Source organism: Rana temporaria, chromosome 13 (genome assembly GCF_905171775.1).
Source record: "Rana temporaria chromosome 13, aRanTem1.1, whole genome shotgun sequence".
NCBI lineage: Eukaryota > Metazoa > Chordata > Amphibia > Anura > Ranidae > Rana > Rana temporaria.
The window spans coordinates 77,971,988-78,044,076 of record NC_053501.1 but is presented as its reverse complement, the minus strand read 5'-3'; the positions used below and the strand labels follow the sequence as shown (position 1 = coordinate 78,044,076).

General features: G+C 45.1%; 1 protein-coding gene across 2 annotated transcripts; it reads left to right on the top strand.

Moving 5' to 3' along the window:
• The first annotated feature begins 12,287 nt into the window (after nt 1-12,287).
• CRIP1 (cysteine rich protein 1) lies at nt 12,288-52,727 on the top strand. 2 transcript variants are annotated; one of them, XM_040333109.1, is made up of 5 exons: nt 12,288-12,391; nt 33,619-33,713; nt 47,065-47,122; nt 47,249-47,289; nt 52,461-52,727. In XM_040333109.1, the coding sequence occupies exons 1-4, from the start codon at nt 12,352-12,354 to the stop codon at nt 47,287-47,289; spliced, it is 234 nt and encodes a 77-aa protein (XP_040189043.1). In that variant the 5' UTR covers nt 12,288-12,351; the 3' UTR covers nt 52,461-52,727. The 2 variants fall into 2 exon arrangements, with proteins under 2 accessions (XP_040189043.1, XP_040189044.1); XM_040333110.1 differs by lacking the exon at nt 12,288-12,391 and adding an exon at nt 15,571-15,659.
• The last annotated feature ends 19,362 nt before the right edge of the window (nt 52,728-72,089 follow it).

The window sequence follows — 72,089 nt, the reverse complement described above, 5'->3', positions numbered from 1 at the left end:
GAGAGAGGCGCCTCTGGGTGTAGTAGATTAAAACAATTTAATTATAAATTGTGTGTACCCACATCTAACCAACCACAGACTTTGATCGGTTTATATTAACCATCATTCTTTGACTTTGACTCATCCCCCTTGTTCCCATATCAATATGTGCTGTTCTGACACCTGAGAATTTGTGTATCCTTTGCGCATTATTTACTTGTTTCTCTGCAGTGTAATAAAGGAAGCTGGGTTGGTGAGGCTTATTCCATTTAACACCTGGTACTGCACTATTGGAGGCACTTTATATTTTTGCATATCGGTCTGGAGTTGCTGGTAATCATCACAGCGGCAAACTTTAACCCTCCTGGCGGTATCCCCGAGCGTGACTCGGGGTTGATTTTTTCTACCAAAATCGGTAAAACCCCGAGTCACGCTCGGGGTAGATATGCAGAGCCTGCAGCGTGCGCTGGCTTACCTTCTCCTGGATCCAGCGATGTCACCACGCTGTGTGAGCGAGCGGGACCTCGCTCGATTCACACAGCATCCTCCTGTGCCGCCGATCTCCGTTCCCTGCGACGTTACGACGCACGGGAGCGGAGATCGGCGCCAAATTCAAAAAAGTAAACAAACACTATACATACAGTATACTGTAATCTTATAGATTACAGTACTGTATGTAAAAAAAACACACCCCCCTTGTCCCTAGTGGTCTGCCCAATGCCCTACATGTCATTTTATATAATAAAAACCTTTCTTTCTGCCTGAAAACTGTAGATTGTCCATAGCAACCAAAAGTGTCTTTTTATGTCAAAATGGTTTTAGATCAGCTAGAAAACAGCGATAATAAATTATAATCACTTGCAGAATTGTGCGATATCGATTTGCGGGGAAATTCGTCATAAAAAAAAAAAATAATGACAGCGACAATTCTGCAACTGAGCAAATTTCAGTGATTTTGAGTTGATTACATTATTGAATAATTTAAATTTTTATTATATTATTACTTGCTATAATTATTTATAATTATTTATTATATTATAATTTAAAATTTTGTTTTTAAAAAAATGTCATACCCGGGATTCCTATTAGATTCTTGTTTGGTCAGATTTAAGTGAGTTATTCCTAAAAATCACAGGCCTACAGTATAAAACACCAAATTTCCTTGCAAATAATTGTACCGCTTTCAGCATGTTTTTTCAGAAAGAATCATACCACCAGGGAGGTTAAAGGAGAAGTACACAAGATGCAAAGCATGTTTGATCCCTGCAGGACCTTGGTGGGAACCATTAAAGACCAGTGTGAAGCCTTTTTCCTGATGGGAAATATCATTAGCTGTGAGCGAGTTTGACCCTTTCAGGGTCTAGGAAGGAGGTGAGCAGCCATTGCTCCTGGTGAAGGGAGCACTTGTGACAGATTGTTGGTTTATCTGAGAAGCACTTTCTTTTTTCACAGTAGAATTGGAAGCACGTTTTGTTTCAATCATCTAATTTTTTTTTACATCTTTTTTATACTTTTTTTCCAATAGTTTTTATTCAAGTTTTTCGTAATACAGAGTAAGGACCGTGGCATTGTTATTTAGCAGTGTACAGTTTTCTTAGTCAATAAAACATACATTTCAAGCAAGGATAGTGTCATGGTCTTACCTCTTTGCAGGCTTCTCATCACTGACATGTGCTAGCAGCCATCTTGCTTCATGGGGTTCTTGTAACCTGTCACACCCTGCGGCTCCTCCTTTCCACTGGGAGGAGCTGGCTGCTCAGCATATATATAGGACTGCAGCTGCAGCATTTCCTCGCTTGGGCCTCTTGTCTGACACCCCTTCTGTGATCGTGCTGCCTGCTCCTGGTCACCGACCCGGCTACGGACGTTCCTTCTGGTTCCTGATCCCCGGCTTCGTTTCACCCCATCTTTGGCTACAGACTCCGGCTTGGCTGACTCTCATCCCTGGCGATCGACCCTGGCACCGTTCGACGACTCTTCTGGCTGTTTCAGCCGTCAGTGTGGACTTTGATCTTGCTGTTTGGCTTCCAATAAAATCTTCTTATTCATTTATCTGTTTTGTACGTCTGATTCATGCTTCCCTGACATTAGGCCCAAGCCATGAATCCTGACGGTACAGGGCCATCCTCACTACCCATGCTGGTTGCCAGACTTGATCAGCAGGATCACCTGCTGGGTCAGTTCGCTCAGGCGTTGCAAACCCTGCTTGCACGCACTGCTCATCTCGCTCCTGCTAGGCCGGATGTCGCTCCTCTTACCGCTTCCACTGCCGCTCCGGTTGTTGCGCCAGAGTCTACCCCGACACCCGTTGTTGCGCCTGAGGTGTCTCGGGGTATGACCGGTTCTGCCCCCCTCCCACATCGCTTTGGGGGTGAGCCAACTCAGTGCCGAGGCTTCCTTAACCAAGTGGGCATTTATTTTGAGTTGCTGCCACATGCTTTTCCTACTGAGAGATCGAAAGGTGGGCTTCCTGATCTCGCTGCTCTCGGACAAGGCCTTGGCCTGGGCAAGTCCTTTATGGGAGAACAACAATCCGGTGGTTGCCGAGTTTTCCGGTTTTGTTGCTTCTCTTCGGAGGGCTTTCGATGTGCCGGCTCGCTCTGCCTCTGCTGCGAAGCTCCTCATGTCCATCAGACAGGGTTCACGATTGGTAGCCGAATACGCCATTGAGTTTCGTACCCTGGCAGCAGAGGTGGGCTGGAATAATGAGGCCCTGGTAGCTGCCTTCTCCCATGGTCTCTCTGACACCTTGAAAGATGAGATTGCGGCTAAAGACCTACCCGAGGAGCTCGAGGCTCTCATTTCTTTCCTGATATTGATTGACACCAGACTCAGGGAGAGACCTTCCTTTAAGGAGAGCCTGCGGAGGCCTTCCAACAGATTGGCGCCTACTTTTGCTGTCCCACCCGTGCCTCCCTCTCCTCCCACACCTCCTGGTGTTGACGTGCCTGGGGGTGAGCCCATGCAGCTGGGGTTTGCTCGCCTGTCTGAGGGGGAGAGGGCACTTCAGAGACGTGAGGGTCGTTGCATGTACTGCGGCCTCAGTGGGCATTTTCGGTTGTCATGTCCGAACCGTCCAGGAAACGCTCCCACCTGAGATCCTGTCGGGGACAGATCTTGGGTGGAGTTTCTTCGTCCCCGGTTTTCCATGCTTATAAACCACTGCTCACCGTTGTCCTCTCCTGGCCCGGGGGCTCGGTGACGGCCCAGGCGTTGGTGGACTCTGGTGCTGGTGGTCTTTTCATCGACAGTAGATTTGCTGTCGCAAACTCCATTCCTCTGCAGGCTTGAGTTTCTCCGCTGGTGCTTGAGGCGATTGACGGCAGACCCCTTCAGCCGCCGCAGGTGACTCATGAGACCCTTCCATTGGAGATAGCCATTGGAGCCGTTCATAGGGAATCGGTCTGTCTTCAGGTCATTTCGTCTCCTCACTACTCGGTGGTCTTGGGGTACCCCTGGCTCCAGAGGCATAATCCGACTTTCGATTGGAGATCGGCTGAGATCCTCTCGTGGTCCCCACAGTGTGGGGCTAGTTGCATCCATGGGCCTGTCAAGGTGTTGTGTGCCTCCTCGGACTCTGTGTTGCCCTCTGAGTACAGGGAGTATCTGGATGTATTCGGTAAGGTGCGCGCTGGTGCCCTGCCTCCGCACCGCTCATACGATTGTGCCATAGATTTACAACCTGGTGCCTTTCCTCCTCGTGGCAGGGTATATACACTGTCAGTTGCTGAGAATGAGGCCATAGAGGAGTACGTGAGGGAGGCGCTTTCCCAGGGGGCACATTTGCAAATCCTCTTCCCCAGCGGGGGCTGGATTTTTCTTTGTAAAGAAGAAGGGCGGAGAATTGAGGCCTTGCATCGACTATAGGTGCCTAAATCGCATCACGATTAAGAATGCATACCCGATTCCGTTGATTTCCGAGTTGTTCGACCGTCTCAAGGGGGCAACGGTCTTTACCAAACTCGACCTGAGGGCTGCGTATAACCTTGTAAGGATCAGGGAGGGTGATGAGTAGATGACCGCGTTCAACACCAGGACCGGTCATTACGAATCTCTGGTTATGCCCTTTGGGTTGTGCAATGCGCCCGCAGTCTTTCAGGAGTTTATCAATGATGTTTTTCGTGACCTGTTGCAGCAGTGTGTAGTGGTCTACTTGGACGATATCTTGGTATATTCTGAATCCATGGAGGTCCACATCCTGGACGTCAAGCAAGTGTTGCAACGGTTACGAGAGAACAAGCTTTTCTGTAAGCTTGAGAAATGCGAATTTCACCGGTCCCAGGTAACCTTCTTAGGTTACATCATTTCCGCGGAGGGGTTCTCCATGGACCCTGAGAAGGTTTCGGCAGTCCTACAGTGGCCACAGCCCACTGGCCTTCGTTCCCTGCAGCGCTTTTTGGGCTTCGCCAATTATTATCGGAAGTTCATCAGGGACTTCTCCTTGCTGGCCAAGCCTCTCACGGATCTGACCAGGAAGGGCAGTAATTCCCATGATTGGCCGGCCAAGGCCATCCTGGCTTTTGAGGCTCTAAAGTCAGCCTTTGCTTCGGCTCCAATACTGTCTCATCCCAATCCTGGGTTGCCCTTCGTCCTTGAGGTGGATGCGTCTGAGATGGGAGTAGGCGCCCTTCTGTCTCAGTGTCGGACACCAGAGGGACCTCTGCTTTCCTGTGGGTTCTACTCCAGGAAACTGTCTCCCGCAGAATGCAACTACCAGATTGGTGACAGAGAGCTGTTAGCTATCGTGCAGGCTCTCAAAGAATGGAGGCACTTGCTCGAGGGTTCTGTGGTTCCGGTTCTCATGCTGAAGGACCACAAGAATCTGACGTACCTTTCGGAGGCCAAGAGATTGTCACCCCGTCAGACCAGATGGGCTCTGTTCCTGTCACGCTTTAATTACGTGGTCTCCTACTTACCCCGTTCCAAGAACATCAGGGCAGATGCCTTATCACGTCAATACTCCGAGCTGTCCAAAGAGGATTCGATACCGATACTGAGGAGTTGCGCACCCGGCTGTTGCGAACCTACCATAACTCCAAGACCGCGGGCCATCCTAGAAAGAATCAGCTGTTCTGGGCTGTCTCACGCTTGTTCTGGTGGCCTTCTCTACGGTCCGACATTGCCGCATATGTAGCGGCATGCTCTGTTTGTGCCCAGAATAAATCCCCTCGGCATCTTCCATTGGGACTTCTACAACCCATTCCCAATGGGGAGCACCCATGGTCACACCTGGGAATGGACTTCATCGTGTACCTTCCTGTATCCCGAGGCCATACGGTCATTCTCATGATTGTGGATCGGTTCTCCAAAATGTGCCACTGTGTTCCATTGAAGAAGTTACCCACTGCACAGGAGTTGGCCACGGTTTTCGCCAGGGAGGTCTTCCGGTTGCACGGTTTGCCTAAAGAGATAGTTTTGGATCGAGGGAGTCAGTTTGTGTCCAGGTTCTGGCATGCTTTTTGCTCTCAGTTGGGTATTCGACTCTCCTTCTCTTCGGCTTACCACCCTCAGTCCAATGGGGCCGCAGAGCGATCCAATCAAGCCCTGGAGCAATTTCTTCGTTGCCATGTCTCCGATCATCAGGACAATTGGGTTGACCTTCTGCCATGGGCTAAGTTTGCCAGGAACACGGTGGTTAACTCTTCCTCTGGGATGTCTCCCTTCATGGCCAATTATGGGTTCCAACCTGCTGTATTACCGGAGTCATTCTCTCCCCAAGATGTTCCGGCTGTGGAGAACCACTTTTCTGCCCTACGTGCTTCATGGGTACAGATCCAGAGGTCCCTCAGGGTCTCTGTGCAGCGCCAGAAGCTCCAGGCTGATCGCAGACGGTTGCCTGCTCCTTCCTACCAGGTCGGAGATCGTGTATGGTTGTCCACTCGCAATCTCAACCTCTTAGTGCCCACTCCTAAGCTGGCTCCTCGCTTTGTTGGTCCCTTCCGTGTGCTCCGCAAGGTGAACCCAGTTGCCTATGCTCTCGCGCTTCCACCTGGTATGCGGGTTTCCAATGTGTTTCACGTTTCCCTGTTGAAACCACTAATATGCAATCGTTTCACCTCCTCGGTCTCATCCTGTCCAGGTGGGCGATCATGAAGAATACGAGGTGAGCGATATCCTGGACTCACGCTTGGTCCGTGGCCGGTTGCAGTTCTTGGTCCACTGGCGTGGGTATGGTCCAGAGGAGCGTTCCTGGGGTTCCTTCCGCAGATGTCCATGCTCCTGTCCTCCTCCTAGCCTTCCACACGCGCTTTCCCCAGAAGCCGTTTTTGCGCCGCGGAGGAGGGGCCCTTGAGGAGGAGGTACTGTCATGGTCTTACCTCTTTGCAGGCTTCTCATCACTGACATGTGCTAGCAGCCATCTTGCTTCATGGGGTTCTTGTAACCTGTCACACCCTGCGGCTCCTCCTTTCCACTGGGAGGAGCTGGCTGCTCAGCATATATATAGGACTGCAGCTGCAGCATTTCCTCGCTGGGGCCTCTTGTCTGACACCCCTTCTGTGATCGTGCTGCCTGCTCCTGGTCACCGACCCGGCTACGGACATTCCTTCTGGTTCTTGATCCCCGGCTTCGTTTCACCCCGTCTTTGGCTACAGACTCCGGCTTGGCTGACTCTCATCCCTGGCGATCGACCCTGGCACCGTTCGACGACTCTTCTGGCTGTTTCAGCCGTCAGTGTGGACTTTGATCTTGCTGTTTGGTTTCCAATAAAATCTTCTTATTCATTTATCTGTTTTATACGTCTGATTCATGCTTCCCTGACAGATAGTTTACCATCTACTCTGTTGAGGCAGGGTAACAGTTTTTTAGTATAGTCCTTTTCTTATCTTTTTTTTTTTTACAGTCCTTTTCTTATCTTATGTTTCTTATCTATAGTCTTGATTATGAAATCAAATAGCAAGTTATGCAGTGAACCATCCATCTTAAGCTTCACACTATATCCTGCATCCTTATATTAACTCAATTGTGGCTAGGGTACGCCCCCCAAGCCAGGAGATGCAAGTCGCCCCATCAGGTAGTCGGGGAACCCCGACGAATCCCTGGAGGGACATAGTCCGGGCCCGGCAACACTAAGGTCTCAGAAGAAGAGAAAAGAATAGAGAAAAAAAAGGGAGGGGAAGGGCAAACAGAGAAAAAGAATAAAAAAGGGAGGGAGGAGAATCAGAGGGTTTAGGAGACGGGGAGGGGAGGGAGGACTCCACACTCTTCTTCGCACCAACCAGGGAAATCCCTAGAAAGTGATCATCTGGGGATCATTTGTCAAGTATCTGATCCATGGGTCCCATATTCTATTGAACTGCTTCATTTTATCCTGGACAATTGCCGTCAGTCGTTCGTTTTAACATGATCCAAGAAAGTTTATGTTTAAGTTGGTTAAATGATATGACTGCCGACTTCCAGTTCCTAGCTATTGTGATTTTGGCCGATATGAATATCTACCTTGCAGCCCAGGAGTGTGTGTTTTGGGGACTTGGTCAGGTTAGTCTGGGTGAGGGTATAAATGAAATTATAGACTCTGATCCAGAATCTCCGTACTGTGGGGCATTGCCACCATATGTGGTATACCGTCCCTTCCTGACCACAGCCCTGAAAACACTTAGAAGCTCCAGGGACAAAAGCTGCCAGTCTAGTCAGCACTAAATACCACCGCATTAGCACTTGTAATTCGATTCTATAATTGAGATGTTAATCAATGATCTGGAAGCTGCTATAGTCATCGAGTGCCATTCCGCTAGTTCCAGGGTTTTCTGGAAATCTAATTCCCATTGACTCATATAAGTCAATTTACCCGAGACATAGGTCAAAATGGTATAAATTGTAGATATGTGACATCGAAGTTTGTCAAATTGTCGACACATATATTTCCTTAGGTGTCATAGTTGCAAGGTCTCCTTTGCGTGATAGAATTTGCATATAGTGGTATATTTGAGTATAAGTAAAGAATTTCCGAATCCGGTAGTTGGTACTTTTCTATCAGCAATCTTTTGGATAGCATGCCCTTATGGTCACAGAGGTCTGCAATACGTAGGAGACCTTTGTTGGACCACCATTTAAAAGCAGAGGGGGTGAGGCCGGGGGTAAAATCCCCATTTCGCAAAAGGGGAGCCAATGGGTTTTGGGGCGATTTAAACTTATGGGTCCTCGACAATCTATCCCAAATATCTAGGGACAAGGAGAGTGAGGGGCATAGAATCATTGTATCAACAAAGGCCTGGGGAATGCCAAGGAAAAAACAAAGCCTACTTACCGACCAGCTCGCAGACAACCAATTGACCTGTCTAACAGTATGCGTTAAAAACAGGGGTTTTTGTCCGCACCAATTTGCAAACGCATGTGTGAGCCACAGAGCCACGTCATGGCACCCTGGAGTCTGTGGTCCTAACACTAAACTATAAGTGTCCCCACAATGGAGGCACATGCATTCTGATGGATAGATGAGGACAGGTGGACTGAAGGGCAGCCCATCCCTTCTTAAAGGTACAGGAGCACACCAAACACTCAGCATGTAGCACAGTGACTGCAAAGGTGCTGGTGCGCTGCTGGATCAATGCAAACCACCACAGGTGAAACAGACTTGTCCACCGCCCTCATCTATAGCTGGCCATCGCAGTAAGCAGCATTGGAAGGCTAAAACAGATATCAACAAAGGCCTGGGGAATGCCCGGGAAAAAAACAAGCCTACTTACCGACCAGCTCGCAGACTAGAATCATTGGCCTTTCCTTCATCGGCAACCACATAATATGTGAGATTGGTGTGGGATAACAGGAACAGGATTTCATGGTCATCCACGGTGCATGAGGTTGGTGAGAGTGAAATTTGGTAAGTTGGTCTAATTGGGCTGCGGAAAAATATTTTTGAAGATCTGGAAGTCCAAGACCCCCCTTCTGTTTTGGTGTGAGCAATGTGCACCTGTTCACCCTAGGCCTCTTGTCTCCCCATATATACTTAAGGAGCTTTTTTTGGAATGCCATCAAGTCAGATCTATTAAGCGCCACTGGTATATTACGAAACAAATACAAAATCCTTGGAAGAATATTAATTTTTATAGAGTGTAATCTGCCCAACCACGATGGAGGGTGGACTTGCCATCTGGACAGTTCTGCTGTCAAACGTCTATACAGAGCAGGGTAGTTGTGCGAGTATAAGGTATGCAAGGAAGGGGTCAAGTTGTTACCTAGGTAAGGCAGAGCTTCCAGCTCCCAGTGAAATTGGTGAGACTGTTCAGGGGCCTTCTGAGTAGGGCTCGGCGGGAAGATGTTAAACACCCTTGATTTGTCATGTTTTATTTTAAGGCCCAAGATTGCCGAAAATGGTTGTAGAATTGTGTATAGGTTGGGGAGTGATGTGATAGGCGATGATAAAACCATCAGAATATCGTTAGCAAAAAGTATGCACGTATGCTCCCTATCTCTGCATACTATACCCCTAATATCTGGACAGGTCGGATCTTTATTGCAAGAGGTTCCATTGCCAGAACAAACAGCCATGGGGATAGAGGGCATCCCTGTCAAGTTCCACTACAAATATTAAGAGATCCGAAAGAATATCCCCTAAGCATCAATGATGCCAATGATGTATCGTACAGCGTTCGAAGGACAGACAAAAAGCATTTCCCAAATCCGTAGCGGGACAAAACATTGAACAGATGGTCCCAAGACAGGGAATCAAATGCCTTATGAATATCCAACGAAAGCAGCATACCCTGTCGAGGTCCTTTGTGAGCACAGTTAGAGTGAATAGCGGAGATTCTGTCAATAATTCTGCGGGTCTGGTCAGATGTCTGGCCGTTAGGAACAAAACCCACCTGGTCTAGATGAATATATTGTGAAAGAAAGGAATTCAACCTGAGGGCTAGTACTTTTGTCATTATTTTTAAATCAATATTTATCAGGGAAATTGGAAAGTAATTGGAGCGCTCACCATGATCGTTTCCCGGTTTTGGTATCACATGTATGTATGCCGCGTTTTCATGTTTTGGGATATTGTTCCCCTTTCTCAAGTCATTAAAGTAGGACAGTGGTTCTCAACCTTGTTAGTGCCGTGACCCCTTGATAAAATTTCCCAAGTTGTAGGGACCCCTAACAGTAAACTTATTTTTTATTCCTTCTCTTACTCCTTGGTGGGGGGGTGGGGGGGATGGGATGAGTGGCAGTACTGGCGGGAAGTTGGGATGAGTGGCAGTGCTGGTAGGGGGTGGGATCAGTGGCAGTGCTGGGGAGAGTTCTGATCAGCCAACTTGGGTGCTCTTGATTAAGGTCATCTGCTGATCTGAGAACTGTAGTGGGGACTTTTAATGGCAACTCTTATCACAGGTAGTGTTACTCACTGTGTCTCCGGCTTCACGGTGTCTCCAGCTTTGTGGTGTCTCGCAGCAGTGACACCTATGCCGAAATCAGGAGGTGTGGTCTCCTCCAGCCCCTCTCACTTCACATTCCTCACCAGTCAGCTGACCTCTAGCCTCTGCCCCCCACCCATGCCGTGAACTAAATGGGCGGCTGCGAAGAGGCTCAGTGGGGAGCCGTGGGCTCCAGGAACAGGCCAGCTGGGTAGCTGCGAAAAGACTGGAAGAGCAGTGCAGGCTTTAGGAACATCCCAGGATTCGGTGACCCCTGGCAAATTGTCATTTGACACCCAGGTTGAGAACCACTGGACTAAACCAACTTATGGTTCCCTCCCCATGCTGGAAGATGAATCAACTTGTGGATTTTCGGTCTGTGCAGTCCTTGGCCCAATCAGCATCCATACATCCGACCAGTTTTGCTAGGAACTGTAACTTCATCTGAATTGTTCCTTTGAGGTACTGTATCACTCTTTGTATTGCATTCCAGTCACGCTGGCAGAAAAAGCTGAAAATTTCAATGCCCATGTCTGGTCTTGTCAAAGTGGCAACATATAGCAGCTTACCGATTGCTCTGTGATACATGTCATTGTTGGGTAGCAAGTTTTATGCTTCATTGCTCTTTAGTCTGGTTCCATAGGAGTTTTCACTTCATTTGCATCTTGCATTTGGATATGTTCCAAGATTTCAGAGATTTTCAGAGATTGGTTGAGAAGATAACTTCCATCTTCTTCTCTCTCTATTTGGATTCTCAGATAGTAGCTAATTTTCTCTAGCTCTTTTATTTCAAAATTGTATTTCAGCTTGTTAACCATCTGATTGTGATCCCCTTTTTGTTCAAAACAGGTTATAATGTCATCAACATAGATAAGGATGTATATCCATCTGTCTTGTTGATTCATGGAGTAGAGACAGGGGTCTGCTTTACTTTTTGAGAATCCCTCTCTGGTAAGTACTTTGTTCACCTTCTCGTTCCACAACCTTGAACCTTTTTTTTTGTGTAATCTGTTCTTTTAGACTAGTCTAAAACATTAAATACATGTCATGTATCAAATCGCAGCTCAATTCCCATTATTTTTAATTGACTTACTGTTTATTTCTGTAGAGCGCTTCCATCTCTGCTGTGGGTATGTGAAGCCCACTAGCAGTCTCTCCTGGGATATTGTGATGCTGGATACTCAGCATGCATCCCCCAATGTTGTGCATGTGCACCATACACAGGGCATAGCGCAGGAAGATTATCTTTTTGTCTCCTGGGATTGATGACATGCATATCCCAGGAGACATTGCAAAGCTGTAAATCACGTCGGCAGCCGTGAAGGAGGAAGTCAGAAACAAATACAGATTTACTACAGTAAGTGATTCAGAAAAAAAGTTATATGCCAAATTTCAATCACTGCACACTTTACTGCTGGGTGGAGAAAACTTAAAAATGTGGGTGAATCTCCACTTTAAGACCATAGATGCTCTTCTGAAGTTTACACATAAGGTTGTCTCCTTGCTTAAACCCTGGTGGTTGCTCCATGTAGAGGTCTTCCTTAATGTCTCCATATAGGAAAGTCTTTTTAATGTCTACGTATTTGACTATCATGCCCTTCCCGGCTGCAGCGCTAAGAATCGCTCTGATGGTGGAGTGTTTTACAACGTAGTGAATGTTTCATCGTAATCTTCACCAAATTTCTGGGAGTAACCCTTTGCAACTAGTCTGGCTTTATATTTGTGGATATTCCCTTCTGCGTTTTACTTTACTTTGAAAGTCCCCTTGCTTCCTAAAGTTTTGCAGTTAGGTGTCCAGGTTTTATTTTCTTAAAGTGACTTCAACCTAAAATATGTCACTTACAATTTTTTTTACATATGTGCAGGCTTAAGGGTTAACGTTAAAATGTATTTGTGACAGAAGAACTTTTCACAAGTATATGTAAGCCGTGTGCAAAGTATCTTCCCCTCCTATCCTTGCCCCTCCCAACTCTGAGCAAAAACAGTAACTGAGTTGCTGTGCACACTATTTCAAGTTTCCTACATCACCAGAATCAACATGCCCAAGTGTCCTAAGTGCCAGAAAGAAGTGTATTTTGGTAAGTACAATACACAGCAAATGTACAGCCTTTTATCTGACAACACACTGTAAAGTCGTATGAACCGTAGCAATAACCTTTTATTAGTTTAGTTGCTTTAAAGCAATATCTGCTTTTTCTTGTAATGCATATAAAGATAATATTTAAGACATGAACAAGTGGAAGTTTATTAAGTGTAGAAAAGATAGTCAATCATATTTTATCATTTTGACTAAATTCTAAAATCTAAATTTTATTGGATTCTCTAGGTGACTGTACTTTGATTATCACTATTGTCAGTTGCATAGCCTTATTAATATGCTGCGATTAATGCAAAAATATAAGATTCTAGTATTTTTGGGCAAATGGATTTCTCTTTATGACATAAACTGCTTGTATGTTCTGCTCTGATGATACTCACTATTCAAACACAGGGTACACATACTGTATATTTCTGTAGAGACAGTAATGTGACGGTGCAGATAAAGTATCATCTGGTAAAGTAAGGATCATTTTGTCAAATGCTGCACAAATCTAAAATAATGAAAGTACTATCTGGGGGAGACATTCGTAAAGAATCACTATGTCCCTCGGTAAACTTTATCTATAGCCAATGCATCAACAATCTCAGAAAGTAAAGACAACATCATATGTGTTATCTATACGGTAAAATTGCCAGCATATTTTATGTCAGAGGTTGAAGATTTACAAATAAAAACAGGAATATATTAAATTTATACTGTATAGGTTAGATAGGGAAAGCTGAAACTGGTTGCTGTAGGCAATAGAACTCTTTTTCTATGCTTCTGTCATTATAGCCCAGCCTTATTTTTAACTTATTTAATATAAAAACCTACTAATCATATGGATGGAACATGTAGGGTGTAACAGGTTCCATCAGCTGCAGTCTCTCTCCAACCCCCTCCCCCCTCCCTTCCTTTCACCAGTGACAACAGCCAGGCATTGTCTCAGGGCTCCCACTGACGTTCTTTGAAAATAATGTCGCCTGCGGGGCTCCGCCTGCCCAGCCTTTGTGGCTTTAATGAACTACCATGGCCCTTTTGAGCGCTCAGGTAGTTCATTGCCTTTTCCTGTCAATGTGTATCTGCCTGCCTGTACAAGCAGACAGATACACTGAGACGTCCACAGAAGTTTTGCATGGCACCCGTAATCTGCTTGTCGTGGGTGCAATGCTTTCCAGGCTCCAAGTAAAAAAATAAAATAAATGCACAATTTTTTTACATGCAAAAAGATGTGTATTTATTTATTTACTTATTTTAAAGCTGAATTCATACTTTAACCATGTGATAGCAATCAAGTAAAAATAAATAAAAGAAACATTTTTAAAAACAATAAAAATGATTTTAAAATTTGCCATAACCCCTGTTTATCCAACACACACCTAAACACAGCTCATGATGTGCAAGTGTATGTAAACCATTGTTGCAGCACACGTGTGATGCCTTGCCATGAATGTCAGAGTGAGAGCAATCATTCTAGCACAAGAGCTCCTGGTTAGCTCTATACTTATGAGCTGTAAAAGCTTTTAAAGTGCCACCTATGGAGATTTTTGGGTACCGTAGTTATTTGTGATATTGCAGGTGCACACAATTTGAGGACTTGGCATGTTACAAAGTTACAGTTATTCTGGATGAAAAAAAAGACACTAATCCATTCAGTTCAGCCAACATAAAAAACAAAACATATATGTTTGATATCTATTTACTCAACGCAACCGTATCTTTTATATTTGACCAAAAATGGGTATTATATTGTTTGTGTTTTCCACTTACCATATTTATCGGGCTATAACGCGCCCCGGCGTATAGTGCGCACCCCCGAACTTGAAGGAAAATTCCTGCAAAAAAAAAAATACTTAGTTTGGATGCCCCTCGTCGGTGTCTTGCCCGTCGTCCATCGCGTCCTGCCCATCATCCATCGCGTCCTGCCCGTCGTCCATCGTGTCCATTGGCGGCCTCGTCCGGTCCGGTGTCTTTCGCGGTGTCCTCCCTGTTCGATCCCCGCTTCCCGCGCTGTGTTCGAACCACTGCGCCGACATATACCGAGCGCAGTACACTCGGGTATAGTCGGGCGGGCTCGGCTCCTCTCGCGTAAAGGACGTACAGGACGTGACCGCGAGAGGAGCCGAGCCTGCCTGACTATACCCAAATGTATTGCGCTCGGTATATGTCGGCGCAGTGGTTCGAACACAGCGCAGGAAGCAGGTATCGGCGTATATCGCACACCCATGATTTTGCCCTGATTTTCAGGGCAAAAAAGTGCGCGGTATACGCCGATAAATACGGTAACTTAATTTTATCGTATTTTTTTCCTGAAAATCTGCATTTACTAAACAGTTGTGCAAATATCATGTGACATAAAAATGGCAACTATTATTATTCTACAAGAATTTATATAGAACCAACAGTTTGCGCAGCGCTTTACAACATGAGGGCAGACAGTACAGTTACATTACAAGTCAATACAGGAGGGATCAGAGGGCACTGCTCGTTTATAGCTTACAATCTAGAAGGGAGGGTCAAATTATACAAACGGTAACCACTGTGGGGGATGAGGTGATTGACAAAATCAAAGTACAGTTGTTAGGTGTTGGCAGAATAAGCTTCTCTGAAGAGGAGGGTTTGTCTAAAAGCAAACAGAGTAGGAAATAATCGGACAAATTGAGGTAGGGCGTTCCATAGGACTTTAAAGGCAACTACCATCTTTTTATTTTACAGCGCCTCTGCTTAAAAAAAATATATAATACTCAGGGGGTTTTAGTAATCCTATTGCCAAAAATGAAGATTTTTACATGTGTTCAAAAAAATTAAGAAAAAAAAAATCTTTAATACCAAACTAAAAAAGAACATTACTATTAGCCTGCATGGTCAGGGAAGCTACACATCTAGTAACAAATTCAAATCAGGGAGTCACACAGAAGACTAAATGAGGCAAGCACAGACATTTTGTGAAGGACATTTTTAAAAGTCTTAAAAGGCTTATAGGTTCACTTTAATACAAAAGCATAAAACCTAAAATATGTAATTTACTAACTTGCAGAATAGATTCTGCAGATATTCAATGTATTTTTGCTACATATGTGCAGGCTTAAGGGTTAAAGTTTTATAATGTATTTGTGACAGAAATATATCTAAGCCGTGTGCAAAGTATCCTTGCCCCTCCCAACTCTGAACAAAAACAGTAGCTGAGTTGCTCTGCACAATATTTCAATTTTCCTACATCATAAGAATCAACATGTGTCCTAAGTGCCAGAAAGAAGTGTATTTTGGTAATACAATACACAGCAAACATACAGCCTTTTATCTGACAAGACACTATAAAGACTTTATTGGTTTAGGTGCTTTAACCACTTCAGCCCCGGAAGATTTGACTGCTCAATGACCAGACCATTTTTTGCGATACGGCACTTACAATTGTGCTGTCGTGGGACGCTGTACCCAAAATTGATGTCCTTTTTTTCCCACAAATAGATCTTTATTTTGGTGGTGTATGATCACCTCTGCGGTTTTTATTTTTTGCGCTATAAACAAAAGAAGCGCAACAATTTCGAAAAAAAACACATCTTTTACGTTTTGCTATAATAAAAATCCCAATTTAAAAAAATAAAATAAAATTTTTTCCTTAGTTTAAGCCGATATCTATTCTTCTACATATTTTCGTTAAAAAACATCACAATAAGTGCATATTGATTGGTTTGCACAAAAGTTTTATAGCGTCTACAAAATAGGGGATAGATTTTTATTATTATTATTTTTTTTTTACTAGTAATGGCAATTTTTATCGGGACTGCGATATTGCGGCAAATAGATCAGACACTTTTGACACATTTTTGGGACCAGTGACAATTATACAGCGATCCGTGCTATAAAAATTCACTGATTATTGTATAAATGTCACTGGCAAGGAACACTAGGGGGCGATCAAGGGGTTAACTGTGTTCCCCCGGTGAGTTCTAACTGTGGGGGGGATGGGACTGACTAGGAGGAGAGAGAGATTGGTGTTCATACTTAGTATGAACACACAATCAGTCTCTTCTCCCCCTGAGAGAACCAGGATCTGTGTGTTTACACACACAGATCCCGGTTCTCGCTCTGTCACAAGCGATTGCAAGTGCCCGGCGGGCATTGCGCCTGCCGGGCACTCGCATCGGCTCCAACGGAGACCCCCAGGTGTGCACACATGCCTCCAGCGGTGCATGCACACACACACACATATTGTAATTGAATGTTATTAAAAATTATCTTTCCTTTTCAATCTGCAGCCACTGTGACTTTTTGAGAATGCAATATGGCTACCTGGAGTTATTCTGTACACAGAGTGTGTACTGGCCACTTCCCAGAAACATAATTTCCTGCTTGCGTGATTGGCTCACCAATTTTCCCAGAAGTTTGCCTAAGATAAAAGTCAGATTGCAGGCATCCCCTGCAACAAAATTTTTGGAGAGATACTTTCAATGGGAGCACATCTAAAGCCCCGTACACATGATCGGAATTTCCGATGGAAAAAGTCAGACAGACTTTTTCCATCGAAAATTCCGATCGTGTGTATGCCCCATCGGAGTAATTCCATCGGAAATTCCAATGAATTCCATCGGAGTTTACATAGAGAACATGTGTTCTGTCGGAATTTCAATGTGAATTTGGTCGGACAAAGGTCCGATCGTGTGTACAGGGCATAAGGGCATGCAGGCCCAGCAGATTTCCTCATTAGTGCCCTGCATTTGCACACCTGACAGTTAATTATAAACCAATCCCATTAGACCTACTTAGCACAGAGGCACAGACAAACACACATTGATTTCTTCTGAATAATAAAAGGTAGGAATCTGCAATAAAGGCTGTTATAATCCTTGCAATGTACAAAGATCACCCAGAGGGGAATGTTTTTTTCTCAACAGAAGTGGAATTAATCTTTAAAACATGAACATGTGGGAGTTTACTAAGTGTACAAAAGATAGTCAACCATCTTATCATTCTGACTAAATTCTAAAATCTAAATTTTATTGGATCCTCTGGGTGACTGTACTTTGCTCATCACCATTGTCTATTACAGAGACTTTTTCAAATATTGCTGCGATTAATGTAAAAAATATAAGATTCTAGGATTTTTGGGCAAATGAACAGCTTGTATGTTGTGCTCTGATACTCACTCACTATTCAAACACAAGGTGCACATATGGTATATTTCTGTAGAGACAGTAATGTGACATGCAGATAAAGTATCACCTGGTAAAACAAGGATCATTTTGTCAAATGTTGAACAAATTCATAATGGTGAAAGTACTATCCCGGACACATTCATAAAATCAAAGTTACACTTACCGGTAATGTCTTTTCCAGGAGTCTCAGGACAGCCACCTCAGAGAGACCTTGGCTCATCCCTTCACAGGAAACACTGCCCCAGCTTCAAAGCATACCCTGCCCTATCAGCCCTTCAGTTTTCCAAGAGTACCCCAGGCCAGCTGGGGGAGACACAAGAACACATCAAAATAATTTTTGACCCTTCTGATGGTTTTTGTGTCAGGAACTTTGACAAATATTTTTCGGGTGGGTACCACATCCCGAAAGACTCCTAGAAAAGATGTTACCAGTAAGTGTAACTTTGATTTTCCCTAATAGTCTTTTAGAACAGGCACCTCAGAGGATAAACGAGCACTTACCCTTAGGGAAGGACTACCACTTGAAGGACCTTTCGCCCAAAGGCCTGATCCTTAGCGAATAACAGGTCCAACCTGTAGTGCTTGAAAAATGTGGTAAAGCTGGACTATGTTGCAGCCCTACAGATCTACTCCGACGTAGCATCAGCCCTTTCCACATGCGATGCTACCATAACCCTGGTGGAATGAGCCCTGATACCCTCTGGAACTTCCAACCTGCTTACTACGTAAGCCTGACTAATGGCTAACCTAAGCCATCTTGCTGTTGTATGTTTAGAGGCTTTTGCCTCCTTGTTAGCTCCTGAAAATATAACAAAAAAGGAATCCGGCTTCCTAAATGACTTTGTACTATCAATTTACTGAAGAACGCACATTCTTACGTCCAGCCTATGAAAATTATGCTTCTTTCACCCACAGGATTCAAACAAAACATAGGTGTGACAGGAGTTACTTTGGGCAGAGGGCTTGTGAAACCCAGGTTACCTTAGAGAGGTTGGGAAACTCCTTGTCCAGCTCCTCCTGGTCCCTCCTATGTACAAATCACTTTTACAGATACAAGTAAATACCCCTGTAGACTATCCCCATCTTTGTTGACATAGAGACACAGGGTGGGGTAAACTTTACCTCCAATAACATAAGGCACAGGTACATTCAAACTTTTCAACAAATGTTATAAACAAAAACGGGGCATGCAGCCAACTTTGTCAGTGGGAAGGCGCTTGAAGAAACTTTCTTGGGGAGATGAACAAGGAGTTTCCTGACCTCTCTAAGGTAAGCTGGGTTCCACAGGCCTTCCACCCACAGTGACTCCTGCTCAAATAAATATATATATATATATATATATATATATATATTTTAAGATTCTAATGCAATATGAGTGGTTATATTTATTCAAGAATGTGTGTATGTTGCACATATGGGTATACGTAAACACATGTATTTTTATATGATCATCACTATCATTTCATTAATAGTGTGACGGGAGTCACTTTGGGCAGAGGGCTTCAGGAGCCCAGCTTATCTGGGAGAGGTCGGGAAATTCCTCCGACCCCTCCTATGTGTAAGTAACCCTGTGTCTATTAGGGTCACAGGGTGACTGAGAACCCCAGTCAGGTCTGCACTAACCAGACTCACCGTACAACCACACCAAAATCAGGAGGAGAGGTACAGATACCAGCTACCATGGAAGAGGAATTTGAAAGGAGGTTGCGAGAGATGTGGATACAGCACAGGAGACCAGTGTCAATGCAGGTCCTGCTGGGATGATATGATTCTGTCCAGCGGCAACTCTGGAAAAAAGCGCTAGCTCGCGAGCAGCACCACAGGGAAAAATTCTCCCCTCCATCCATGTAAGGTACTGATTGCAGTAAGAAGTGCGAGTTCTGTTATTGGGGGAACAACCGAACCAGAAGTGAACAGCTGAGTTGAGCAGGCTGATCTGGGCAGAGATGCGGTTGGATAAGAGCTACATAGCCCTCCACTGGTATGTAGCCCAAGTGTGCCTGTGGACAGCGGACAACAGCCCCATGGAAGGCTTTGACTATGGAGACCTGGGACTGTTGTACAGGAGGCTGATCACGGACCCTGGATTCGGAAGTGATCTGGAGTGGCGTTTGGAGGAAATCATGGATTACAGTGACCGAAGACTGAATGTCTCGGAAGTGCTCTGGGAACAGCAAGATTTATAGTTTCTGGCCGTTCAGGAATGATAGCTGGAGATCACATACAGACAGCTGCTAGAATCTGCTCAGCAGCAGGGCGGGGCTCCCTTTGCCTAGGACTATCTAGAAGTACCAGCTGACAGTCCTGAAATCACGACTGAAGTGTCAGCAATGGGGCACTTTGCTCACCTCCCCCTATGGAAGCGGAGCTCTTATGGCGGATGCAGTGAGTTTTAACTCATCTGGATGAACCTGTTTTTGCACAGGACAAGCTTGGATGGAGAAATACGTTCGTCCAGCAGCCAGATAAGGTTATGGGAGATGGAGCAGCCGGCTTATCTTCCCATTTGCGGTTCAAGGGCTCGGGAGAAGAAGAAGCCGTCCTCATTCCCCAGCCACAGATTACAGAAAGTATGGATTTAATTGACTTTTCATTGAAGGATGTAACATTCACTGAAATTCAAACTGAAGTTCTAACAGGGCAGAGGCCTGCTAGCCTCTGCCCAGCACCAGTTACATCCTCTTTGTTCTATGAACAGGAGATGGTGAACCTCTATCCCCAGACACCAGTTCCAGAGACTGATGATTTATTACTTTTCTTCTGAGGAAGAACAACCTGGTAAGCCTCCAGAAGAACAGCTGGCATCAGGCCGAGCATCACTGAGCTCTGCCCAGCCCCAGCTTTGACCTTCCTGAGAGAAGAGGCAGTCAACCTTTCTCCCACAACCCTGACATGGGATTTTCTGCCAGCAACATCTATGGAGTTACAATAAACTTCTCCACCTGTAGTGCTGACAACCGGACAGAGGGTCCAAGACACACCCGTGGCAGTTCTGGAGGCCCAGGGTGAGAAGGTGGCGGTCACTCCCCAGCAGAAGATCAGGATCCAGAGGGAGAAGGGAGAGGAGGTTGTTGTCCTCCCTCCCCAACAGTCAGCCAGAGCGGAGGAAACTGTCTTCCCTCCCCAGCAGCAGATTCACAGTCTGAGATGGGAGAAAGCCAGTCTCCCTCCCCAACAGTTAGCCAGAGTGGATCATGTGGGGTCCTCAGCTAAAGCGCTAGCAAGGCAGAGTGCTGCTTGTCTCTGCACACAACAATCAACTCTGCCACTCTGCCAGAGCTCCAAGAAGAGAATGCAATTGGCACCTCACAACTGCAGCATGAGCTGATATCGGTGGATGGGACTGCCGTCATGCTAGTATCAGTATCACTGACGATACCGAGCATTTGCATGAGTACTTGTACTCATGCAAATCCTCCAATGCTTGACCCGATACCTGGACAGTCAGTGACGATCAGTGTGGTGGTGGAGTTACAATCACCAATCTCCCTATGTGGCTTTCAGTAAAGCATCTGACAGCCGCTTCTCCTCCTCTCCCCCCTGCGGCTTTTAGATGCTTTATTGAAGGCCACACAGGGAAATCTGTGCTTGTAACTCCCCCTACTACCTCACCGATCGTCCCTGACTGTCCCCTGTATCTTCCTCTGGCCCCCCTCCATGTTCTCTGTGTTTTCCGTGTGCTTCAGTCCGGTGCCTCTCCATGTCCACCTCCAGTTCCTCCCGTGTCCTTCTCCGTGCACTCCTCCGGTTCCCCCGTGTCTTTCTCCATGCACTCCTCACTCTGCTCCTCCAGTTCTCCCGTGTCCTACCCTGTGCTCTCCTCCTTGTGCTCCTGTGGTTCCCCCATGTCCTCCTCTGGTCCCCCTCTGTGCTCTTCCACCCTCCCCTTTCCCAGATCTGTCAGGATGGATTGCGGAGTAAGAAGCCGCTATAAATGTCATTTACCAGCTTCTTCCTTTTCCGAATGGAGTCACTGACTCTGTCAATTCATAACTGAGCATCGTAAATTGTTTAAGATGCTTCAGTTTATGAATGGAGAGGAGACGCATGTCTCCTCTCCATTCATCTCCAGTGCAGCCGAGGCTGCTGAGAAAGGGACTGTAGAATCTGTATCCTCAGTCCCTTTCCCTTTCTCAAAGGGAATTTGTAATTGTAATACATATTTAAAAGCAACATTTTAAAAATAATAAAAAAAAAATGCTGACACATCAGTGCTACCTATCAGTGCCCATCAGTGCTGCATATTAGTACCACTGTCACATGACTTAAATAAAAAGTATCGGTAATCGGTATCAGCGAGTACTTAAAAAGTATTGGTACTTGTCATAGGCGTGCGCAGGGGGTGTGCCGGGTGTGCCTGGGCACAAACTAATCACTGCTTGAGGTGCAGATTCCCCCTGCTGATATTGCACCAATGCCCCCGGAATAAAAAAAAAAGATTAAAATAATAAAAATAAAAAGCTACTACAAGTCCACTGCTCTACTGACACCATCCATGTTTTAATACATTTGGGTTGCACACCCCATTATTGCATTAGCAATAGGCTGCGCACACCTATGGTACTTGTACTCGGTCTTAAAGTGGTAGCCCTAGTTTCTCTCCACTGTCAGCAACCCAGCACAAGAGCTGGCAACAAGGCAGAGTCCTGCTAGCCTCTGCCCTCAACAAAAGATGGATTTTTTTGTGGTAGTGGATGGTTTCCACCGACACAACCCCAGAAAAAGGTCTGGCATTAGGACAGGAAAAGGTCAGCCTTGCTTTACAAGCACTGGGAGATTTTCATCTAGCAAAATTGTATGGGGCAGTCGGCCCAGATCCCCAACAGTATGACAGAGTGACCCCAGCCACCCTGTCTTCTCTCCAGTGGCTGAAAGGACTCCAGGGGGAAGGACCAGTCTGTACTTCACCCCAGCAGCAGGTATGTTCTATGAGAGAGGCAGAGGTTGGCTGGGTAAGTAATTCAAGACAATTTGTTTGGGGTACTGTGTGGGTACTGTAGGGCCACAGGGTGACCGAGAACCCCAGTCTGGTCTGCGCTAACCAGACTCCCCTTAAAACCACACTGGACTTAGCATTTCATTTTACCCCTGTTATCATTGGGTCTTATATGTGTGGTTTGTGTTGAAAGAATTAAGGGGCTATTTTACTTGGGACAGTAATATTTCTGAACAATATCCCTCAAGAAATATATAAGGATACATTTCACCTTTCATCTCAGACCATTGCTAGATAGTTTGAGGTGGGGGTGGGGGTTGGTATGTGTTCAAGTGCCTGTATCCCATTGTTCTATTGTTTCTGTCGGCCTTGGGAGCAAAGTATTATGGGATGTGTGTGTAAATTAGATGCTAGAGGGTGAGGGGGGATTTCTCCAGCAGCCCCTCCTAAAGACTGTCTACAGCTGGAAAGCTGAATACACCTGTGTGTCATGTTACTAGAGGAGGTAAAGTTTACCCTGCCCTGTGTCATTATTCAAAGAAGGGGGGATTGTTCCCCCTGAGTGTATATCTCTTTGTACCTGTGTTTGACTAAACAGTCAAACTTAATAAAAATATTGAAACAGAGAATGTAGCTCATTTTGAATCTGGAACCCCTAACCCCTAACCCCCGTGACCTTGTTAAAGATGCATAGGACAAAGGGAAGAACCCAAAACCGAAAATGGAGTGTCCCTTCTCCGGTTTTTACAGCCAGCCTGAGAAATTTTGGATGGAAATGTGCAGGTAGGCATCTCTCGGGTCTATTGACGCCATGTAGCAGTCAGGAGGGAGCAGTGCTCTTACAGAGAAGACTGAGTCCATTTGGAAACTCCTGTAGGTCACCAAGACAGTTAGGGGTTCCAGATTCAAAATGAGTCAGAATTACAAAAGTGGGAGTAGAACCCTCTGCCTATCTTTCCCAACAGGACCTGACCTGACCTGACACTCACAGGTCTTTAAGAGCAAATCCAACCTCTTGTCCATGGGGTCCAACAGTACCCTCAAAAGCAAGGTCTGTATTCCTGGCGACCTGAAAAAAGGCCGCATCTAGCCTAGGGGGCTTATTCCAGACTGACGCCTCATCCTCAGAGAAAGGAAAACTGCATTTTAGAGCCCTCGAAAAGAAAGATCTTGACACTTTTCCTTGACAAATTCCACCAGAACCTCATGCGCTGGGAACACCCTCCTTTGTATGTTCCCCCAGACCCTGATACATCGATCATGGAGCGATAGTTGCTCCTTCTCCTCCTGGATTCCTAGAGTGGTATGGATAGCTCCCAAGAGATCCTCTACCTCTTCCAGGGAATTTTTTTTACCGAGAGGGTATAGTAGATTTTCTATCCAAGCCCTCCCCTTCTGACTCCACTTGGGAGTCTGAAGCCACACTATCTGGCTTCTCTTGGCTTCCCTCAACTAGTGGAGCAGAGTGTACAGCTGGTGGGGCTGGTGCAACCTGCTGCAGGCATTGGCAGGCGTTTCGCCTGGGGTTGTGGGATCTGCAAACTGGGAACAGTGTCTTAAATGATTGAAAGGTGCTAGAAAGCTCCTTGACTAACGCTGCTAGGTCACTACACTGCTTCCTGGATTGCTCCTTCACCAGGCCTTCATTTCCCCATAGTTGTTTTACACGATGTGCATTTCTTCTTAGAACTGCACAGAGGCTTGATTTGTGTCTGTGGCTTTACTCTGTAACAACGAAAAAACAAGAGTTGCCTGCCTCTACTACCCCCCTGTAAACCATGCATAGCGACATCGGGAGTGACCCCAGGACCACTCACCACCAGGATCCCAGTCCACCCCCAATGTTAGTTAGGACTTACCATTGCTTTTTAATATTATGGGTATTTTTTTTGCAAGATTTAATAATCCAAATAATATTCATAGTAATATTAATACTTTATCATAATAATCCAAATAAACATAGGCAACAAAAAAAATTTATAATCTTAGTTCCCCTTCCAAAATGGACTTTTCCTTCCTACATTCCCACCCCTTCTGTAATATATCCTTGGTCGTTTGTTTGCATTTATTTTTATTCTGCATCTCCCCACTTTCTCTGCGGTGATGCTTTTTTGTTGAAGAAATTATTTCACAAGAGTGTTACACAATTTCAGTCAAAGTTCACGAACCAAACCTAGTTGGTGAAACTGTCTGCATTCTTTTATGACAATTAACTGCAGTACTTATCTGCAACACATAGTTTAAAATGTTTTAATATATTTTATCTATTTGTGTCATGCTTTGTGATTTTATAAAGTTTAACTGGCAACAGTTCATTCAGATTAGCTGATCATGTGACTCTTCAGTCACTGTGCTTGAAACTGAGTATGTGATTGTTTTGCAAAAGCTATAATTTAATTTCATATATGCCTTCCTTGATGGATTACACACAGGACTATATTCAACACTGAAATTAACATTTCTGAACTGAAGAAGGCTGTTCCAACTCCAGAATTGAGTCTTGTAGTCTGGTTCCCTACAATCTCACCCTCAATGTTTAGTTATTTTGCATCTGTGTAGACCTCTTTAAAAGTAGATCTTCTCCACAGAGTGTAAATGTCCTTTACGTGTACTATGGAATACAAATTCCTGACCAAGTTACGAGTGACTGCCAGAGGTCAGAAACAATTTTTTGAAAATGCACAGGATGCCGTGGTGTGGTTGGATCAGAACGAACAGGACTTGCGCTTTAGAGGACAAGAAGATGGCAAAGGTTGATGCTTTGTTTGGAATACAAATAGTGCATAATGGGCACCATGATACCTTTAACCACTTGCCTAACAGGCCATTTTTCAGCTTTTAGCGCTGTCGCACTTTGAATGACAATTGCGCGGTCATGTAACATTGTACCCAAATTTTTTTTTTTATCCTTTACTTCACACAAATAGAGCTTTCTTTTGGTGGTATTTAATCACTGCTGGGTTTTAAATCCCCCCCCCCCAAAAAAAACCCCACAATTTTTAAAACAATATGGGCTGGATTCAGAGAGAATTTACGCCAGCGTATCTATTAATACGCCGCGTAAATTCAAATCTGCGCCGGCGTATCTTCTTTCTGTATTCAGAAAGCAAGATACGCCGAAATTTGCCTAAGATCCGACTGGCGTAAGTCTCTTACGCCATCATGTCTTAGTTGCATATTTACGCTGGCCGCTAGGTGGCGCTTCCGTCGATTTCAGCGTAGAATATGCAAATGAGCTGGATACGCCGATTCAGAAACGTACGTGCGCCCGGCGGAATTTTTTACGTCGTTTGCGTAAGGCTTTTTCCGGCGTAAGGTTGCTCCTGCTATATGAGGATCAACCAATGTTAAGTATGGACGTCGGGCCAGCATCGAATTTTGCGTTGTTTGCGTAAGTCGTTCGCGAATAGGGCTTTGCGTAAATTACGTTCACGTCTAAAGCATTGACGATTTGCGGCGGAATTTCGAGCATGCGCACTGGGATTCTTTCGCGGCCGGCGCATGCGCCGTTTGTGAGAAACGTCATTTACATGGGGTCATGTCTTATTTACATAAAACACACCCACCTCTTGCAAATTTGAATTTGGCGCGCTTACGCCGGCTGATTTACGCTACGCCGCCGCAACTTACGGAGCAAGTGCTTTGTGAATACTGCACTTGCCCGTCTAAGTTGCGGCGGCGTAGCGTAAATAACATACGCTACGCCCGCACAAACTTACGGCGGGCTACGTGAATCTAGCCCTATGTTTATTACTTAGTTTCTGTCAGTAAATTTTATAACTAAGTAATTTGTTGCCTTCACTGATGTGCGCTGATGAGGCAGCACTGATGGGTACTGATAGGCTGAGCTGGTGGGCATTGATGAGGTGGCACTTATGGGCACTGATTAGGTGGCACTGATATGTGGCATTGGCGAGCACTGATAGACGGCACCGATGGGCGTTACTGGTGGTCACTGATGGGCAGCACTGATAGGTGGCATGGATAGGCGGTACTGATGGGCATTGATGGGTGGGACTGATGGGCGACACTGATGGGCATTGATTGACAGCAGTGCTATGCATTGATGGGCAGCACTGATAGGCATCACTAATAGCCAGCACTGACTGGCATTGCTAATTGGCACTGATTGGTGGCACTTGTGGGCAGTGCTGGGCACTGATTGGTGCCACTGTTGGGCACTGATTGCTGGCAATGGTGGGCACTGATTGGTGACACTTAATTCATATAGACACTTAATTCATATAGAAATACAGTGCTCATATTGCGAAACGCATATTAACTACGTTACTCGCAATCCGAGGTTCCACTGTAGTTTCTTGTTGCGTCCTAGCAACCATAGCCAACAAATGGCCGTATTCTCTCCCTCCTCAAAATAGTTTTGTTGTAGAAAGTACCTCTTTCTCAGCTGCTGACAGTACTACTTTGTTATATAGGGATTGGGCCTCAGTCCAGCTACTGTGATTGGCTGGGGTGGGATCAGCCCCCAGCACCACTTCCCTGCATTGCAATTCAAGTCAGGCCGCATTGTCCCATTCTCTAGACCTACGTTTTATACCAGAGATCTCCCTTCTGTGGAGACCCTGCAAAAATGCCTTGGGTGAGTCCCATACTACCGCCCTACTAGCAGACTGTTTATTAAAAAGGAGGAATTCCTTCAGAGCTCCAGATATGGGATCAGAAGCAGAGAACAGGGTTAACCAAAACGGATCAACTCTCCACAATGGTCTGATATTTGAGGTTGCAGTGGTCACACTTACCCAGAATGGAGAGTAATCTGAGAGGAGGCGAGGTTCATATGCTGTATCTATAACATGTGGGAGCAGAGAATAATTACCTATATCCATATCAATTATTGCTCCATGGGAGGCAGAATAACAAGAGTAGCATTGTACAGCCCTATTACGCCCTCTCCAGACATCTTGCAGACCCATCTCTGAGAGCAAGGCAGCAGAAGGGGTTGCATGGGACATCACCTGTTTAGCTCCAGGAAGGGTGGACAATCTGTTCAGATGTGGGTCAATAACATCTGTTTACTGTATGTATATGCTGTACCAGGGGCGTACCTAGGGCATTTGGCACTCGGGGCGGATCCTATTTCTGGCACCCCTCTGACAAATACGCAGCGTACGAAATGTGTCGCTTGAAAAGGAGCAGGAGCTTCTTTTGAGCGACAGCGTGTGATTTGCTGCGACTGCAGGTCAATTTAAGATGGTTAGAGTATTGTAGTGACAGGTTAGGGCTGTATAGGGTATTATGGTGGCAGGCTAGGACTGTAAAAGGTATTATGGTGGCAGTATAGGGTATTATAGGGGCAGGTCAGTATAGGGGCAGGTCAGGGCAGTATAAGGTATTTTGGTGGCAGGTCAGGGTAGTATAGGGTATTAAAGGGCCAGGTCAGCGCAGTATAGGGTATATAGGGTATTATTGTGGCAGGCTAGGGGTATATAGGGTATTATAGGGGCAGGTCAGGGTAGTATAGGGTATTATTGTGGCAGACTAGTGGTGTATATGGTATTATAGGGGCAGGTTAGCACAGTATAGGGTATTATAGGGGCAGGTCAGGACAGTATAGGGTATTATAAGGGCAGATTAGGACATTATAGGGTACTATATGGACAGGTTATGGCTGTATAGGGTACTATAGGGGCAGGTTAGGGCTGTATAAGGTACTATAGGGGCAGGTTATGGCTTTATAGGGTATTATTGTGGCAGACTAGTGGTGTATAGGGTATTATAGGGGCAGATTTAGGACAGTATATGGTATTATAAGGGCAGGTCAGGACAGCATAGGATATTATAGGGGCAGGTTAGGACAGTATAGGGTATTATAGGGCATGTTAGGGCTGTATAGGGTACTATAGGGACAGGTTAGGGCTGTATATGGTACTATATGTGCAGGTCAGGGCTGTATGGGGTACTATAGGTGCAGGTTAGTGGTGTATAGGGTACTATATGGACAGTTTAGGGCTGTATAGGGTACTATAGGGGCAGTTTAGAGCTGCATAGGGTACTATAGGTGCAGGTCAGGGCTGTATATGGTACTATAGGTGCAGGTTAGTGGTGTATATGGTACTATAGCGACAGTTAATGGCTGTATATGAACAGTTTAAAGCTGCATAGGGTACTATAGGTGCAGGTAAGGGCTGTATAGGGTACTATAGGTGCAGGTTAGTGGTGTATAGGGTACTATAGGGACAGTTTAGGGCTGTATAGGGTACTATAGGGACAGTTTAGAGCTGCATAGGGTACTATATGTGCAGGCCAGAGCTGTATAGGGTACTATAGGTGCAGGTCATGGCTGTAAAGGGTACTATAGGTGCAGGTTTGTGGTGTATAGGGTACTATAGGGACAGTTTAGGGCTGTATAGGGTACTATAGGGACAGTTTAGAGCTGCATAGGGTACTATAGGTACAGGTCAGAGCTGTATAGGGTACTATAGGTGCAGGTCAGGGCTGTATAGGGTACTATAGGTGCAGACCAGGGCTGTATAGGGTAACATAGGTGCATGTTAGTGGTGTATAGGGTACTATAGGGACAGTTTAGGGTTGTATAGGGTACTATAGGTGCAGGTCAGAGCTGTATAGGGTACTATAGGTGCAGATCAGGGCTGTATAGGGTACTATGGGTGCAAGTCAGGGCTGTATAGGGTACTATAGGTGCAGGTTACGGCTGCATACAGTGAATGACAATCTGCTCACTTACAGCATTGCTGCAGATGCAGACACTCGTGGCCCCTGTGTGCTCTCCTTTCTCATTCAGGCTCAGCCAGTGAACGAGTCTTTGGGAGGAGTGGAGGAGGCAGCCACACCCCAGCTCCGCCCACCAACTCCATTTTCCTCGGGAGGCATTGAAGATCGTCGAGGGACAGCCTGCCTGGTTGGATGACTGGGGAGACAGACAGCCCCCCTCCCCCGCACTGCTGGGCCCCCTGCCGACCCGATCCAATGCTTGCAAAGCTGCAATCTCTTCTTACACTGCACACCCCTGGACTGACACCCCCTTATGTGCGGCACCCGGGGGCGGAACGCACCCCTGCCCCCCTCTTGGTACGCTTGTGTGCTTTACACTGTTTGCTGGTTTGTGTGCTGAGGCCTCAGAGGAAAGGTATCCAATACATGTGTTAAAGGTGTTGGATATTTTTCTCTTTGTGTACCTGTTCACATAGATCTTTTGTAGGTTTTAAGGTACACACCTTTGTATATCAGTGTCAAGTGATATTTTCTGTCAAACATAAGTTGTGTTTACTCATATCTTTTCTTGTGTTCATTCTTTATCTCAGTAAACATATCTGAGTGGTTCAGTGATAATACTGTGTGAGTTTCTCATTACTATCACAACATTTCAGAATGGAACCCAAGGTGTCAGAGGTAAGAGAGGATGTGCAGAGTCGGGGTGGCCAGTGGGGTATAAAGTCTATCAGCAGCCCCCATAGGGGTACCGCTACAGAGGCCATCTCAAATACAGAAGTGATATACTCAGAAGAAGTAGACTGACTCAGAGGCGGACTCGGACTCAGAAAAGACACTGGCAAGAAAGACTAGTTATAAACTTTACGAGAGACAAGCCCCGGCTCTAAGGAGTCTCAGACACAAACGAGACTGCCTCAAGGCACTGGGACTCAGACAAACTTTGTGTATATTTCAGAAGTCGCTAGGTCTGGATCAGTAACTGGATGAAATGGATGCGAGTTAGCAGGGAAGTCGTCCTTTTTTGTGCCCAAGTTTAAAACTTTTTCCAGATTTGTTTTGCAACAAAGTTTTAGTACTTGGGATTGAGATACTTGACATGGGGGGTCACAAACCCTTTCAGAATCACTAGATTGATATGAAGCTGTTTCTATAGAAACAGAATCAGAAAACACTTTTATAACCACTTCAATACAGGGCACTTTCACCCCCTTCCTGCCCAGGCCAATTTTCATCTTTTAGTGCTGTCGCATTTTGAATGACAATTGCGTGGTCATGTAACACTGTACCCAAACAAATTTTTTATAATTCTTTTCCCCACAAATAGAGCTTTCTTTTGGTGGTACAGTTTTCGATCACCACTGTTTTTTTGTTTTTTTTTTCTAAACAAATAAAAAAAGACTGAATAAAATAAATAAATAAAAGTGTATACTTTGTTTTGTTATAACATTTTGTAAATAAGTATGTTTTCTCCTTCACTGATGGGCACTAAAATGCAGCACTGATGGGTGGCACTGATATGCAGCACTGATGGGGGGGCACTGATATGCAGCACTGATGGGCACTCATAGGTGGCACTAATAGAGGGCAACTGAAGGGCACTAATAGGCAGCAATGATGGGCACTGATGGTACTGACAGACATTACTGATGGCATGAATGTGCTGATTATCAGTGCAGACCTCCCCGTCAGGAGAGCCGCTGATCAGCTCTCCCGTATTTGCACCTTGTCAGCACGAATAGTTTTTTTTAATTCAAATTGTGACAGCGCTGAAAACTGGAATTTGCCCTGGGTAGGAAGGGGGTGAAAGTGCCCAGTATTGAAGTAGTTAATCACCACTGTTTTTTTGTGCACAATCAATGCATATTCCCTTGAGCTGGTAAAGAGTGTGCAATAGAACCATTACGCTCTTTGCTATGATGCTTTCCATTGAGTGAATTTCAGCAATTCTATTAAACCACATGGAGAGCGATGGATATCCTGTTTTTAGAGTAACGATATGCAGGCCCGAGCAGGATTTAATAAGTGGACCAGCGTAGAGTTTTTATAGTGTTTACTAGAGAAGTCAAAGTGGTGCAGTAGGTACCTGGCTGGGTCTTTCTCTAAGCCGAAATCCGTCATGTTTGATAGTCTCTCTGACTTGGGGAATCAATGTAAGGGGCATTTCATGTTATGATAGCATAGCTAAGAGCCGCCTGTTCTTATCACCTTGCACACAAAGAATTTGCATTGAAAGACATCAATTCTTGTGACCTCAGCCAAGTGCAGAGGAAGCTCCCTCTTGGCAGATTTAAGTAAATCAAAATTCTCAGCACTGGGATTAGTTATAACAACTAGTATGATCCGCTACCTTGCTCTGCAGGGACAGCACTGTAGCAGCCTGATCCTTATTAACAGCAGCATTTCTGCCTTCTGGCACTTCTTTTTCCCTTTCCTCTCCCTTTTTGTAAGAAAAAATGTACACCTTTGAAGACTAACTAAATAGCAGTTTAAAATGTATTATAGCATATACAATTGCTAAACAAGCCATGTTTTAATTAAATGTTATTAAAAATTGTCTGCAGCACTGTAAATTTCTTTAAAATTCAATGCAATATGGCAACCTGGAGGTGTTCCGTACACCATTGGGTTTGTGAACACCCACAGAAGTGTTATTTCTTCTTGCTTGTGTTTTGCTCACTGGTTTTCAGAAGTCTTCACTAAGAATGAATTCAGATTTGAGGCATCCTCTGTACTATTGGTGAGATACTCTCTAGGGGTTAATCACATCTAAAGGGATGCAGACCATGCATTTTCCATATTAGAACACTGCAGGTGCATCAACTAATTAATAATGAAAAAGTCACTACCATTCAGAGTCACTCTGTAGACAAGAAACATCTTTTTCTTCAGGTACGATTCTGCAACCGTTTGTTAAAATCCATGCAATACACATTGATCACCAAGAGTGGATTGTTTTTTTTTCTCAACAAAAGTGACGTTAGGCTACTTTCACACGTGCGGACCGTTCAGATCCGCCTGATAGTTTTTTCAGGCGTGCCTGAACAGACGCTCCATACATTTCTATGGAGCGACAGATGTCAGCTGTGACATGTGCACTGACATCCGATCCGCCCCGATCCACTTCGCTAAATTCAGACGGATGCAAACCCTATTTTCCATCCGTCTGGCGGATCGGATAAAAATGGACAGACGGTCCGTTTTCATCCAATCCCCCCATAGAGCAGAGCGGAGATCTGAAAGGTCAGTTTCTGCACAGTGCGCCGAGACAGACTAGTCATCCGCCGACTCAGCGGGGATCAACGGAGCGATCCCAGTTGAGCAAGCGGATGTCTGAAAATGGATCTGCACGCTGACATCCGACCCGCTCCAATCCGCCAAAGGGTGACAGAGGAAAAACCTACTTTTCCATCCATCTGGCGGATCGGATCGGGTGAACACGGACAGACGGTCTGTGTTCATCCGATCCCACCATAGGTGAGAGCGGAGAAAAGACAGGGCGGTCCCTGCACAGTGTGCGGGGTCCGCCCTGTCATCCGCCGGCTCAGCGGGGATCAACGGAGTGATCCCCACTGAGCAAGCGGGAGGTTCACCGGGCGGATCATTACTGATCCGCCCCATGTGAAAGGGGCCTATAGGGCTGTTTTTATCCACGCTGTGCAGACCTGTGCAGGCAGCCTTTTCAAATCAATGACAGCGTCCATTGTGTAGATCTGTCTAGATCTAATGCACAGATCAGAACACAATACATCCTGTTCATTTATCAGACCCGAACAGATGTACACTCAGGCATACGTTTGGAGATCCATGCAGGTCCATGTAGCTGGCTGGCTGTCATTGATTGGAACAGGCTGCCTGCACTAGTCTGCATGGAACACCTGTGCATCCCATGCAGCCCCCATAGGACTGAACAAGAGAAATCTTATGCCGCGTACACACGGTCGTTTTATGTGATGAAAAAAAATGACGTTTTTCAAAACGTCACTTTAATTGACCGTGTGTGGGGGAAAACGTCATTTTATGTCTTCTAAAAAACGACCAAAAAAAATTGAAGCATGCTTCAATTTTATGTGTCATTTTTCAAACGTCAACTTTTAGTTCACAGAAATTGACCGTGTGTAGCAAAAATGTCGTTTAAAACGACGTTTTTTCATCCACGCATGCCCAGAAGCTACTTATGAAGCGATCTTCAATGGAAAAACGTGGTGGAACGTAACCCCGCTTTGCTAGAACATTGTGAGAAAAACGATGGTGTGTAGGCAACTTCGTCTTTGAAAATTGAAGTTTCAAAAACGTCGTTTTTTACTTCACAGAAAATTTCGTTTTTTTTCATCACATAAAGTGATGGTGTGTATGCGGCATGAGTGTGTATGACTAGCTGTACATTGCTTCCACTGACCATATTTTCATTCATTACTAAAAAGCTTTTTGTTTTTGTTACAGCTGAAAGAGTTACTTCTCTTAATAAAGACTGGCATAGGCCATGCCTAAAATGCGAGAAATGTGGAAAGACTCTGAGTCCTGGTAGTCATGCTGAGGTATGGTGTACTATAATGTGTCAATACTTCTTTGTAGTTGTACAGCTTACAGTAGCTATCTATTTTTTCAAAGTTTTTTAAACACTTTCAATATTCTAGTTAAAGGTTTTATAGCTGTACCCCCTACAATAAGGTGTCCAGATTTTTTAAATGAAATGTCCGGGGACATATTTTTTTTTTATTGGCAAATGGTAAACTGCATTTTCCTCAAATGATATATGCAGTGTATGTGGTGTGTGTTTCTGAAATGATTGTATGATATATTTTTTTATTTCTCACATTTCATCCATGAGAATAAAAAAAAAAGATACTTCTGAGGCCTTGTACTCACGACCGGATCTGTGCGCTGGAAACTGTCTGCCCGACAGTTTCCGGCGTACAAGGCTGATTTGTGTTTTGTTCCGCTGGCGTGTACACACCAGCGGACCAAATTCCCGTCGTACCGGAACGCGTGCACGTAAACTACGTACGACGTCACTATAAAGGGGAAGACCAAAGTTAATGGCGCCGCCCTCTGTTCCTCTTTTGCTAGTTACGTGTTTGCTCGTGTTAGTGAAGGTTTGGTTAGAGCTGATTCGCGCTTCTCGGTCTCCAGGCTTTGACAGCGTGTATTCACGGGTTCAGTGCGTGTGCTTGCGGTAACGTAGTTGTCATTCGGCTATAGGCAAGCAGGTTGTTTCTGCTTTAGCAGTTGCATCCTGTGCGCTCGTATCTGTTTGTCACGCGTTTGTCGCAGGTAGTGCTGGATTTGCGAGTGCTTTCTGTTTCAGTGTGTTCTTGACTGACCAGCCGGCCGGTTTGAAGCCATGATGGAGCAGCAGCGTCAATTTTCGCGAGTTGGTGCTGTTTATGGGATGGCTGCTGGATATGTTCATTTGTCCAGTACTTTGGCCAGAAACAGGGGGCGGAGGCGTTTCTGGACCAAGAATTGGTTGCGCCAGCGTGACCAGTTCTCACATATGCCTCTGCTTAGGGAACTCCAGGAGAATAATCCTAATGACTTTAGGAATTTTCTCCGCATGACGGACCCCGTATTCAACCGTCTGCTGGATCTTCTGTCCCCCTATATCACGAGGCAGGACACTGTGATGCGCCAAGCCATCACGGCCGAGCAGAGGCTTATTGCCACGTTGCGGTACCTGGCGACTGGGAGGAGCCTGCAGGACCTCAAGTTCTCGACAGGCATCTCTCCGCAGGCGCTTGGGGTCATCATACCGGACACGTGTGCTGCCATCATCAAAGTTATGCATGAGGAGTATATTAAGGTAAGTTTCCTGGCTCTAATAATGTGGCCAACTAACTTTCTTTTTATTTTCCCAGATATGCTGTGTGTTTAACTAACGTTACCTTTTCTCCCTATGCATGTTGATATCAGCTTTACATGTTTTATTCTTGGCCTACCTGCATATTTGTCCCTTACCCAATATTAACCTGTCCAGCATGCTATCCTAGGGACAAACCCACCTTGCCATTTTTTCAAACAGGACTTTTTGGTTTTTGTGCCCCCCCCCCCCCCCTTCAAACTTTTATTGTCCCCATCAGAGGGCTGTGGAGTCTCTTAATGAAGTGGCCCTATATATTTCATTTCCCAAATTCTCCATGCACATTTTTCTAATGCAATTTTAATACTGTGAACTGTCACAAGGATGCTTGTAGGATGTATTTGTTACAAAGTACTAAATCTCTAATTTTGTTTGTCCCCACAGCTACCCTCCACACCACAGGAATGGCAGTCTGTGGCTTCCCAATTTGCCCAGCGGTGTGATTTTCCAAACTGCGGTGGAGCAATAGATGGGAAACACGTCCGCATTGTGCCCCCACCCCGCTCGGGGTCGTACTATTATAATTACAAGGGTTATCATAGTATTGTGTTGATGGCGGTGGTGTCGGCACAGTATGAGTTTCTATATGTGGACGTGGGGAAGAACGGCCGGATGTCTGATGGGGGAGTGTTCGCACGGACTGATTTCTATGATCGTCTCCAAGCTGGTGGTCTGGCATTGCCACCAGATGAAGATAATGTGGAAGGACTTCCGTTTGTGTTCCTAGCGGACGAGGCTTTCGGGCTTGGTCCTCACCTCATGCGGCCTTTTCCCCAGAGGACCCTCACCTCAGAGAGGAGTGTGTTTAATTTTCGGTTGGCCAGGGCTCGGAGGGTAGTCGAGAATGCCTTTGGGATACTCACCAACCGGTTCCGCCTGTTCAGGACATCGATACATCTGGCGGAATATAAATTGGACACCGTTGTATTTGCCTGCTGCATTTTGCACAACTTTTTACGCAGGCACTCCCAGACGTACCTACCCGACATCGGTTCTGAGGCAAGACTACCCTCAGATCCCCTTCCCGGGCTGGACACTGGTCGCGCTGGCTTGGCCCCCCAATCAGCTCGTGAGGTACGCGACAAATATGTTGAGTACTTCATGGGTCGGGGGGCCATTGCTATGCCAGATCATATTTCTTTCTAATTCGGCCCCCAAAGAAAGGAATATTCTAAAAAATAATAAATAATTAGACCATTGGACTTTATACAGTTGTTTGTCATTAATGCTTTTTCTCTTTTTCTGTCTTCCTGGTTCTCTAACTAACTTCTTCAATTGTAATGCATAATTGATTTCTCCACTTTTAGTAACTAACCACATTTTGCACATTATTCACTCATCTACAAACAGGGTATTGAGTCTAGAAATAAGAAGCAACTCCATTTGTAAATGTTGAGGTCAATTTTTTTTAATTTTTGCTTGTTCATGACCCCAAAAATAATTTTATATTTTTTTCATTACTCCCTGCTTTTGTACTTAGGAGTCTTCAAAATTTTTTTAAAATTTTCTTTTTTTTTTCAGGTAATTCAACCAAAAATATTATGCAGATTATACATTTATTAACAAGTTCACTTTTTTTTTCATCAAATATAGTTAGATTTATTGTTTACATATATATATATATATAGATTATATTTGGTGGGGTGTTTACCGCCTTAATTTTTTTTTTGGCCATATTTTTTAGGCACAAAAAACAATAATTTTTTAACCATTTTTTTTTTTTTTGGTGTGTTTTTCTAAAAGAAAATTTTTAGGTGAGAATTTGGAGTCAAATCTCTACTTCACTAAATTCAGTGATTAGAGAGATTTATAATTCTATATATATATTTAAAAAATTTTTTGGCGTTGTTTATTCTTTATGGTCTAAACTTTATAGTATCCCAAAATGTTCAACATGGTCAAAAAGTAACAAAATCCAATTCAAAAAATATAAAAACTCACAACAGCAGTCAGTCATGGTGTGCTTTCACACTGGAACACGCCAAAATTGGAAGATACACACATTCAGTGCAAACTCGCCAAATGTCATTGGTTCAACAGACAAATGGCCACATGTGCTATCTGACATCATGGGTGATCAATGTCTGTGTTTTGTGGGAGCAAACCCTTCCTCTCAACTACTTGAGGATGGAGGAGGGGGTTGGACCCACAAAGCACAGACATTAGATATTCTGTGATGGCAGATAGCACATGTTGGCACACTGTGTGTGTATATTCAAATTTTGGCGTATTCATTATTCAAACTGTAAAAATGTTTGTGGGGGCGGGGGATGGGCGGGGGGTGTTTCAGTCTTTGACACGGCCCATCATGTCAATAATGTTCTTAAAATTAGATTCGATCACCATCATTCTTTGCCGCATATTGTCCATTTCCGTGCTGCATTCCAAAAGGACATTTGTTACATTCTGTTCCATGAGAAACATCCTTTCACGCATATTGTGCATTTCAGTGCTGCACTCCATTACCTGCTGAATAATTATAGCAGCACTTGCACGTGAAAATATTGGCACACCATCCTCCTCCCCTAAAACAACAAAAAAAAATGGCATTTACAATATTATTTTTCAATGAGGCCTATCTACATATGTTTTTTGGAATCAAGCTAGGGTGACACTGACCTGATGGGCTTCTCCTTTCCACCTCTTCGACATCTTCTATCACTCCTCCTTCTTCCACCACCTCCCCATCATCTTCTATCACTCCTCCTTCTTCCACCACTTCCCCATCATCTTGGACTCCTCCTTCATCCATCAATCCACCTTCTTTCAATTCGCCAAATTGTTCTTCCGCCACTTGCCCTTCATCTGCTATGACTTCTAAGTCCAAAATTACTTCTTCCTCCTCTCTTCCTTCCTCCTCTCCTTCCACATCCTCCTCTCCTTCCACATCCTCCTCTCCTTCCACATCCTCTTCTCCTTCCACATTCTCCTCTCCTTCCACATCCTCTTCTCCTTCCACATCCTCCTCCTCCTCCACATGTTGAGATGGCAGATTTTGGCCTTGTCTGGCCCTCTCTGCCTCCTCCAAATGCTGGCGACTTCTTTCCCCTGAAATAAACCAAAAAAAATGTAGACTCATCAGCACACAGATATTGGAGAGCATAAATCGCACACATTGCTTAGAAGATGCTTTCATTTAGTTACTTTTATCTTTCACCAAACCTACATTTTGCAATTACTTCTATATGGCAAGCTCTGATCCTGCCCCTTTTTAGCAAAGTGACACACATGGATGTCCCCCCTAAACTGTATTTCTGGGAGACCCTACCAAAACCCATTTTTGATTTGGGGAGACACAGGTGCTCTGCATTGCAGATGTGAAAACATCTGCTTTATTACCACTGTTTTTAGAATGAATCCTGTTTGCCTTTCCCATTCTCATACTTTTTTTTTCTAGAACTAGCTTTTACACAATGTTTACAAACAAAGTTTTTGGCCAGTGAGCCATGTCCAGGTGTGTTGTTCCTGTAATAACCGAGCCTTTCTGATAAACTATGTGATGTTACGTTGTTTACTAAGAACACTGTTTGTAAATATGTAGTTATTTATGTTCTAAAAAATAAATAACAACATGTCTTTAAAATTACAAGCTGGCCAAGGAGGCAGATGGTGAAATATACATGGCAACACATTATTGCAGACAATCACCACCCCCCCCCCCCCCAAACCCAATATATATTTACTTACTTTTACGCAGAATTTTAAGTATTTTCTTCATCTGATGTGGCTCCCTCAATTTTAAGTCTGACCATCGTTTCCTCAGCTGTTCCTTGGACCTGGTGATCCCAAACATCCTCTGCATTCTCCTCGCCACCTTGTCCATAATATGTGCCTTTCGGCGGTTAGGGGTCTTGTATGGCCCTAATTCCCCATCATAGTCCTTCTTTCGCATGATGTAAACTAACTCCACCATTTCCTGGAACCGCATATTAGTGGCTTTATATCTTCTTTTCCTTGATCGGGACGTCCCTGCCTCTGTCCCTTCACTTGTGGCATGAGAGCATCGTGCCCGCTCGTGTGACATCGCCATCTTTCCTTTCCCACAGAGATTATGGGCGTGGAAAATATGAATTCTTACGCCATGGGCGGAGAAGAGGGCGGCGTTTAATACATACGCGGAGTGTAGAGAATGCAAACAACGTGTTTACGTCCGTTACGCGGAGAATCTTCGAGCGCATCCAGAACATACACAGTTAACGCCATATTTCCTAAACTCATTGATTAGGGGCCTCGCAAAGGTGACGAGGGCGGGGTTTCATAAATACGCGGAGTGTTTAAAAGGTTTACGCCGTGATTACGCATCTTACGCGGTAATTAGGCGAGCGTGAGAAACGAGGAGCGAGAGACAGGAAGGTAAGGAAATTAAAAATGTGATCAGCAGAGGCCTTGAAAATGTAGACACATGGGATGGGGGTTTGGGCTGTTGGTTGCACCCTTTTTAAGCTATTCTGTCTATGGGGTACCACAATGTTATTTTGGTATCCAAATGCTTTTGGACACCTCACAAAATAGAGATGTGAACAATGCTGTACCTCATTGACAAGTTTTTGAATGGTGTATTCAGATCAGGCAAAGTATTGTTCAAGTGTTGGTTGTACAGAGGTCATTAGGAAGTGTCTTTTATGTCATCCATTGTCAGGGGCATGAGATTTACACAGGAAAGAGTGCCTAGATGAATACTGTCATTTGTAAGCATTGTTTATTTTTCAATATTAAAAATATTTACTGCAATGTTAACAATGGCTCTGCATCTAGCAAATCAATGTTTGGTACAACCAATGCGGCCGAGCTGACAATCATTGTTTAAACAAGAGAGACTGTGTTTGTAATTAGATATAGGTAATAAATTTAAAGACACATATTATATCAAGGTCAACGCTGATCCTTTTGAATATTTATTTTTCTTTGGTTTATGTTTTTTGAATCTAGACTCAAAAAAAAATATCATATTTCAAAAAGTAAAATGGACCAACTACAAACCAAGGAAGCTATAGAGGCCTTACTACAAAAATATCAGGACACGCCCATCCTGTGGAATTCAAAACACGCATTATATTGTAATAAAGATGTACGAGCGGCAGCACTAGAAGAGCTAGCAAACTATATGCAAACATGGGTGCCAGGATGCACTGCCAACATGGTGAAGGATAAACTTGCCAACCTCAGAAGCACATACAGGAGAGCATACAAAGCTAATAAATTAAAAAAATCGGGAGCAGCAGCAAGACAAGCAAAGGAACCCAAACTGTGGTATTATAAACAGATGGCTTTTTTGCGGGACGAAATGGAAGGCAGGAAAACGATGTCCAGTCTTTCTTCCAACCTTTCCTCCATGCTACCTTCCAGCGGACCTTCCCCAGATGACCACAGCCCTGCAGAGTCGGAGGAAGAGGGCCTGGCTGACAGAGATGCAGATCTGCCACCCTTCGATGAGGAGGTATAGTAGTTTCCTCTATATTTATGGCGTAAATAATTCTTGGTGGATTAATGATTAGATATTGTAAAAATAAAACCAAGCTGGAAAAAAGCAAACAAAAAGGTGTACAGACAAATAGGTGTCAGGGATGACAACTGCAGGGGTCAGAAGTAGAGTGTATTCAAGTAATAATGAACAGAAAATACTGAACGAAAAACATGAAAATGAGTGTGGTTTTATTTAGCGAAATTGTAAAAAAATTCTTATTTTTTCCACACAGGAAGAAGAGATCAGCCAGGAGGTGGCAGATCCTCAGGTGTCTGTCAGCCAGGAGGAGGCCGGGGTCAGTGGCAGCCAGGAGGAGGCCGGGGTCAGTGGCAGCCAGGAGGAGGCCGGGGTCAGTGGCAGCCAGGAGGAGGCCGGGGTCAGTGGCAGCCAGGAGGAGGCTGGGCCCAGTGGCCTGCAGCAGGTCCACCCGGCCAGGAGAACCACCACCAGCCAGTCTTCTCCCCCCCAGGTGAGGCCATCAGGCCGAAGGAGGCAGTTGAGGCCTGTGGAGGAGGCAAGCCTCCGCATGATCCAGGAGGCAAGCGCCATCATGAGGGCCCCCCTCAACCCCACAGAGGCCTTCAGTGCCTCATTGGCCCATGATTTAAATGAAGGGGAGGAGGACCAGAGAAGACTGGCAAAGGCCCTGATGAACCAGGTCCTTTGGTGGATGCAGAGGGGCCTGCTGACCCCAGACACTGGGCTATGTGACCCGGCCCGGCTTGCGGAACACCATCCTCCTGCTGCCACATCAACCCCACCTGCAAGACCCCGTGTTCGATCCGCTGGAAGGCTGCCTGGAGGGAAGGCTGGAAAGAGGAGGAAACGTTGATTTTCTGCCTTCCATTTCCTTCCACATAAAGGACATCGTGTTTGTACTACCACAGTTTGGGTTCCTTTGTTTGTGTGCTGCTGCTTCATATTTTTGTGTTTGGCTACTGAGGCTTGGAAGTTTATCCTTCACCATGTTGGAAATGCAAGTTTGCATATAGTTTGCTATCTATTCTAGTGCTGCCGTTCTTTTTATTTTTTTGTGATGACATTTGCCTGAATAAAAGGCCTTTTGCTTTCATTTGAAAACATGTCTATTGTTTGATATACTGTGGGGATTATTAGGCAGCAAACCTTTAATAAATATACAATGGGTAATTTACAAAGGACACACTCCTTGGGGGGGGGGGGGGACATTTGGTGTGCCAACATGGTTTAATATTCTCTAATGAAACACCAAAAAAAAAAAAAAAATTTCAAAAAACATGTAAAAAAAAAATAGTTTAAATGGTGACATAACTAGAAACAAAAAAAAAAATTAAAAAAAAATGAACATTCCTTTACAAAAATGACTACTCTAAATTATGGAGGACCACCAACCAAAACACACGTCTGGCATAGAAAACATTATTAAAGGATTACATCACAAGCAAGAAATGTGACATTTCAGTATGGGACAACTCTATTGAAATTGCATCAGCAAGAGAACGGGGTTATTCTAGCAAGAGAAGAATTAATAAAACGAGGCTTTAAAATGTGGTTTAGTGCGCCTTTTTAAGACATTGTTCTCTTGCTAGAATAAAAGGTTTCTAATGACGAATGTGCCATATCCCAAAGAAACGCGAGTTTTACCTGAACGAGCGCTCCCGTCTCCTCATTTGGACTGAGCATGCGCGGGGTTTTTGTACGCTGCTTTTGTGTACAGACGACCGAACATGTCTGACGGACACGATTCCAGCAGACTGTTTTAAAGCAAGACCAGGAAACAGTTGTTCGTTGGAAAACGGTCTGGCCGACGATTGTTTGCTGGAATTCTGTACGTTACTGCCTACACACGAACGAACATGTCCGCTGAAACTGGTCCGCGGACCAGTTTCAGCAGACATGTTTGGTCGTGAGTACGAGGCCTTAGAATTTTTTGGTAAATGACTAATAAATGTTAAGAAGATAAGATAGAGAAAAACCTTGGAGGGAGGGATGAGGCAGCAAAATTGAAATCCAGTCCGGGTAGGGGTGGCTCCAGACAATTTTTTTTGGGGGTGCTTGAGATAAAAGTGAGGGTTCTAATGCGGCGCGTTACCGCACACCTGTGGGCATGGACAGAAAGTGGGTGAGGCCAGCAAGTGGAGATTTCTTCATGGTGTACAATGGTGATCAGTATGTCCTGGCCTCTGTATACCAATAAAAAGCCAAAAAATGCAACACAACCCTACACTTTATCTATAAAATTGTACAAATGGATTGTAATGATAGTATTGAAATATAGTAGTGATGGTGTCACCACTCTGAAAAAATATTTTGAGACATTGAAGAGCTGCAATGTGCAATTAATGGTGAAACCCCCTACATACAAAAATAACAATATTAATAACAGATATGCAAATCACCCAGTTTATTAGAGCATCGTAGGGATGGTGTCACCCTCTCTGCAAACGGTAAGAAATATTTCAGAGCAGCAATGTGCAAATAGTGGTGAAACCCTCTATATATAATCATAATAATTGATGTACATATTTTACATTTTATTATTATTATTATATTTAGGGGGGTTTCACCACTATCTGCAGAGGGGGTGACAACATCACTACTATATTGCAATACATTAGTTGATTTGCACTGAATATTCATTCATAGGATTTATCATTGCACTTATAAGTCCATTTGTACCATTTTATAGATAAAGAGTGGGGAAGTGCTGCATTTTTTGCTTTTTATTGATTTTCGTTAGATGAGACAACCAGCTAACAAGATTCTCTTATTGCTTTTGAGGTTTTTTTAGTTATATGGTAGTTGTTTTATTTGATTTGTTATGTCCTCTGTATACTGGTAACCACTGGCCCTGCATATTGGTGGTCAGTGTGCCCCCTGTATGCTGGTGGTCAGTGTGCCCCTGTATGCTGGTACTATGTGCAGGAGGATGCCATGTACAAGGTCCAGGAGGATGATATGTGCAGGAGGATGCTACATACAGTGTGCAGGGCTCAGGAGAATGCTACCTACAGAGTGCAAGGTTTAGGAATGCATTATGTACAGAGTGCAAGGTTCAGGAATGCATTATGTACAGAGTGCAAGGTTCAGGAATGCATTACATACAGAGCGCAAGGTTCAGGAATGCATTACGTACAGTGCGCAAGGTTCAGGAATGCATTACGTAAAGAGCTCAAGGTTCAGGAATGCATTACGTACAAAGCGCAAGGTTTAGGAATGCATTACGTACAGAGTGCAAGGTTCAGGAATGCATTACGTACAGAGCGCAAGGTCCAGGAATGCATTACGTACAGAGAGCAAGGTTCAGCAGTGTCTTGTAAAGAGTGCAAGGTTCAGAAAGTAGTTAAACTGCAAAGACACCAATTAATTAAACATAGGAGAAGTACATGAGCTTTGACCATACGTCTCCTTTAGCCCTGGTTCACACTTGGGCGGGCAGGGTAGCCCATTCATTTGAATGGGCTGCCGTGCTTGTGTTTTCCGCAAAAAAGGTGTCTGCACCTTTTTAAGACACAGTGGCAGTATGGGCTGAGATGTGGGCGATACCATTCACAGTGAATAGCACCCCCCACATCTCAAGGGCAGCACAATGTAGCTGCAGGTGGTTGCGGGAACAGATGTGATGTGATCCAGCCTGCACAGTGTGAACCAGAGCTTAAAGCAAAGTTCCACCCAAAAATGGAACCTCCACTTTAAATGTTGGTGACCGCCGGACATGCCACATTTTGCATATCATTTTTTTGGGGGAGGAGCGGGTACCCTGTTTTTCCAGGCACCCAGCTACCACTTCCTCCCTGGTGCTGCAGTGCCAGAAGAAAGATCCCCTTTCCCTCCCTGCAATCTTCTGAGACACGTCCCAGAAGATTTCCCGACCAATCACAGCATGCAGTGCGGCTCGCACATGCACAGTACACGCCCGTCTGTAAATATGTGTTTACATGTGTGCATGTATGTGTATTTATATATGTGTGTGTATACAGTATATGTGTGTGTATTATGTGCAGTGGCGGTTGTCCATTAAGGGCCGCCGCCCCCTCTCTCCAGCCACCCCCCTCTATGACCAATAGATAGATGACACCCCCTATTCATGCTGCATTTGATGAGCACAGTGGCTGCGTTTGGCACAGTGAGGCTGCAATTTTAAGCACCAGCCACCACTGATTATGTATATGTGTTTACATGTATGTACAGTCAGGTCCATAAATATTGGGTCATCGACACAATTCTAATCCTATTGGCTCTATACACCACCACATGGATTTGAAATTGAAACAAATAAGATGTGCTTTAACTGCAGACTTGCAGCTTTAATTTGAGGGAATTTACAGCCAAATCAGGTGAACGGTGTAGAAATTACAACATTTTGTATATGTGTCTCCCACTTTTTAAGGGACTAAAAGTAATGGGACAATTGGCTGCTCAGCTGTTCCATGGCCAGGTGTGTTATTCCCTCATTATCCCATTTACAAGGAGCAGATAAAAGGTCCAGAGTTCATTTCCAGTGTGCTATTTGCATTTGGAATCTGTTGCTGTCAACTCTCAATATGAGATCCAAAGAGCTGTCACTATCAGTGAAGCAAGCAACCATTAGGCTGAAAAAAAAAACCCATCAGAGATAAAAAACATTAGGTGTGGCCAAATAAACTGTTTGGAACATCCTTAAAAAGAAAGAACGCACCGGTGAGCTCAGCAACACCAAAAGACCCGGAAGACCACGGAAAACAACTGTGGTGGATGACCAAAGAATTCTTTCCCTGGTGAAGAAAACACCATTCACAGCAGTTGGCCAGATCAAGAACACTCTCCAGGAGGTAGGTGTGTGTGTGTGTGTGTGTCAAAGTCAACAATCAAGAGAAGACCACCAGAGTGAATACAGAGGGTTCACCACAAGATGTAAACCATTGGTGAGCCTCAAAAACAGGAAGGCCAGATTAGAGTTTGCCAAACAACATCTAAAAAAGCCTTTATAGTTCTGGAACAACATTCTATTGACAGATGAGACCAGGATCAACTTATACCAGAGTGATGGGAAGAGAAGAGTATGGAGAAGGAAAGAGACTGCTTATGATCCAAAGCATACCACCTCATCAGATCAGTGAAGCATGGTGGTGGTAGTGTCATGGCGTGGGCATGTATGGCTGCCAATGGAACTGGTTCTCTTGTATTTATTGATGTGACTGCTGACAAAAGCAGCAGGATGAATTCTGAAGTGTTTCGGACAATATTATCTGCTCATATTCAGCTAAATGTTTCAGAACTCATTGGACGGCGCTTCACAGTGCAGGTGGACAATGACCCGAAGCATACTGCGAAAGCAACCAAAGAGTTTAAGGGAAAGAAGTGGAATGTTATGCAATGGCCAAGTCAATCACCTGAATCCGATTGAGCGTGCATTTCACTTGCTGAAGACAAAACTGAAGGGAAAATGCCCCAAGAACAAGCAGGAACTGAAGACAGTTGCAGGAGAGGTCTGTCAGAGCATCACCATGGATGAAACCTAACGTCTGGTGATGTCTATGCATTCCAGACTTCAGGCTGTAATTGACTGCAATAGATTTGCAACCACGTATTAAAAAGTGAAAGTTTGATTTATGATTGTTAATCTGTCCCATTACTTTTTTGTCCCTTAAAAAGTGGGAAGCACATCTTGTTCGTTTCATTTCAAATACATTGTGGTGGTGTATAGAGCCAAAAAGATTAGAATTGTGACGATGTCCCAATATTTATGGACCTGACTGTATGCACATTTTATGGTGCATGCATAGGGGTATGGGTACAATCAGAACTGATTTTTTTTTCTAGCTTGTTCAAAGTACCAGGGGAAAAAAAGCTGTTCCTCTGAAAAGCGATCCATGTTCAGATCGCTTTTCAGAGACATTTGACAGCCGGTAATATGTCATCACTATGCTGCAACTGCATGCAATGCACACAGTTGCAGAGTGGTTGCAGTGCAGCCCCATTCACCTAGGAGTGAATTTTTTATTCAAGGGTGCCTTGAATAAAAAAAGGTTGAGAAACACTGGCATAGTCTTTCCATTTTCCTCCTGCAGCCGCTGAATGCCTGCTGGAGGGAGAGAATGAGAAGCCAGGGGAAATAGAGAAATCCGTTCCTTTTATATGCAGCCACCCACTTGCGACCAGGCCCTGTTATTCCGCCATCGGGTTTGGAGGAAAGGGCCCTTCATGGTTTCTTGCATCTTGGCCCTGAAGGTTCTAGTTACACCACTGGTGGCAGTCCTAGTTTAACTGTTTGTGTGTTTGAACTACACACTCAAACTGGGTGCTTGCAAAATGGGGCACACACAACACCAGGCATGATTACCGTCACTGAAATCATCAGACATTAGTAGGTTCTTCATGAGGCAAGTGGCTTGCTCTATCAATTGAAGTAGCAGGGCCACAGGCTCGACAAATTAATTGTAAAGATATATACAAGTCAGCCAGCAAATTGGAGATATTGAGCACTGGCTCTAATAATAGAGCTGTGTGAATTTATCTAATTGGAAAAAAGAATAATCAAATATCTGCAAATATTGCATTCCTGAAAAAGTGTTCTTAATTATGTTTATTTTACTCCATTCTCCAGCATGACGGCAAGCCCTACTGCAATCAACCTTGCTATGCAGCACTGTTTGGACCAAAAGGTGGGCAATAATATCTGAATGTGCATCTCTCCTGAAGATCTAGGCACATGTTGATTGTTTTGTAGATTACTTAAATTGCATTTCTCTAAAAGTATATGTTAAAAAAGCTTATATTTTGCTATTTAGGTTTTGGACGAGGTGGAACAGAAAGTCACACTTTCAAATAAGTAAGTCAACCTATACTCCGCACGGTTTATATGAAATCATTTTGGAAAGTTTTTATAGTTTTCATTTTGGTTACCACTGTCTACAGGTAACAAAATTATACTATGCCATTGATTTATACAAGAGATTTAAATAAAAGATCAGATACATGGCCAAAACTAAAAAAAAGTAGTTGATATTTGTAAACCAAAGTTTAGACAAAAAATAAATAAAAAAAGTATAGTATGCTGGGCTATCTGCTATGTTATACTCACTACACTTCAGGTTGTTGGATATGAATGTGTGGCTCAGAGTTCTCAGTAGAGATACAAAAGTTGTAGCTCATGTTCCTTTTGTAGCAGTAAATTGGCAACCTTCTAATATGGAAATGCAATCGGTGCTAAGCTGTTGAAAAGACAAATACAAACTAACTTGCTTTTCTACTTTGAACCTTAAGCCAAAACTTTTCTTTTCCACTTGGCATAGACTAGGGGTCAAACCCTGTCGAGATTTCCCTTTACTTCATGTCTTGTAGCTGCAAAGGTCAGTTAGAGTTGTTTTTAAAAGTAAACACACAGCCGGAAAAGGAATAGAGGAGGTCCCTTACTTTGGAGAGGTTTCAGCCAACTCCCCACATTGTTCATCGTGATTGACGTGGACCAGCATTGCTGGATGTCACGGTGGATGTACATTGTGGATGGAACTTTTTTTTTTTTTACTAAAGGACCTTTTTCTCTCTAGGGTGCATTTTTTGGAATGAGTAGAGGTACTTTCAGGGGCGGACTGACCATTGAGTCACTCGGGCACTGCCCGAGGGCCCCATGCCACTAGGGGGCCCCATCCGGGTTGCCAGGCTCAGTAAAACCAGGGACAGTATGTAAAAATCTGGTTTTTTTAGATCTGTCCCTGATATGTCCGAAAATGACATGCTTTTAATGTGAATATCCCAAGATTTTAGCTGCCCGCCTCTGCACTACCTCCTGGCGTGGTGGCCATCTGTTAGCCAGAGGGGCCCCATACTCTTCTATTGCCCGGGGGCCCCATGAGTTGTCAGTCCGCCCCTGGGTACTTTGTACCTTCTACTCATTGATATGGGGTGATGGGACCTGAAGGCCCTCTTATTGTTAAAGGTTTTCAATAAGGCCTCTGCACATAGACCTCTGCAGCCACTGCACACCCCCTGGCATGATACTCCCCCCTCCCATTCTGGTATGGATTTAGGGGGGCTACATTTTTTTTCCTTTTTTTACATGAGAATCCCCCTTTAAATCATACCAGACTAGTGGGTACTTTTAAGAGGACCTCATGCTGTCTTTTTTTCTTGTTTACATTCACCTGTCAGTCGCAGATCCCTGGCTGACAAGGATGGGCAAGGATGAGTCACTGGTTGTTAGGACACCAGTGGGTATCCGCTCCCTAACCACCAGGAGGAAACTGTGACATTTAGCAGTGGTAATGATACCACTGCTAAAAGTTTGACTCACTCTGTGGCTGGAGGTTTGTTCAGCCAAACACTCATTCGTTCAGCTGTTTGCACAAGGTTCTCCATAGACCGCACACAGTGCAGAAGTCTCTCTCATAGTGTTTTCCTTCTGTTTGAATGTTCTTCGCTTAATAAAGTGGTTATAAACTCTGTTACACCACTTGTACCCAGCACTGTGTCTTGACCTAGGCCGACAAGCCCCAGGCCTAGGGTGGCACTTTGCGGGGGGTGGCAAAAAAGCTGCCCCGCACAAATAAAAGGCCCCCATTTCCTCCCGAGTCCCGACGGCCACACAAATTCAGTCTCTCATAAAGCGCCATTGAAGTGACTGGCAGGGGCGGTCTCTGCTTGGCTGGGCTGGGGGGGTGGTCTCAGATCACCTTGGCTGTACTTTGGCAGAGGGGGTGGTCTCTGCTTACCTTGGTTGGGCTGTGGAAGGGGGGGGGTATCGGCTGGGCTCAGCTGGACTCGGCTATACTCGGGTGGGGGGTGGTCTCGGTTCACCTCGGTTGGGCTTAGGCGGGGGGGCGGTCTCAGCTCACCTCGGCTGGGCTTGGCTGTGCTCGGGCAAGGGGCGGTCTCAGCTCACCTCGGCTGGGCTCGGCTGTGCTCGGGCAGGGGGGCGGTCTTACCTCCACTCGGCTGGGCTCTGCTGTGCTCGGGCAGAGGGGTAGTCTCTGCTCACCTGTGCTCGTGCTCGGAAGGGGGAGTGGGCAGTCTTGACTCACCTTGGCTAAGCTGGGCTCCGACGGAGGGGACGGTCACAGTCATGTAAAGTAATAACTGGCAAATGTATTATGCCTGCAGCCTCTGACCATGTCCGCAGCCTCTGGCCATGTCCACAGCCTCTGACCATGTCCGCAGCCTCTGGCCATGTCTGCAGTCTCTGGCCATGTCCGCAGCCTCTGACCATGTCCGCAGCCTCTGACCATGTCCCCAGCTTCTATCCAGATGCAATGCCTCTGACCATGTCCCCAGCCTTTGATCATGTCCGCGATACCCAGCCGTACCCAGCCATGATCATTCGGCTATGGGCGGGTCGGCAAGTGGTTAATGTATATTAGATGTCTTCAGCTTTATAAAAGCCACCACCTTTTGGTCTCTTAAGGGTTTATGATAACAGCCAATATTGGGGTCTTCACGAACCGTGCAGATGAAGGGTTCCAATGTCAGTATGAATTTAAGGGGAGAAATGTGAAAGAAGTCAGATCTGGTCTTTACAGCCGCAGAAGATTGTGAATTTAAAGCAGAAACCCATTAAACATTCACAGTGCTGAAGAAAAAAGTAAGCAAGCCCTTAGCTGGTCGCAATGACGTACTAACTGGGGGATAGTACATGCTGACAGCGCAAGGAGAGCCCAGCGGGGGGAGTGCAGGGGTGCCCAAGCCGGGTCCGGACTATACTGCCACTCGGATGACACAATTAATCAGCCGCCAGAGCAGCAGCAAAAAAAACTGTCTCTCGTTCTCTTGTACAGAAGGAGAGGGAGGGCGAGAGACACTGACAGTGGGGCATAGGAAATTCTGGAGTAATATCTGATTGGTTGCTGAGTGGTCCTAGCAACCAATCATTGTCTTGTGAATAAGAAATTTCAGAGTAAGGTAGGAACTGACAGAGCTATGCAACGTGCAGGGGCTCCAGTCAGGACTGGGGGGGGGGGGGTAATGTGCAGGGGGTCCAGAGCTGAGGGTAATGTGCAGGGGGTCCAGATCTGGGGGGGTAATGTGCAGGGTGTCCAGAGCTGGGGGTAATTTGCAGGGTGTCCAAAGCTGGGGAGGTAATGTGCAGGGGGTCCAGAGCTGGGGGGTAATGTGCAGGGGGTCCAGTCAGAGCTGTGGGGGGTAATGTGCAAGGGGTCCAGAGCTTGGGGGGGTAATGTGCAGGGGGTCCAGTCAGGGCTGTGGGGGGGGGGTAATGTGCAGGGGGTCCAGAGCTGGGGGGGTTAATGTGCAGGGGGTGCAGTCAGAGCTCCAGTCAGATAATGTGCAGGGGGTCCAGAACTGGGGGGAGGGGCTGCGCAATGTAAAGTGGTCCTGAGGTGCAGGGTGCTGTGTAATGTAAAGGAGTCCAGAGGTACATTGGGTTGTGTAATGTAAAGGGGTCCAGAGCTGCAGGGTGGGAAGCTGTGCAATGTAAAAGGGGTCCAGAGGTGCAGTGTGCTGTGTAATGTAAAGGGGTCCAGAGGGTTGTGTAATGTAAAGGGTCCAGAGGTGCAGGGGGTTGTGTAATGTAAAGGGGTGCAGGGGGGCTGTGTAATGTGTAGGGGTCCAGAGCTGCAGGGGGGCTGTGCAATGTAAAGGGGTCCAGTTGTGGAGAGGCGGTACAAAATAGTGACAAAGAGATATTGAGGGATGCAGAGGTGTGCAGGGGGCACAGTGGGGTGTTTTTACATTTTAAAGTGGGGGGGGGGGTGCCAGATATAGTATCTGCCCCGGGTGATAAATGCTCTAGGTATGCCCCTGGCTGGTCGAACCTCGGTTGGCAGCAATGACTTCAATCAAGTGCTTTCGGTAGCTCTGTATCAGACCTGCACAATGTTTAGGAGGAATTTAAGATTATTTTTCCTTACAAAACTGCTTCAGCTCAGACACATTTGTAGGATGTCTGATGTCTGATGTACCCCATACTCATTCACCTAGGGTGGGGGGCCGCCATCTGGGGGCCCCCGGATTCCGATAAGCTCCCCTCCTGCAGACCCTGACAACCAACGGCCAGAGTTGTTGGAAAGAGGCCCTATCAACATGGGGACAGGGTGCTTTGGGGTTGGGGGGCCGCAGGGCGCCCCCCTGCTCCAAAGCACCTACCCCCCATGTTGAGGGCATGCGGCCTGGCACGGTTAAAGAGGGGGGGAAGCTCGCTCGTCCCCACCCCCTTTCCTGACCGGCCGGGCTGCTGCTCGGATACGGGTCTGGTATGGATTTTGGGGGAACCCCCCACTTCGTTTTTTGGAGTAAGGGGTTTCCCCTTAAAATCCATAGCAGACCCAAGGGCCTGGTATGCTCTTGTAGGGGGAACCCATGACGTTTTTTTATTTGAAATTTGGCGTGCCGTTCCCCCTTCATACCATACCAAACGCAGCTGACACAGTGCACTGCGATTACCTGCGGTTATGTGCCGATAGCTGCAGGATTTCGCAACTGGACGCATCCAGTTCTATTTTTTCTATCCTGCTGTATTCGAATGTCATTCAAGCCATCTCCAGTCACAGGAAACTTTCAGCGGTTGTGTATAGGAATCTTAAAACAGGATATATGCCTGTATGGCACTTTCCGTATATTTAAGATTATTTTTATTAAAAAAAAGCCCAAGATTAAAAACTTTACTTTAAAAAGTGTACATTTCTGGTGCACGTCAGATTGCATGCAAATATATAGGAATGGCTCTCGCAAGATGGTGGCCCGCACACTTCCTGTTTGCAGCATGAGTACATAGGCTCCTCCCAATTCATGTAGTCAGAGCCTTGTGACTCCCTCAGGGGAGGAGCATACACTCAAATCTCAAACTGATTTAAGATGCCCAAGTACTGTAGACTCTTGTTTATGCAATAAAAGCACTGTAAAAAGAAAGACAAGGAAATACTGTAGTTGTGAAATTTCTCAGTGGCAGTGCTTCACAAAAATTACTTTACAAATAATTTAACAATAAATATTACAGTGTTAAATAGATTTCTCTGTATCACACTAATTATATTCTTATCACCTAATTTATAGGTCTGTTGGTTTACAATCTGGAGGAATACAGAATCTACTAGAAATTCGTTCATCTCCTCCTGCATGATGATATAACGATGATTAGATTTTAATTACAAACACATGCTAAAAATGGTGGTCATCTAGTTAACCAATGTTAATGTCACAATATAGTGAAATCAAAATGCCCTGTTTCTGTAATACCACTGAAAAATTACTATTGTTCATAAACCATAAACATTATACAAGTGTACATGGTTGATACAAAATAAAAGGCTTTAAAAAAAACGTCAGACTTATTTATTGTGTAATGTAAAGATAGAAATATGACTCGGTAACTAATGTTTTCAAATGTAGCTGCTGGTTAAATTTCCATTGATAGATGTAAGCGTACATAAGATAAGACGAGGGACTATTGAAAAGCACTTTCCTGACAGACTCCATGGCAGCCTACGTGTGGGTTAATCCCGCCTCTCATACCTCATAGGACCCTACTCCCATAAAGCTTTGCTTCTCCCAATAGACTGTGTTCCTTTTTTGTCCTCCTCCTAGGACCGAAGTAATCGTTTGTTTAAAGAAAAACCTTTTTTAGTCCCTGATTCCCATGCCTGGTGGCTCTGAAGTCCTACAGATCTCAGCTATTAGCTGGATGGACATTTTTTGTCTGCGGTACCCCTTTTTATGCTTACTAGCCTGCCACTGGCAGGTAAGCGATTATGTGACCACATACCCTGGCTATTAGCAGGGGGTCTCTAAATTACCAGACCTTGCAGAGTAAGCAGCGGTGGCTTCCTTATCCAGGCCGGATCATGGGTTTCCTAAGGTGGTAATGTATAAACTTATGCTCTTACCTATCATGGCAGCCAGTTTTTGTGTGTAGTCTGTCTTTTCCCTTCCAGGTATGGCCGCTGGAGCGCAGTGCGTTCCAGCTTCGCCGCTTGCTAGTGGTCTGCGCACGCGCACGCCTCGTTCTGGGAACGAGGCTTGGCTGTGTGTGAGCTCCTTGGTCTAGCTAGCCGCGATCGCGCATGCGCGCGAGGCCGACGAGGTGACGCAGGTTCACCGCGCATGCACACGCCGGTGCGCGGTGACGTCATCGACAGGGCGGCAAGTTTAAATAGCTGTCAAACACAGCTATATGGTGGCACATCCCTGACGGTCTAGGTGTATCTCTCTTGGCTGTGGATCAAGGTAGGAGACTGCTCTTTTATGCCTTATGTAAGCACTGTGATTATGGGTCCTTTTGCCTGATGCACGGTTCCTGTTGGTTTCTTTTTTAGTACTGTTTCCTCACCGCTATGGATGTGTCACCGCCCCCCTGTGGCCAAACCTTACGCTGCAGGTAGGATGGAATTTATTCCCTCTGCCTGTTTTTCTATGGGTTTTGGTTAAAAAAAAAAAAAAAATTGTATTTTGTCTCTTTTGTTTCCAGTCCCTCCAGGTCTATTCCTCAAATAATAGCACGTGAAGATGTTATTGAAGTTCAACCACAAAAACATCATTCAAGTTCTAGAAGCTCTAGATCTTCATCTAAGCATTATAGAGAAGGTTCTAGATCCTCGTCTGGTCACCACTCTCACCGTCACTCCAGTCATTCTGAAAGGAATTCCTGTTGGGGATGTAGAGCTCAGGTCCCAGAAGGAAAATCCCTCTGTGAGCCATGTTATTCCCGTGCTGTAAGGGAAAGAGGGGGTGAGGACCAGCAGGTTGAAGCCCTGGTCAGAAGAGTGGTCCAAGAATCCTTGAACATCTCTACTTCCGCCCAAGCGGTTGTTCCTCCTGTTGAACCATCCCCAGTCCTGGTACAGGATGATCCTGAAGTTGCGGGGCCCTCTAGAGTCAACCGCTCTCCAAGTGTTTCCTCAGAAAGTGAAATGGAAAATGTCCATTATGCTGCTGGTTTTGATTTTTCCCTGGTCCCAACATTGGTGAAAGCAGTCAAGGACGCTTTAAAATGGGAGGATCCAGTAGAAGCACCTTCCAAGCAAAGGAAGTTCTTTAGCCAGCTTAAGAAAGACCACCCAAACTTTCCCCTCCTTGGTGAACTAGGAGATGTAATTATGGAAGAATGGTCTGGTTCAGACAAGAAAAATTCTTTACTATCCAAGATAGCGAAGTTATACCCATTCAAAAGTGAAGAGGTGAGACATTTAGAGTCGGCTCCTCTAGTCGATGCGGCCTTGATGAGACTGGTGAAACACGTTACTCTCCCTTTGGAAGACACCGTTTCCTTTAAAGATGGTCTGGAGAGGAAAATAGACACTGACTTAAAACGAATTTATATTACAGCGGGCATGGCCTGTAAACCAGCCCTAGCGCTGGCAGCCCTGTCAAAAGCAATGGAGGCCTGGACAGGTGAAATGGACACTGTGTTATCTTGTGTCTCTGAAGACATATCTGGAAGCATCCCAGTCCAAGAACTAAAGATGGCTTCAGTCTTCTTAGGGGAGGCTTCCCTTGACCTTATACGTCTAGTGTCTCGGGTCATGCTTTCCTCTGTCACAGCCAAGCGTGCCCTGTGGCTACGCCCTTGGGTGGCTGACCCTGCCTCTAAACAGGCATGGTGCAAGATACCCTTTTTGGGTTCTTCCCTGCTTGGGAACAAACTAGATGATGCCATCACCCGAGCCACAGGGGGTAAGTCAGGGTTCCTTCCCCAGGATCGTCGTCCGTATGGACAGAAAAAATTCTTTCCCAGGCAAGATCAAGATCGGGCAAGGGAGGCCCGTCGGTACAGACCTGGACGTGATTTTAGGAGGAATTGGAGAAGAAACCAACCCTCTGGTCAGAAGCCGGCAAAAAGCCCTTCTTCTGGTGGACGTGAGGCTCCTAAGTCCTTTTGATATAGAGCCGGCCCAGACGGAAAGAGTCGGGGCTCGTCTCTTCCAGTTCAAGCATGTCTGGGCAGCCTCAATAAAAGATTTCTGGACAGTAAAAACAATATCTACAGGCCATTCCTGGATTTTTACAGAACCCCCTATTCTTCAAGTCATTCACACAACAATTCCATGCTCAGAAGAAAAAAGACAAGTCCTCCTGTCCTACATGAGCTCTCTTGTGGCTCAAGGTGCCGCTATACATGTCCCAACGGCCGAGAGGTTCCAGGGGATGTATTCACCCCTTTTCCTGGTCCAAAAAAAGTCAGGTTCCTGGAGACCAGTGATAGACCTGACACATCTGAACACCTTTATCAAAAAAGAGAAGTTCAAAATGGAATCGCTGCTCACGATCCGGCAAGCAGTTCAACCAGGCGACTGGCTTGTGGCCATAGATCTGAAAGATGCTTACTTTCATGTGCCCATAGCAATGGAATTTCAGAAGTATCTGCGGTTCGCAGTAGGCAATATTCACCTCCAATTCGTTTGTCTCCCGTTTGGACTCACAACATCCCCACGGGTATTCTCAAAACTCTTACTAGCTGTTGTAGCCCTGATCAGAACCAGAGGCGTTCGTCTACACCACTACCTAGATGACCTACTACTGCTATCGCAAAACAAGGAGCAAATATTGACGCACCGGGATCTGGTCATATCGATTCTGACCGAGTTTGGCTGGCTACTGAACAAGGAGAAGAGTCACCTAGTACCAACACAATCACTGATATTTCTCGGGGCCCAATTCAATACTTCTCTAAGTACCATCTCTTTGCCCCTGGAGAAAATCCCAGTTGTTCGCGACAGGATCCGTTGCGCTCTAGAGTCTCCTTTCCTGAAAGCCTCACAATGCCTCAACATTATAGGCACCATGGTCTCCACAACTCCGATGGTGAGATGGGCACAGTGGAAGATGCGGCCCTTCCAGAAGGGGTTTCTTCAACAGTGGGACCCGAGATCACAAAACCAATTGATCCGGATAACGTCACACATGCGGGAAAGTCTTTCCTGGTGGCTACTAAGGAAAAATCTCCTCAATTGCCATTCCCTAGCTCCTGTATCTTGGATCACGATCACGTCAGATGCCAGCAACACAGGTTGGGGGGCTCTCTGCCTGAAGGAAGTAGCCCAAGGGAAGTGGGACTTTCCGTCCCAGAAAATCGTGTCCAATGTGCTGGAACTTCGCGCAGCCTTCTGTTCCCTACAAGCTTTTCTTCACCTGATAAAGGGGTCTTCAGTCCTCCTAAGGATGGACAATACATCAGCAGTCTCGTACATCAAGAGACAGGGTGGTACTCGCAGTCTGTCTCTACTGAAGGAGGTGAATCCAATTATGTCTTGGGCGCAGACACACTTGAAGGATTTGACAGCGGTTTATCTCCCCGGATCTCAGAATTTACAGGCGGATTTTCTGTCAAGGACATCCCTCGACAACAACGAGTGGTCTCTCCACAACGAGATTTTCAGTTGGATCCTGTCACTGGATTTTTCACCAGAAGTGGATCTGTTTGCATCCCCATGCAATTTCAAGCTGGAGAAGTACTACACCAGATGTCGCTGTCCCCAGGCCTTCGGGGTGGATGCTCTAACGGATCAGTGGAGGTTTCGCAGAGCCTATGCCTTCCCTCCAATTCCAGTCATCCTCAAGTTTCTATCGAGACTCAGGTGGGAGGAAGTCGAGATAGTGGCAATAGTCCCATACTGGCCCAACAGGCCGTGGTTCCCATTACTGTTTCAGCTGAGCTTCCGGGATCCAGTTCCTCTTCCATCCAGATCAGATCTCCTGCTACAAGGATCAACTCCTCATCCATGTCCAACCCATCTACATCTGATGGCCTGGTTCTTGAAAGGGGAAGGTTGGAAGCGTTAGGTTGTCCAAGCGGAGCCATCTCCACCCTATTGAACGCTAGGAGACCAAGTACTAACAGAATCTACCAAAGGATATGGTCAAAATTCTCTGACTATACCACTTCTATGGACGGTTCTCCTAATAATCCCAGAATTCAGGACATTCTGGGTTTTCTTCAGACGGGTCTTGAGCTACCTCTATCTGTAAGCTCACTAAGAGTCCAAGTCTCGGCTATCTCCGCATTCACCGGGATATCCTGGGCCACTCACACTCTCGTCAGACAGTTTTTCAGAGGAGCTATCCGACTGAGACCTCTAAGAAAACCAAGATTCTCCAAATGGGACCTTCCGCTAGTTCTGGATTTTTTCTCAAACATACAGAATTCAGACCAACAACCAATCAAAGATCTTTCTCTCAAGACGGTCTTTCTAGTGGCCATGACTTCAGCGAAAAGGGTTTCGGAAATTGGCTCATTGGGATGTAAGGAACCTTTTCTTACGTTCTTCCCGGACCGGGTAGTCCTGATTCCTATGCTAGGTCACAAACCTAAAGTTACATCAGTCTTCCATGAGAACCAAGAGATCGTCCTTCCCATCTTTCGTTCTTCTGAGGACTCTGAAATTCATCCTTTGGATGTTGGGAATGTATTAAAACAATATCTGGAAGCTACGGCATCTTTTCGGCAATCCGATCATCTATTTATTTCATTTCACGGAAAGAACAAGGGAATGCGTGCTTCCCCTAGATCTATTGCAGCATGGATTGTACAGGCAATCCAAGGGGCTTATAAAGCGAAGGGTTTGGCTCCACCGGAAGCGGTAACCGCCCATTCTACTCGGGGCATGGCTACGTCGTGGGCGGCTGCCCGACACGTCTCTCCGGAAGTAATCTGCAGAGCGGCCTCTTGGTCATCACTGAATACATTTATGACGCACTACTGCGTGGAACCGGCTTCCTTATCGTCGGTTAATTTTGGTTTACATGTTTTATCTGTTGACAATGTCAATTAAAACTTTTTCTTTAACCAGCAATTTGCCCACCCGGGTGTGTATGGCTAGTTATTTCCCACACGTAGGCTGCCATGGAGTCTGTCAGGAAAAAGGAAAATTTATATGAAATACTTACCGTAATTTTCCTTTCCTGATGGACTCCATGGCAGCCGGAGTTCCCTCCCCTTTGCTGGAGTAGGCTATATTACGGAACACAGTCTATTGGGAGAAGCAAAGCTTTATGGGAGTAGGGTCCTATGAGGTATGAGAGGCGGGATTAACCCACACGTAGGCTGCCATGAAGTCCATCAGGAAAGGAAAATTACGGTAAGTATTTCATATAAATTTTCCTTTTTCTATTATCTGCCAATCTTACATTTCTTTTTGAGAGCTGGGGGTGAGCCGTGTTTATACTGTGTCACATTTAAACAAGTAAAATACTGTGGGGGTCATTTAATATAGCACCTCTCTAATTAGCGCTCAAATTACTGCGATCACAGTGATTAGCGCCCAAACGGAATTCACAATAGCGCTGGTGCAAAAATACTCCCAAAACCGAATTTACTATAGCGCTCAAATCCTTACACTGCTAGAAACTGGGATATTGCAAATGGAAATAATGTTTAGAGCATGATATGATCGCCTAATTGATACTTAACCACTTGAATACCAGGCACTTACACCCCCTTCCTGCCCAAGCCAATTTTCAGCTTTCAGTGCTGTCGCTGTTTAAATTACATGCTACACTGTACACAAACAGAATTTTTATCATTTTGTTCCAACAAATAGAGCTTTCTTTTGGTGGTATTTGATCACTTCTGCAGTTTTTATTTTTTGCTAAACAAATTAAAAAAGACAGAAAATGTTGAAAAAAAAAGTTGTTCTTTTGTTTCTGTTATAACATGTTGTGAATACGTACATTTTCTCCTTCATTGATGGGTACTGATAAGACGGCACTGACGGGCACTGATAGGCGGCACTGGTAGGCAGCACTAATGGGTTGCACTGATACGCAGCACTGATGGGCATTGATAGGCGGCACTGATGGGCACTCATGGGTGGCACTGGGCACTGATAGGTGACACTGGGGACTGAAAGGCTGCACTTATGGGTACTTATGAGTGGCACTGATAGGTGGCATTGCTGAGCACTGATACATGGCACTGATATGCGTCACTGATTGATAGCACTGATAGATGGTTCAGTGTGATGGCCATCCCTGGTGGTCCTGGGTGGGCATCCGAGGGGGGCTTTGCTGATAAACAATCAGCACAGAACCCCCTGTCAGGAGAGCAGCCGATCGGCTCTGCGCTACTTTTGTCTGTCAGAGGCGAGTGAGGAAAAACCGGTCAACGGATCTTCCTGTTTACATCGTGATCAGCCGTGATTGAACACGGCTGATCACGTGGTAAAGAGCCTCCGTCAGAGGCTCTTTACCAAGATCGGTATAGTGGTGTGTCAGACTGAAACGCCACACCACCGATCGCCACGATGCGCGCCCCCATGGGCGTGCGGCAGCTGTTTTCCTGCTGGACGGCATATGACGCCCAGTCAGGATAACTGAACCACCACCCGGCCGTCATTCTGCTATAGGCCAGGCGGGAGGTGGTTAAATATGTGGTATATTGTTTAAAGATAATCTGTTTTTAAACTTTAAGTTACGGATACACCAAAATATCTTTAACGGTGACAATGACACTGAGCCCATTCCCCCTACAGTAAGAAACACTATGCAGGGAATACTTAACCCCTACAGTGCCACCTAGTGGTTAACCCCTTCGCTGCCAGTGTCATTTTCACAGTAAACAGTGCATTTTTATAGCACTGATTGCTGTGAAAATGACAATGGTCCCAAAAATGTGTCAAAAGTGTCCGATGTGTCCGCCATAAAGTCGCAGTCACAAAAAAAATCACTGATCGCCGCCATAACTCGTAAAAAAAATAATAATAATAATAAAAATGCCATGAAACTATCCCCTATTTTGTAAACGCTATAACTTTTGCGCAAACCAATCAATAAGTGCTTATTGCGTTTTTTTTTACCTCTAGCTCTATTTGTGGGAAAAAAAGGACGTCAGTTTTGTTTGGGAGCCACATCGCACGACCGCGCAATTATCAGTTAAAGCGACGCAGTGCCAAATCGCAAAAAGTGGCCTGGTCCTTTAGCTGCAAAATGGTCCGGGGCTTAAGTGGTTAAGCAAATCACATTAGAAAAGCAGGGATTCAAATCAAACAAAGTACATTCACATACACAGCAGGAATACATTTGCAGGAACCCTCCTTTTCATCTAAACCATTACATAGCAGTTGTAAGTCTAACATGTGAGATTTAGATGCAATAAAACAACAGCCTTAGTGGGGTGTGGGTCAGGAATTATGCACCGCCCCCCCCCCCCCCCCCAAAAAAAAGCACCAAAAAAACATATATATTTGTAACCCAATATAAACACTGCAAAGAAAGATTCTGGCCAAAACACCCGCTACAAATGCAGGCCTTTAAATAACCTAGCTAGGTTTGTTACACACCCACCCAGTAAAGGACACACCCACCAGTGTAATTGAGTCTGTCTCTTCATGTAGCCCTCAAATGCTCACACCTGTTCATCGAGAACACACACTCCTTAAAAATGAAAAAATGCACCAGCATAGATATCTGTGCAGGGTAAACTTCAAAATAACAAATGTCCAGATCGTCCATAATACCCAAAAATCTTCAAATTACACTTGTACGTTGTTGGGCATGTGGAGGGTCCGAAACAAAAAATTACAACTTTGTGAGGGCTGCTTCACACACATTGGTGACAAAGAGCCTTCGTCATTCATCATCAGCATACAACATTAAAATATGTGTGCAGATTCACACAAGACTTATACATCCATATCTGGGCCAAAACACCCCAGTTCTAGATGTAGACAAAAGAGTTTTTTGGGGGGGATTTTTACGGGTGCCAGCAAGAAGTAGTAATCTCAATACTCCAAAATGTAAAATAACAGATTTTATTGCTACAGACAAAACATAGTTAGAAATATTGGCTATAAGTTGTGTGCACAAGTACAGTAAAACATCTAGAGTTCAAAACAGATGGAAAAGTTTCACTCAACAATAGCATTGGAGTGCTAGTCCCGACATGTTTCGCCATTGTTTCGCCATCCTCAGAGGATTTTAAAGACACTTAGATGTAACACCATATGAAGATCTTTGTGCCTGTGGCTCGATGTCAAGTCAGAAAGAAATGGGTAGCACACATGGGAAAATGCCAAAAAGGGTCCGAAAAGATTATTCGGCTGACCAAGGTTGCCTGGATTACAGACAAAAGTCTGTTGATGGAGATGTATAATATGAGTAACTCATACACAGGAATTTGTCAGTGTGGCTCCCCTTGGTGTATCCAGCCTAGTTCTAGATCTGGTGCAAACCTACACTTGCTTGATTTATAATGTAAAAAAACAATAATAATAGTTCGCTAAATTTCAAAATGAACTGCTTCAAAGAATGTGTTGACAGATGATCACCACCTCAATGTGCAATGGCTGCTCACCTCAATTAAAGACCCCCTTGGGTCAAGTGACACTTTTTTGTTATTGACCATTCTTGTTATTGGATCAGGAAAAGGAGGTAGCAACAGCCGGCACTCAGCAGTCTGACGACAGTACTTAAATCAGCCCAAGGAGGTTGGTGCCCGCTGTTGCTGCCTACTCCGAGATCTCTATTGTTAGTGATGGGGAAGGTGACGTTGATGATGATGTGTCTACAGACGTCACGTGGGTGTCCACAAGAGAGGAAGAGGAGGGGTGTTCAGAGGGAGAGATGGACCAGCAGATACGTAGGAGAAGCAGGCCGAACTTACATTGCACAGGAGGGACAAACCAGACTCCTAATGTATCAGGAGCGAGCCATCAACCATGTACGGTCACATCTGGTGCTCCCAGGACGCCGGTCCATGGCTCCGCAGTGTGGGCTTTTTTTAACGTGTCCATTGCAGACAATAGTGTTGCCATCTGCAGCCTTTGCAGTCAACGCATAAGTCGCGGTAAGCCCAACACTCACCTAGGGACGACCGCCTTAAGAAGGCACCTGGCCTCCCATCACCGAGCCCAGTGGGAGCAACACCATCAGAACCCACAAAGCCACACTCCAGGCTCCCACTGTCCAGCCTCTTCTCCTTCTCCTTCCCCCTCTATGCTCACAATTGTCCTCCACTCCACCCCAAGTATATCTACCCTTGAAACATTTCAAATCTTTGGAGGCCCTTCTCAAGCCCTTTGTGTGGGGAGCCAATAGACACAAATTAGCATGGCAAACTCTCAAGAACCCAATTGATCTTAGCGGCACCGCTCTCCCTGACTTATCTATATTACATTGCGTCACAATTGTCACAGCTGTTTCACTTGGATAAGACAGACAGAGAGAGATTCCTCACCTTCTTATGTCCAAAGTGGGCACAGCACACCAAAGACTCGATATATGCAATAGCATCAGGCTCGGGAGGGGCGGAACCGGGGACAAAGAGGCATACCATATTATATCACTACAGGAAAATATGCAACTTAGCCTCCTTCAAACTCGGTACTCCACAATACAACGACTACACACCGCTATGGCATAATATGAATCTCCCCGAGTTCACTAAAATATAGGATACAGGTACACACAGGGGGTATTTTATCTCCACCACCTCCTGGAAAACGGACATCTAAAAACCTTTGATTCCCTCAGAGAATCTTTCAGCATTTATTTATTGTTTCTAGACAACGGTGCAGGTGCACTGAGCGTGCCGTTAATGAATGGGACCGTGCGTATGCGCGGGAGTGACGTCATTGCTGCTTCGGGCAGTCACAGCGCCGGAGCAGTAATACCCGGAAGTCGCTCCGGGTATCATGGCGGCGGCGAAGAACGAGGGTCGCTGTGGGGGCTTCGATCTCAGGTAAGTAATTCATAATGAGCTAGTATGCTATGCATACTAGCTCATTATGCCTTTCTCTTGCAGGTTTTTTTTTAGGAAACTTTCAGAGGGATTACTTCCTCTTTAAGTTCAACTGAGAAGTGTCCAATTTGTCTGAACAGTCTTTCCCTGGAGGTTGGCTTTCCAGAAGATTGTTGTCACGTTTTCTGTATATCCTGCATTCTTATTTTGCACTACAATCAATTCTGCCATCTTTTTTTCCTAGAGAGAGAAGCAGACCTCGAAGAGAAGGGTGACCACATCTGCTTAAAACTTATGGAAGAAGAAATGCAGCAAATCTCCCCAGTAAAGGACACTCCTCTTGAAAGTTCTGATCTGATCCTGTTTGCAGAGGGTTCACGCCTGTACAAAGATGGAGTCCCCCAAGAATGGCATATGCAGTGACAACATTTGAGGAAGTGATTGAGACCCATTACTCCCTTCATCACTTTCAGCGCAGGTTGCCAAAGTGGTAGCACTCACTAGAGTCTGTGAGGCCGCAAAGGATCAAACAGCCAACATCTACACTGATAGCAAGCATGCTGTCGAAGTAGTCCATGATTATGGACCCATAAGGAAGAACAGAAGGTGCATAATTGCTGCAAGAGAACCAATTCAAAACTGGAAATATGTTCAAGAACTTTTTGAAGTAGTCACCCTCCCAAAGAAAGTAGCCATCCGGTAGGTCAAGGCACATATTGGAGGACAACCCATGGGAAAAACAAAAAGAAAATCAGTTGTCTGATCATACTACCAGGAAGACTGCTGAAACACCAATAGAAGCAATCATGACCCTAATCACTGATTTTGCAAAGGAATAATAAGAAGCCTGTAACAGATTGAAGAAAAGGAAGAGAACAAATACAGAAAGTGAAGGAACTGATTAAGAAATTGCAAGACTCTGCACCTGATGATTGGAATAAAATAATGTAAAGGAACGGAGCAAAGAAGGATCAAGATGGACTTTTGTGCAAGGAAAATGGAATATGTGTCCTACCTCAAGCGGAGAATATGATCATGCAACTAGCCCATGGCCCGAGTCATGTAGGCCCGAAGGCAATGGAGAGAAACATAAGCAAGGCTGGATGGTTTTATTCCATACTCCAGAAATTAATGTCTGTTGAGGGACGCATAATCTGTGCGAAAAATAACCCTGGAAAACAGACCAGAGTAACACAAAGACATTGGGCCAATTCCTTTTCCAAAGACTTCAGATTGAATAAATCCAATTGCACAAATCAGGCCAATATCAATATGTTTTGGTGTGTGTAGACATGTTTTCAAGCTGAATAGAAGCTTTACCGGTGGCTAAAGCAAATGCCAAGACAACAGCAAAGAAACTCCTTTCCAAAGTAATATGCCGCTTTGGAGGCCCTGAAACCATAGAGAATGACAGAGGAACACATTTGACTGGACAGATAATGCAAATTACATGCAAGGATTTGGAAATTAAGCAGGCCTTTCATGCCCCTGTTATCCTCAGAGTTCAGGGAAGGTAGAAAAATATAATGGAATCATTAAAGACAGGCTAGCTAAATCAATGCAGGAAAAGGGAAGACGGGTCAGTAAAGAAACAATGACCAGAACTGTTGCCTCTGGTTCTTTACAGCTTCAGGATTACCACTACTTATAGGTCAGAGAACTTGAGCCCTTATGACATTTTGTTTGGGGCCCACCTAAGGCAGGGTTGTATTTTCCACATCAGACTGCTGTAATGTATAATGATTTTGTTTTGTTATGTAATCGTCTAATACAAGCAACTAACTGTGATGCCCAAGTTTGTTTTTGATTCAAGTCCAGATCCAGATCAAGTAACCAGGCGATTGGGTCCTAGTAAAAGAACATGTCAAACGCAGAAGGGAATATCCACAAATACAAAGCCAAGGATTACTCCCATAAATTCGGTGAAGATTACGATGAAACAGCCGCTCCCATTGTAAAACACTGCCAAGGGTTACTCCCAGAAATTCGGTGAAGATTACGATGAAACATCCACTCCCATCGTAAAACACGCCACCATCAGAGGGCTTCTTAGTGTTGCAGCCAGGAAGGGCATGCAAGTGAAACACCTAGATGTTAAAACTGCTTTCCTATATGGAGACATTAAGGAAGATTTCTACATGGAACAACCACCAGGGTTTGAGAAGGAGAAAACCTTATGTGTAAACTTCAGAAGCGCATCTACGGTCTTAAACAATCTGCAAGGATGTGAAATGAGAAAGTGAACAAAGTATTTACCAGAGAGGGATTCTCAAGAAGTAAAGCCCCCTGTCTCTAATCCAGGAATCAAGGAGACAGATGGATATACGTGCCTTGAAAAAGTATTCGTACCCCTCGAAAATGTCCACATTTTGTCATGTTACAACTGTAGCACTACCCCGGAGGAGCTTCTGGATTTTTGGGCGGCGTGTTACCTCTTGGCTCCTTCGAAATTCCTAGGGGTAATTCATGTATAGTACATCAAGTAGAAGTAAAAGGAATGTCCAGACAGGTGCTCTTTATTACCCAGTCGGGTAAAAACAGTAAACTTGTGGTGAGGAAAGTAAAGCTGAGGAAGATAGGAGAATTGCAGATTCAGGCGTAATGATAGGAAACAGTCCTGCTCCCTAAACATAACACTTCTTAGCACCACTCCTGCCAGAATGGGTTTAGTGTACCCGGACAGGCCTCTCTCACTGACCTGGCAGCCGGAGTATCACTCAGACAATTGTAGGAATAATTCCCTGCCACAGACCCTCCTAGGGGAACTTGAACTTGGGAGAAAGTCTCTGCCACAGACCCCTCTCAATGAGCCTCAGAAGATACCTCTGCCACAAGCAGGCCCGGACTGGGACAAAAAATAGGCCCGGGCATTTTAGACTGAGCAGCCCGGGGCGGTTAATGATGAGATCTGGGGTTCAAGCACCCTGCACCTCTATACTCCTTTACATTACACAGCACCCTGCACCTCTGGAGACTTTTAGATTACACAGCACCTTGCACCTCTGGACCCCTTTACATTACACAGTACCCTGCACCTCTGGAGCCCTTTACATTATACAGCACCCTGCACCTTTGGACCCTTTTACATTACACAGCACCCTGCACCTCTGGACCCTTTACATTACATAGCACCGCACCTCTGGACCCCTTTACATTACACAGCACCCTGCACCTCTGGAGCCCTTTACATTATACAGCACTCTGGACCCTTTTACATTACACAGCACCCTGCACCTCTGGACCCTTTACATTACCTAGCACCGCACCTCTGGACCCTTTTACATTACACAGCACCCTGCACCTCTGGGCCCTTTACATTACATAGCATCGCACCTCTGGACCCCTTTACATTACACAGCACCCTGCACCTCTGGAGCCCTTTACATTATACAGCACCCTGCACCCTTTTACATTACACAGCACCTTGCACCTCTGAACCCCTTTACATTACACAGTACCCTGCACCTCTGGACCCTTTACATTACATAGCACCGCACCTCTGGACCCCTTTACATTACACAGCACCCTGCACCTCTGGACCCCTTTACATTAAACAGCACCCTGGACCCCCCCCTACAGTACAGACCCCCTCCCTACAGCACAGACCCCCCTACATTTCAGACCACCCCTATAACCCACCTGGTGAGAAGTCATTTTCGCCCCCTCACCCCGCTTCTAAACTCGCTGGCTGAGTCATTTCCGACAGCAGAACACCCCCTCCCCCCGCTTCTCAACATGTCACTGTTGTCAGCGCCCTTCGCTTCTCATTTTTAATGTGCCAGGTCATTTTGCTTAGGACCCCAGGGAGGTCAGGATCGGCACTGGGTATTGTAATGACCTGGGGGAGTGGTGGCGGGGAAACTCATGCTATTTTCTTCAATGATTTTTATCCATATTGCAGGGACCAAACATTACATTAAAGGGTCACTAAAGGAATTTTTTTTTTTTAGCTAAATAGCTTCCTTTACCTTACTGCAGTACTGGTTTCATGTCCTCATTGTTCGTTTTTGCTTTGAAGTAGCTGTAATTCTGCTGTGATCTCCACACTTCCTGGTTGCCTGTTTCCTTATAACCATGGTACTGGGAGATTTTCACGGTGGTCTAAGCTGTCATTACTGTGTGTCTAAAACTCCTCAGAACCAATCAGATTCATTTTAAAAACAAAACACTGCCCTGGATTTGTTCCAGACTCACCTCTCACCCGGAACTTCATGTATGTACCTTTAAAACCGAAAGTGAAACTAGAGGCACATTATATGATAGATTAAATTCAATTTTTAATCATTTTTAAAAGGAATCAGTTAACTTTTATGTCTCTATACCCAATAAACAGTCATTTCAGCAAAAATTTTTTTTTCCTTTAGTGACCCTTTAAAGCCGCAAGCAGTATTAAATTTCTTTTTTCTTATAGTAATCTCATGTTGTGCAGGGACATATCTAAACACGTGCCACTACTATAGACACCCAGCAGGTACGATATTTAAAGGAATTTTTCATTAAAATCTCTGCTTCAGAAAAAAATACAGTTTTTAAAACTTTTTTTTTCCATTGATACATGTTCCCTGGGGCAAGACCCAGGTTCTCAAAGACGTTTTCCAACAATAACTTGCATATTGGGCTTTAAAATGAGCACTTTTGAATTCGAACGTTCGAGTACCATAGACTTCAATGGGGTTCTAAATGTTCGCGCGTTCGGTCCGTTCGAAAGTTCTGGTGCAAACCGAACGCGGGTATGTTCGGCTCATCCCTAATGGTGAACCCCCTGCATTATACTTGTGGGGGTGACAAATTATAAAAAATAAAAGAAAGTTTCTTGCTGAAGCCAACTTTTATGGTAGGTTAAATTTATATTTTTTCAGTGATGTTAATTTTATTCAAGTTTTTCTAAATTTTCTTCATGCCGTCCTTAATTTATTTGGGGGTTTGTTAGTTAACTTAGTAGAAAAAAATATTGTGCCGCACCCTGGTGATCTTCGATCTCTACCATGTTGCCCAGGTAGACCTCAAAGTTTGTCTACCCCTGCTCTAGAGGCTAAGTTACAGCCAACACTTTCACAAAAATAAGTTTCCCATTACTTTTCAATTGATGACTTTTTTGGATCCCCTTTTGCCCACCTCACCATAATCTTTCAAGATATATTATTTCATTGGTATCTAATTCCTCTCCTAAAGCATGTACAGTTTTGATGATACCTGAAGCAGGTATATGAAGGTATATGCCCTGTGGAATATGGTTATAAAGCAAGGAGAAGCAATATGATCTATTTGGACACAGAAATGTACCACTCCAGAAATTCTGGCTCCCAATTTTGAACTTGCCCTAACAGGAGGATTTAATCTCACTGAGGAAAGACCAGTGGCTTGGCCTTTCCCCAGTAAAAACCACCTCTGGGCCACAGAATCTCCAGTCTCTTCCTCAATTTGTAGTACCCACAATCTGACATAGGCTATAAACCTCAGGGCCAGTTCACACCATATGCAGTCCAGTGCATTTTTTTCTGTATCAAAAACTCATGAAAAGTAGGTTATATGGTTTTCAATGGCATAGTTAAAACCAGTGCTTGCAGTTCCAGTGTGTTCCAGGAAAAAAGTAGAACATATGCAGCATTTTTCCTGCACTGGAATGCTGTAAAACGCATCAATCACCGGAACACATATGTCCTTATTCAAGGTTAAGAAAAAAAAGGAGGGAGAAAAAACCCCCGTTAGACTTACCGGTAACGGTATTTCCAGGAACCTTCCAGGACAGCTACTTGAGAGATGATTGGCTCTGCCCTCTACAGGAAACACAAACCAGATACAATTTAAAAGTTCCCTCCCTTTCCTCTGACCCTCAGTTGTTTAGAAGATCAAGTAAACCTCCACCAAAAGTGCACTCGACAGAGGAAAAAAATAGAAACATAAAAAACACCACCACCAGGTAAACAAGGTCGACCAGTGAAAAGTAGAATAGGGTGGGAATATAGATGCCGTCCTGGAAATACTGTTACCAATAGGTCTAATGGGGGTTTTCCCCCCTCATCTTCCAGGACAGCTACTTGAGAGGATAAGCAAAATTCTATACCTTAGGGAGGGACAACAGCCTAAAGCACATTCCAAGCCAGGAGAGGTCCTGGCTGGAAAGCATCTAAACTCTATAATGTTTTACAAATGCATGAGAGGACCAGACGGCAGCTTTAGAAATTTCTTCCCATGATGCCCCTGCTCTTTCTGCCCATGATGTGGCCATGGATCTCTTTGAATAAGCCCTAGTTCTAGAAGGAGGGATGCGACCTGACGCTTTGTATGTTTCACAAATAGCTTACCTAATTCACCTAGCAATAGAGCTTTTAGATGCTTTGGACCCCTTCTTGGGGCCATTGAATAACACCAACAGCTGGGAGGAACTCCTAAAACCACTGGATTTCTCTAGGTAAAGCAGAAGACATCTCTTTATGTTTAAAAGACTAAGGGCCATATTCTCAGAAGAGTTACGACGGAGTATCTCAGGAAACTCCGTCGTATCTCTCTTTTTTGACCCGCGTATCTATGCGAGTGATTCCTAGAATCATTTTCGCATAGATACGCTGTAGATCCGACAGGTGTAAGTCACTTACACTGTCGGATCTTAAATGTAATTCGCCGCTGGCCGCTAGGTGGCGTTTACGTTCAGGTCTCATTTGTTTATGCAAATGAGCCTGATACGCCGATTCCTGAACGAAATACCTTTTGGCGTAACCGTCGCTTACGTTGTTTGCGTAAGCGTAAGGTTACCCCTGCTATATGAGGGGTAACCTTACGCCAGTCCCACGTATGCCATGTTAAGTATGGCGTCGGGTCCGCGTCTTTTCCTGTCGGGTACGTCGTTTTCGTAAGTCGTTCTTGAATACGACTTTACGTCAATGACGCACACGTCGGCATCATTGACGTTTTCTGCCGAGAACTGAAGCATGCGCACTGGGCTATTTTTAGCCCGGCGCATGCGCAGTTCGATCGGAACGGGGGCGCGCTTAATTTAAATATAAGCCGCCCCCTTTGAAATACGCGGGGATACGCCGGGCCTTTTACACTATGCCTCCGCAAACTACGGAGCAAGTGCTTGAGGAATATGGCACTTGCTCCAGTAAGTTGGGGCGGCGTAGTGTAAATGGCTTACGCTATGGCCGCGGGAAAAGTACGAGAATCTGGCCCTAAATCTTTCCTCTTCCGCATTCTTGGGAGAGGTACAGAAACTAAGCAGGACTACCTCCTGGGACATATGAAAGTTTAAAGATACTTTGGGCAAATAGAAAAGATCAGGCCTAATCACTACCCTGTCCTCTAGAATCCTCAGGAAGGGTTCTTTACAGGAAAGACTGCAGATCACAAATCCTTCTTCCTGACGTAATAGCCAAAAGAAAGGAAATCTTTAAGGAAATTAATTTCAGGGAAGCCTCATGAAAGGTTCAAAAGGAGCCCTTGTTAGAGCATTTAACACTAACGACAGATCCCAGGGAGGAATATGTTTGATGACCTTGGGTGCCTGTCTAGATCTGGCTGAAAGGAACCTCAGCAGGTCTAAGGGATCTTCCGCTAGTCTCTTATCTGAAAACAAAGACAGGGCCATAACCTGAACCCTAAGGGTGCTGACAGAGTCCGTTCTCTACTCCCCTGTGCAAAAAGTTCAATATATAGGGAGTGGAAAAATAATCTAAACAGGATTTCCTTTGCCAGAAAATAAAAGTTTTCCAAACTTTTCCATAGATTCTTCTTGTGACCAACTTATGGCTGCTCAGGATAGTTTGAATAACCTTCTCTGAACACCCCCTCAACTGTAAGATGCGCCGCTCAGCCTCCAGACCATCAAATGGAAGGTCTGAGGGTTTGGATGCAACACTGGTCCCTGATGGAGTAGCTGCTTTATTACTACAAACACCGTAGTTTTGTCAAATCCTATGGCCACCCCACATGGGAAGAATCGAGAGGACAATTTAGTCCCTGAGGAGTGCGTAATATGTGGTTCTCTCTTTTTTCCTTGGAGCTCCCTTGGGTATTATTCCCTTCATTTTTTGGTCGCAGGTTTTACCTGCCTTACTGAGCTTAGGACTTCCATGTCCATTGTCTATCATGCTTGTATCATATAACGATGGATACCTCCTGGGCTCACAGCGGGTGGCACCCCTTTCCCCGATTTGCCTGCCCTTCTTGTGCTCATCCTACTTCAGAGACCTTTCCTCCCTTTAATTATCTTCAATTTGTCAAAAATTGACTATGACAAATATAGGCAGGCCAGCATTTGAGCCAAAGCACCCACTGAGCAGCACAGCTGAGATGGAGAGCCTGAAAGAGGGGCTTGAAAGGAAGCGGAGCAGCATCTAGGGATGCATCACATCCATACTTCAGGCCCTGAACCAACTGATCCGCATACACCTGATCCACATCTGGTGTTCAAAACTTGCTAAAAGAGCTAAGCCTTTTTGATAAGCATCTGCAACACCAGGGCCTGGGCCAACACTGGGTGCAAAGCCGACCATAGGATTTTTAAAGGAGGAAAACTTTAACTTAACCATTATCACAGATGCAGTATTAAAGCTAGAATGGTGGGAATCACCACGAGAGATAGGGTCCAGTTCTTTTCCCAGTGTTGTAGACAAATTAGCAAAATATGTGGGATAAAAGAAATAAACCTCAACGGATCCAGCCAGTTGATGCGTACCAAAGAGAACAACTAGCAACGGGTCTAGCATCGCCTTATATAAAATGGCCACCAATGCTGTTTGCCAAATGGGAACGGCGCCAGGGGACCTACACAAACATACAGTTATGTGTCCGCTGCTCCATGTATGCTGCCCTGGAGCAAGGCAGAGCTACAACCCAAACAGGGGGCCAAAACAGCACCAGAATTACATGTAGGAGCCAGTATGAACCTTAGGCCATATGCAGGACACAAACAGTAGACCTGGCATGCAAAGGGTGGCAGATCCTCCCTCTGACCACTATGCAGTTGTGGGAATGTCTTTTTTCTAACAAGAAATATAGACCGGATTCGATCCAGG

Bases quoted from the DNA above. Each gene is read 5' to 3' on its own strand.
- CRIP1 (XM_040333109.1), top strand. From the start codon at position 12,352: ATGCCCAAGTGTCCTAAGTGCCAGAAAGAAGTGTATTTTG. The intron at 33,714-47,064 runs GTATGGTGTACT...TCCATTCTCCAG, and splicing joins GTCCTGGTAGTCATGCTGAG to CATGACGGCAAGCCCTACTG. The intron at 47,123-47,248 runs GTGGGCAATAAT...TTTGCTATTTAG, and splicing joins AGCACTGTTTGGACCAAAAG to GTTTTGGACGAGGTGGAACA.